The sequence below is a fragment of the Phaenicophaeus curvirostris genome, chromosome 4 (assembly GCF_032191515.1).
Source record: "Phaenicophaeus curvirostris isolate KB17595 chromosome 4, BPBGC_Pcur_1.0, whole genome shotgun sequence".
In the NCBI taxonomy this organism is placed as follows: domain Eukaryota; kingdom Metazoa; phylum Chordata; class Aves; order Cuculiformes; family Cuculidae; genus Phaenicophaeus; species Phaenicophaeus curvirostris.
Window position 1 is genome coordinate 8,978,216 of NC_091395.1, and position 72,089 is coordinate 9,050,304.

The window sequence follows — 72,089 nt, forward strand, 5'->3', positions numbered from 1 at the left end:
CAATGCAGGATTGAAAAGGAGAGACTAGCGTATCCTGGGATTATAATTTTGTGAGAATGAATGGGGACTTCACAGAACTTTCAGTTCTGCTGCCTAAAAGCATGATAGGAGTCCTGTAAACTACAATCTCTAATTTTAGCCACAAATGACCTATACTGATACTTTTGTACATTGGTAGGTAAAACACATTTGGATCTATTATTATAAACTATTCTGTCTGACATCATCCGTTAACTAACCATTATCTATTGCTGCAATAGATTAAATGAAGTGTGGAAAAGGGATTTTTTTTTTTTGCAGGGATTAGAGAGGGTTTATGAGGAGCTATATTGCATGAAATATTAAATTGAGGATATATCCATTTCTCACAGAAATGTCTTCAGTTACACAGGTATCTTACCATTGATCTTTCTGATACTACATTAGATGTACTTCTACTGAAGTATCACGTGTATTATTTGAAGTATAATAAGAAAGTTGTGGGTTGTAATATTGCCAGAATATGAGTCTTAAAAGAGTTATAGCAAGCAGTTCTGTTTAACTGTCACTGATCAGAACTGTCCTATTGAGATAAAATCTAGAATTAAGTAAACACTCTGAAAATTAAGCAATGGAGAGGTCAATGATAAAAAAACCAAACCCCAAACCAAAACTGCAGAGATTTTAAACGCTTGAAAAGGGAAACCAAGACTTTAAAAGCACGTAGCAAGTAAATTTGTATGTTGCATTTTGTGGGGAATATGATGATACAAAACTATATTTTTTTCTGCAGCTTTGTTCCTGCTACTGCTGGTTTTTTTGGCTTGGACTTGTTTTGTTTTCTGCAGAGTGTTTGTTGAAGGAACTTGCCAGGATACTGTATGCTGCTTATTATTTGCAGTCTTTAATGGCCTAATAGTCATTTAACTATTTTCAAGATGTGTTGAAGTGTTACATCTACAGTCATTATCTTCACAAAGTATATTTTCCTGCAGTATTTTCGCCTATTGGCTTATTTCAGAGTTGTGACTTCTGGACAGCCAAGAGTTATTTCCTTGTTGTATGTTTAGTATTTATAAAAGACTGTATTGATAAACGTGTGAGGTGACTGATCTTTATTCAGCGGAATTTTCAGTGTTTTCCCTGCAAAAATGAAAGGTAAGGTTGGATTTGTTACTTGTCACAGGTTGATTTACTTCTGGTATTACCATATTTCAGTGAAATATTTGTTTTCATTTTGAGAGAAGTGAGGACTCATTAAAAGAATCTGAGAAAGTGCATGAACTTTTCAAACAGATGAAGTTAAAAAGAGAGGCCAAACTGGGAGGCTGCCAGCCCTGCAAGTTTCCCTTTAAGTAACTTAATGAGATTTCAGTGAACATTTGTGCCTTTTGTAGGTTTCCTTTAAAAACATAGCAGGTTTCAGCCTATTTGTAAACGTATTAACTGCATTTCCTTCTGTCTTCAAAGGTTGCAGATTTGGAGGAGATGATGAAAGTCATTATTGCAAGAGAGTGTTTGAGACTTTCAGCCCCATCTTTGCCCTATTTTTTTACACTCTGCAGGCAGCGCAGTGGTAGAATACTCAGTGGGATACCTGCTTTAAAGCCCTCGTTTTACCTTTAAAAGGTATGCTGCTGACAGTGCATTTTTAAAAAGGTCTTAAACTTGAACTGGCAAAAAGGTCTATCTACTAAATACAAAGACTTTGATATTTTTTGTTTTCTTTCTCTCTGAAATTTACAATGGGGTTGAAAGGTCCTGAGAGTTGAATGACCCATCCAGCAATAGCTTTTGTCGGTATGCTATGTGGATTTGAATGAGTCTCGCTCCCAGCAGATTATTAAAGCTGTTGATTTAGTTTGGCTCTAGATTTACATGTATGTCTCAAATATAATTTAAGAAAACAGAAGCTTTATTAGAAGCACTGTTCTTCCTTCCCTTTCCTTTTCTCCTTCTGAAACTATTATTGTGAGCGCAGCTATGTGCATTGGAGCATAGTTACGTACAGTAAGCAAGTGTAAAGCAAACTGTACACAGAAAAAAAATCTACGGACTTAGCAATGATTGTTTTTGCAGTTACTCAACATTCAGTTACTGCATTTTTGTTTTTCTTGCCACATGCCTAGTACCTACACATCTGGACTGAACGTTGGTGGTTTAAATTTATTTCCTTTAGCAAAAGTAGCTAGAATCTATAATAATAGAAGTTCTATTTATTTGCATTTTATGCAGAAATGTTGACTGATATGGTCTGATTAATACTAATTTGAAAGGTCTAGACTAATTTAAAATATCCATCTACATTGCATACGCGATATACTGAGCTTGTTTCCATTTTGAATAGTTCTTGCCTGCTACTACTGCTTTTTCTAACATGTGATGATGCATTGAATAAAAGATAAAAATAATAAAAGCATCCTATTCTACGTCTTGAGAAGTTTGAGGTCTGAGTTGTGAAGAGCAGGTGTTATCATCCCCTGTTAAATTCTTCGGGAACTGAAACTGCTTTTCTTCTCACTAAGTTCACATCCATAACAATTATTGACACAGTTTATTTCTAAAATTAATTTTGTAAAACAATAGAGAAGGTTCTTTTCTTTCTACTTTTTCTTTGGTTTTTTTTCTTTTTCTTCCATCCTCTTATATAGAATACAGATGAGATCAACTGTGTCTTGAGTGTGAGTTCTTGGAAAAAGCAATTTTTAGAGGGAAACATACAACAGTGGGGTATTTCCAGTGCATGTGAGAAGCAGTGGCAAGGGCTAGTGACTTTGTTTGAATGCCTAGTTAGGGCTGGATTGAGATGCTTGACTCGGACTACTAGTAAAATAACTTGTCTCCTGCAAGTTTCCTGCCTGGATTGCACTTCAGATTCCAACCGCTGCATTTGAGTCTATTCAAATCGTGGATGGGCTTAAGGCCATCAATTTGTAGCTTTTTTTCTGCAACTGGCATTACTCCAGCATTGCTGACAGCCATGGATGTACAACACCTTGAGGATTTGATGTCAGACATTCCTGAGCACTTGAATATTTACTTTAAATTAGATGGGGGGCAGGGAAAATCCATCAAGAAAAAAGTAGGGAAGTCCATGGGACACGTAAGGGGCATTAATAACACAATGGAGACCCAAAATAGGCTACGAATCTCACTGGCTACATTCTGAACTACTGGTTCTTACTTTTGTGCCCAAATCTCCAAGGTGAAAGCCTAATACGAAATTCAATTCAGTCTATTTTCTGAAAGCTCCACTGGTTAAGTCTGTTGAGAAGTGATGATGGCAATTTCTTCTAATGTTTAAACTGCTGTCAAGATGGGATTAGATTCTAGGCCGGACAGTTTGAAACCAATGCAGATCTGTATCTTCATCACCTTCTTTCTTGTCTGTCTACTTGAACCACTGTAAAAGTCAGCTTTGGTAAGCAGCTGTAATCACAGTGGGGTTAAACCCTAAACTTGTTTTTTGTTCCTGATCTCTGATTTCTCCCCTCCCTTGTGTCTTTTTTTTTCTTCAAAATGGGAGGATTTTGGTAATTCTTGATTTACTGTTTTTTATGTGTTAGAAGCTATTAACCTCTCCCTTTCCAGAAGCCCAAATACTGCAGTGGGTGGCCTTGGCACTTGGGATTTTTGAGTGTTCTTTGCTGGGGAACCTGAGAATGAAGGCTTAATTAACACAGAGACATCATTGTAGGCACAGGCAGACAGTTTGACTTCACCTGTCTCTTGCAGAGGAGTGCACATTGAACTGACTGCAGCCAACTCCTGATGCCTTACCTTTCTTTTCTGTTTTCAGTCTCTAGCACAGTCTGCTAGTGCTAGTTGTTGGACATCTCAAGGGATGTGAACAGTTCATGTCCCTTTGCAAGCTCTATTAGGTCTATCCACAGTATTCTCATCCACTTGAGGTGAACTTAAGATGTGAATTTAGATTGCACATATGGCAACGTATTGGACTTAGTATTGACTTCAATTAGACTTGTATTAGCTTGGGGAACTTGGGCAAAGTATTCCTTAATTAAAATGAAGCAAGTGTGATCCCCAAGCAGGGAGTCCAGCCTTGTTCTGCTCTCATAACCATGCACTCAGTATTTGATACTGTGTTCAAATCAGAGAGGGCTGAGGAAGATTAAAGTGGTTTCCGGTCTCAATTTAGTGGATGGAAAAAAATCCCACACTAATGCTAGTATTATCAGGTTTTGCCTTAAGGTTTTAAGGAAGAACTTTGTTTTTCAGGGTGATTTTCCCTGTTTTCACATATGATAGTATAAAAGAAAATAGTGGGGTTTAGATGTCTTTGTTACCAGGCTGTACATGCTTGCAAATTGTTGCAAATTAGTGCCACACACTTGATAATTTCTTTAGGCTGCGTGGCTTAGAGGCATCATTCGTAAAGTGCCAGATATGTCATTTTGTAGGCTCAGGTTTCACAACCAAGGTGAAGATTTGTTTCAACATGGCATGAGTGATTCGCACCAATAACTATTAGAGTTAAAAGGTTAAATGAAATGCCAGTTGTTACTGTGAGACTTTAGTTGCCAGTTAACTTTGAGTGTTCTGGCACTGTAAATAGCACAGAGACTGACTTTTCTGAATAGAAATCCTTCTAGTTCATAAACTAGATCATCTTAGAGGTCCACAAAGTGCATAGCAGATGCTGTTTGCAAAGATGTGAGTAGCTGATTCTAAGCAGCTGAGACATTTGTTATTTTGTAAGAAAATCTAGAGAGTTTTTATTTTCCTTTTAGCATTGAAGTAAAAAATAAGATATACATTGAAATAATAAAATTCAGAGACATCTACAATATTAAAAGGAGTGGAAGAAATTCCTTTCTATTGCTATTTTAATGAAAGATCAGATATCTGAAAATAACTTGTATAACAAGTTGTTTTGGCTGAAGTCTTATTTATCCGCAATGAAGTACTAAACCAAGTGTTTGAAAAATCACGTGAAATGTGTTAAAATAAGAATTTTGGTAGCAAGACAACTTTTAAAGGGTGAACGAGGGGAAAACAATACATTGGCTGTGAAATTCAGTACCAAATCCTGCTTGTTTTAATGTTGTAGAATTCCCATTGGCTGGTGCTAGGAGTGTTTTCTAAGCGGGGTTTTGCTTCAAGCTCTATGAGTACTGGAGCTTGCATTTGAGAGGTAATTTTCAAGGGGGGCATTTTCTGGTTTTATTTTTTCATGCTGGTTTTATTTTTTCATACCCAGGCATATTGAGAAACAGTTCTGGAAATCAGAAGTTTTTAGATCCATATTCAGGGATCGATTTTAAAGCCTTTCTCTAGAAACAGGAGTTAGAAACCAAATAGAATGTCTTACTTGTGACCTCTTCTTCCAAATTTCTTGTAAAAGCTGATAATGGAATAACTTTATATCAGGACCAGAATAAACAATGTAACTCACTTTCTTATTTGAAGTCAAAGAAGCCTTTTTTTGCTGTTGGTTGCATGTAATTTTACTGTTCAAAGAAGATAACTGCTGAAACATCTTTGACCCAATTGCATTTATTTCCAAGCTTTTGTTACTGCATGAATGAGTGGTGTTTCTCTGGCACTAAAGTATTAAGACACAAGATTTTTCCTTAAGTAAAATTTTGCAGCAGTTACCTCAGAAATAAAATGGCCAAACTGGAAGAAATGGCAAAATGTAAGTGAAAATATGGAGTGGGGGGAAAGGGATGTAGATGTTCCATTGTGAAAACCCACTTGATTTTTACTGACCTTGAATTGCATTAGTTGTGTGAAATCTAGCAATTTGTGCATCTGATTGATGTGAAACCCATGATTCATTCTCTTTACCCATTTTATTGCTTTCAATCACATGCTTCATTCTAGAGTAACCAGTTGGTGATCTCTTTTGGACAGCTTCCTTTGAGATTTCATGTTGCCCATTATTTTGAGGGTTTTAGATGTTGTTGTACTGTAACCGTAATAACGGGAAAAGCAAAATATTTTTGGTAGCCTGAACTGGATTCAGGGGCTTCTATTATGCCTATTTGAACCTGTGAACAAGCTGATTCATGTCTCTTCTGGGCAAGAGCCCTTTTAAAGATATTGTAGTGCAACAATAACAAAATAAATAGATGGTTGTGATGTACAAGCTAGTACTTTAAGAATGCATTGAAGCAGGATTCTAAAAGATGATTTTTTCAGGAAGGAAAAAGGATAGAAAGAAAGTGAATGTTTGAGACCTGGAGGATGTCTTCATTTGTTTATTGAAAATTTGATTTTTTTTAAAATAAAATGAGTTTTTCAAGAAATATTTTGTCCAAAATCCCACTTTGGAGAATTTTATTTATCCTCTCAACAGGCAAGTAATTTGTAATATCAGATTTCCATGCTAAATGCCAGGAGGCTGATAACTAAACAGACTATATTCTTTGTGGAGGATTTGTATAGATTACAGATAAGCAAGTTGTCTTAAAAGATAGGTCATAACTTCTTGTGCTGTAAAGACAGCAAAGTCCTTGCTGTTGAAACTACGAGTTGTCCTGTTCATTCATTCAGTGGAGGCAGGCTGTCTTTCAAAAAGTTTTCTTCCCCTATAACACCCTTTTGGTTCATCTCATTAAAATTCATAGGAAGAAGACAAAATAACACTGAAGTTTTCAGGTATATGTCAGTATTAATTTCCAGTATAGGAGATATTTTAAAACATTTTCTATGATTATGCGAAACATAGAAATGGATCTGTGCTTTTTCTTGTGGTCAAACTGCTAAGGTTGAAATTGGAAATTTTATGAATCCAAGTTGTGTTTTCATTTATAGTATTCTGTGGTTTTCTAGAGATTTATCTTGCTCATATTGAGATGTCTGGCTGTGATGATTATAACTTGTAGAGATTGGCGTTCAAATGGTATTGGAGCCTCTGCAGCATTTTGCGCTTCTGTGTGTACAATGGGGAAAAATGCATATTTTTTTTGTCTATGACAAATTGACTTACTATAATTTTGGAACAGCTTTGAGAGTTTTGGGGCATGAGTTGGATACAAGCCCTGTGTGATTAATCGTGACAAAAAATGACAACAATGGATCCAAATATGATTCTCTCTCTGAACAGCAATAATGAAAATAGAGAAAGTTTTTCCAAAATTATATTCAATTGGAATTAAATCAGGAGTGCCTGTAACAAAAGCTCGCTCTCTGTAATCTTGCATGATTAAGACTTAAACAAGAACAACTGATGAGGACGATTTCTTCTCTTCCAATAATCTTGCAAGTGTAATAATGCTGAAGAAGTTTCAGACTTAGAAGCATTTCAACTAACAATATAAACTAGTTTATAAAGCTATTCTTACTCCAAATAACCTGATGAGTCTTCTAAATATCTTCATGCATCACAGTACATTATCATGGCTCACTACTTTCCATGAATGGCATAGTGCAGTGATTGCATATGCTTTTTGAATTAGACTAACTTTGAGAAGCTAGCCCTCTCATGCTACTTCCCACTTGGTAAAAACTATATTTGCATTAGATTTTATTATTTGCAACATCAATTATTTGCTCTGACATATGTTCTACATTCTTTTTACTGTCACATGGTTTGCTTCCCTGGATGCCCTTGACTCCCTGTGTCAGCAGAACGTTCAGATCCGTTTGGTAAAATATCGTTACAAAAATATCTGCTTGTATGCTGCTGAGGATAAATAAAGTTTCACTCAAACATGCGATTTATGAAGCTCTATACATAATCTTAAAAAGATAGCGTATACCCAGTCTTTCAGGCTGTGTCATAAAATATGGTTCTGATATGTTAGATGTAGTAAACTTGTCCTGCATAATCTACTTAAAAGTGTATAATCATCTGATTTCAGAGCACATTTTAAGGTCTAATGTGTTTTTTCCAAAGTCTATAGGCATTAAAATGCCTGAATGACGTCGGTAATCATTTGGGCCGAACGTAAACAACAGGGGGAGAACAAAGAGAAAATCATACCCATCTGATTGCTGTTGGCTCGAACAGGATAAGCAAAAACTCTTCTAAGCCCATAGACTGAGATCAGCACATGAACTCAGAAATAGCACTCTCTAAATATCTGTATAGAAATACACGAAAAACCTAACTCAGTTGATGTCACAGCAGGCAGGCTCACAACATGCCAGTGGACCCACAATAATCAATGAATTTTGTGCTGAATGTAGTACAAATTGTACAACTTTTTTTTCTTTTGTCAGTTGATGTATGGAGGACATTTTTGGATGCAATTTCTACTGACTTAAATGCTCTGCTGGATGTTAAATCTTTCTCTCTCTAGAATGTATGTCTTCTGCATCTTTCTAACGTTTTCATCTTGGTGCCTGTTACCTCCTTTAAAAAAAATGAAATAAAAAAAAAAATCCAATACTTAATTTGTTCCACATAAAGTACATTGCCTTGATAGTACTCAAAATTTGTTCTTGCACACCTTCTCTCTTTATCCATGGACGTTGTCATTATCGCTTTTCCTCTTTGAAAAGAAACTTAAGTGAGATAGTCTTAGCTACAGAAAATGCACCAGCAATTGGTTCCTTGATTTTGAAGTTTGGGACTATTTTGAGGATGTTCTGTGAAGAGCTTTGGTCTTAGAAAGGAGGACTGTATGTGCTCTTCCTTCTTTTGTGTGGTAGGAAATGTATTCTTTGTGTCTGTTTTGGAGATAATTAAATCTGTGTATGTATAAAATAGAATGATACTTTCTAAGCATTAGCATCATATCTAATTTAAATATATTTTTGGTGTATATATGTGTATATATAGCATTTATATTTAAAGTATTTTGGGGAGAATTAAGCAATCCCTAGAGTTGCTTAAAAAAAGACTTATTAAAAGTTGACAAGAAAACCTGTTCTCTGCCTCATACCCAAGTGGGGTTTTTTGAAAGTAAAAACTTAGACCAGTTCTATCACACTGAATTCTATAAACCCTTTGTTATGTGTCATTCGTTATGCAGCTTTCTACTAATTTTGGAGCAGCTGGATGTCTCTAAACTGTTTTGTTGTATGACCAAGGTGAAAGCTAACAATTATGGTTTCTTCAGTTTTTTTTTCTTTTTGTGTTAATAGCTGCAACTCTTAAGTAGGAAAGCGTATGGATATGGACGCGTTTGCCTATATAAAAACCATAAACAGGTGGTCAAAAGGATTTTAAGGCCCTTACTAATCTATCAAGAATCAGTGTATCACTGAATTATTTTACAGTTAAAATAATTACAACAGACAGATGTTTATCATACATAGATAATAAAGTGTGCTGATATTTAATTATCTTGGGTAGCAGAACATACTATTTTTTTGTGCATGATTCTCAGAATTATTGTCCTGGGTGCTTGTGATGCTTAGAAATTGCAATATTTTACTCGAGTCTTAAAAATGCAATGTCTACTCCGTACGTGTTTGCATATCTTTCTAAAGCACTTTTCATTATCATATGTGACTTTACCATATAAATTATCTATGTCAGTCTCAAATATTTCCCAGTAACTGATAGAATCATTAGAAGACTATCCTTCGAATTTATGTCACAAAAGAGGCAAAATTTCAGGCAATTTTTTTGAATATTCAGTGTTTTTCCAAGAAACGTCAAAAGAAGCTGACATATTAAAAGAAATAAGGGTGCCTTCAAGCAAGGTGATTACCTTAGGTTTGTCTCTGATCAGCCATCAGGCTGATATTTACAGGAAAAAATTAAGTTTGATTTTATTTTTTCTTCATTTAAATTATAATTTCTTGAATGCTGAAAAAGACCAAAATCCTTGATGGCATCCAATGGCATGATTTAAACTTTCTTTTTAAAGAAAAATGTGATAAATTTTTCTTATGAAGTAAACATCACCATGCTCTTGCTTTCTAAAATTTTTATTTTCAACTGTGGAGTTCCAGCCTAGCATTAAAATCTTGGTATTTTTGCTTTTCAAAGGCAGAATTGACCATTTCATTCTGTTGTCTTTCTTGTTTCTTTTATTATCCACAGGCAGGATAAGATTGTCTATTTTGGGGAAAAAACGCAGTGCTGCTGACGGATTTTGACTCTATGTGACTGCAAGAAACTTTGCCAATTCTCACAACTGTGCAAAAGGGTAGGCAAACTTTTTATAAAATTTTTTTCAACTTGACTGTGCTTACATATTCTTTACAACGAATATGAATGATATTATTTATTTATTCGACAAGGAAATTTGAATTTGTATGGCTATTTTATTAATTATTCAGGTTTTTTGTCTCAGCCTTTCTAGAGTTTGGGCCATCCAGTCTAGTGGTGCTTTCTGGGATAATTATAAGAGTAGCATCTAGAGGATAGCGAGTTCTCCAAAATGGATAAAATGAGTTACATAATGAGAAGCAAAATAGCAGAACATGGGTTGCTATGAATTGGTGTGAGATGATAATATAAAAAATGGCAAATCAATTAAAAAATAATTTTTAAAATAAGTTAACTCAGAGTTAACTGAGAAAAAAAACCTATTTTTCAGCTGTGATTTGTTTCCTCCTGCTCAGTAGTCACTGTCATTTTACAGGTAGAGTCACTGGAAGCGTGTTCTGAATAACACCAATATTTGTATCAGTTTTAAGACCAGTGTTGCTTTTTTAAAAGAGTATGACAGAGTTAGTCCAGGAATGATTTCTAATTGCAGCTTAAACCTAAAGCTTTTACTTGTCCTTAGTTTTTTTTGGTTTCTTTTGGAGATTGGTGGCCAGGTGTTCAGCTTTGCTGAGATCTGTGGAGCTTGGCTGATTTTTCCCAACTGTTGATGTGGCATGAGGATTTGGGCTCTATGTGGATCTATTTACTAGGAAAAATTGGCCAGATTGTCATTGAGTAAACAATTTTAGCATCTTATTCTTTGGAAATCATCTGGGTACTGCAAAGGGAATTAGTATCCTCATATCTGCGTACCTGGAGGTCCAGCTTTTTGGTAGAATATAAGACCAGACTGTTGGTGGCATAAATCATATTTTTAGTAAAATCACAGAAACTGCGCTGCTTGTATTGACAAGGCATTTGGATCAATGAGCCTGTTGTTAAAAGGTCTGGCTCCCCAGATAGGAGCAGAAGTCGGTGTTGGTGTAAAATGAACAAAACAAGCAAAGACATACAATGAACAGTTCTATGGATAGGAAAATATTTAGAAGGCCTGAAATATCAGACTATTACTGCAGCAGTAGATACGGCATGCTGGGGTATGTAAGACCTTCACATGTGACTTGGAATAAATTTTGAGGTTGTAAACTGACAAGGGAGGAATAATGGAAGCAATTCCATAGCACACAACTCAAAATATACTCCAGATTAAATAGGCTTGCAACACTAGAGTGCACCAAGTGATTAAAATAATTGAAGGAGACCAATTGAGATATAAAGGCAGAGACGAATGCTCTTAGTGAGGGCAGTGCAGCATTCATTCTCCAAGTGAAAGATGCATAGCTGCCTTTGTCCTCAGAGATAAGAACATCCAGCCAAGTCTCCAGTGAGAGCTGCCTAGCAACTAACCCGTCTAGTGAGGGCAATGCAGAAGTTAATCTCTTTAGTAAGCAAGTGTAGCTATTAATTTAATTAGTAAAGGCGGTGTACCATGAATCAGTGTAGTAAAACAGCAAATTTTTTAATGAAGATTTTCAGAATTCTAAACTTCAGTGGTCACGTCAGGGATTGCCTCCCTATTACATTGGGACAGTCTAAACCTTATTAAAAGTAAAGTTTAGAATAGTATGTCCTGAAATGAGATGCTCTGAGAGTTTCTGCTGAAAGAGGAATCAGCTTTTCTAACAACAACAATAAGCAAGAATTTGTTTTGATTTTAGACTGGGAGAGAGACTTAAAAGACTGGAGGTCCCAACAGCCCTTCCATGCATTTCTTGCCACTTTCATCACTTCTGGCTTGTGTTCTATATATTAAACAAATGATGACAGCTTCTGTGACTAGTGGTAGATGTAACCAGTCTGGAATAGGGAGCATCTTAAAAAAGTTCTCTTTGGTGTATGGAGAACTTTATGTACTAGTTAGACATACTTCCACATCAGAGAAAAGTAGAAAATGTTTTCAGGAAATCCACTCAGTTGGGTTTTTGTGATCAAAACGAAGGCTTTTTCTTCTAAATCCAAGTAGGAACGTGATTACATTTTGCAAGTATATACAAAATATTTAGACTTCCATAAATACTAGTAAATATTTATAGTTTTCATACCTGAAAACTTGCCTGTTGGAAATTAATGCCACAGTATCTGATTTACATAATTTGAGCTGCAACTTAGAGATGTGAAGATTTTTACCAAATAGCCTGAAGGTGTCTTTCCATCCAAAGAAACATGAGACCTGACATTTGGCACAAACTTTTATGCTGAAAGCATAACTATTTACTATTCATAAATAGTTTTCTAAGTTCCCCTACCAGTCCTGGAGAAGATGAGAAGACAATGTGTCCAATTGTTACTGTGAAATCTCCTGAGCTGTCACTTTGGTTGGGTGATAAAAAATTTTAATCACAACTTAAGTGTCAAAGAGCTTGGAACATGCATGTGCTGTGTTGTCTGTGGGTAAATAATTCACTTATTCTATGAAAATATCATGCACAACTATATATATGGTCCTTCTATAATAACTTTTATGTTGAAAAAATCCTTTATATTGGCATAAAGCATAAATTAATACTTATGTAAGGTTCTCAGCTAGTGCTGACCATGATTTAGTATTAAAGGGTGTTCAAATATCTATCCCAATCTTGTGATGGATTGTTAGTACGGCTTCCTTTTGTTAAAGCTATAGTGTAATTAATATGAGGATTTTAAAATACCAAAAAGTTTTGAAGACTTATGACACCTAAAGGCAAAATACAAACTGCCCATTTTTATCTTTTTTCCTTCTTTTTATCCTAATTTAATATCTCACGCTTAAACATTGGTCCATGTTTTTGTACGTTTGAGCATGCTATAGTGCTAGTAAAGCTTCTTCATTGTAATTATTGATGATCTTTTACACCAGCTTTTGATACGCTGCTTCTGTTGGGCTTTAAGAGCTGCATTGTTGCGTGTTGTTTTGCACTGCAGCTTGAGTTTCTTTTCACCATCTCTGTAAACATGACACTGCCTTTAAAGTTTATAGATAGACTCCAGATAGGAGCTCCCAATTCAAACCTAAAGCAATTGTAATCATGCCTGATAGCACTGCTGCAGTTTAGAGGTTCGTTACTGTTTCCATTACAATCTCTAGTTCCTAGCAGTGTGTTTGCTCTGGGGTGAAACATGACACAAAAGGCACATCAAGGGAGCAGTTTTGATTTTAAGTTTATAAAAACAAAACCCAAACATTTTTCAATCAAAGAAAAGTAAGGAAGTTTTCAACTTTCAGCCTTTTTAATACAGCTCTCAAACTTGTAGCTCTCTCTTTCATAGCGGTGAACAGCTCAGGGAGTGGCAAAGAGACAGCAAGAGGATACAGAACAATCATTTCATAGTTATTTTTTTTTAGTAAGACTTCTGGGACATGGTAAAATTCTGTATTACCAGACAACACACCTCCACAGGAGATGTCTAAACAGTATCTATGCAATCATACAGGGAGGGGGTATGCAGTTCCCTAGTCACTAGAAGATAGTTACCAGTGCGCCGTTAAAAAAACAAGTGCATCATTTTATATATTCACATTTTTAGGATGCTTTTGCAAATGTGCCTCTTCCTGATACTTAGCTTGATTAAGAACTGCAGGAAACCAGAAGAAATGTGTCTGCTGTAACAGCTGCAAATTCAGGAATCTATTAATCAATCCGGATTGCCTTTGCTCTGCCTTTATATGAGCTTCCACCATTTTATTACAAGTCTCAAGCCACTTGATGCCAACTTCTTCAGTCCCCAGACCTTGAAATCATGTATTAAGAATAATTCACTGCACACCCACATGAATGCTTTTTCATGTGAGTATCTCTATTGAAAGAAATGCCCAGAGGAGCAAAAACACGCTCATCCAGTTGTGTTTACAAAACAGATCTTATCACTGTTCTTGTTTTGTAGCCACTAAACAAGAAAATACTTTTCTTAAAAAAAAAAAAAAGGAGAAAAAAGCAGTGGTGTAAGCACATATTACATGACATTTAATATGAAACTCAAATGAATGCTTGTCCATCCAGGGAAACATTATTCTAAAGACCATAAAGATACATTTTACTAAAATAAATAAAAAATTATTGGATATGACCTCAAACTAAGCCTAACCCCTACATTACCATTGTAAAAATCAATTTGAAGGTTCTTCCTTGGTAATAACTAGCAGAACAGACAGATGCTACTATCAAATACTGACCTTGAGATTTACCTCATCAGTTTCAGACCAACTGGGAGAAGTCAGTGCTACAAAATGATATTAAAGCTTCTTTAGTGCATTTATATATTGATATAATTTATGCCGTCAAATTCACAGTAAAAAGGTTTAACCTCCTGCTTTAAAGAATGATCGTCAAATTATCTCTCATACCCCTGAAAGAAATAATTTTATTATTGCAAGTCACGTCTTCAATTTTTAAGGTATGCTGAGGTGGCGAAGTCAAACTTTATAAAAGTGGGAGATTAAATGTGAAATTGGTCTAAGTATATTGTCCGAAGGATAAGATTTAAGAGTCTGAGGGTATTTAATGCAGCTGTGGTGCTCAGAGCCCTATAAAACCCTGATTTCTATATAGGAGACTTTGCCTGCTGAATTGCAAGATTTTACTGGCTGGTCTTAGTTCTGAACTCTAGGAGGTGTATGTGTGTTTATCTGTTAATGTGAATAAAATAAGGCTGATTCTAAGGAGCAAGTTGATTAATAGAAACATAAAATCACATTTCTTTCTTGTATTTCTTGTTGTCATTCAGTTCACAGCTACGTGTATGTTTTTGCATCTTCCTGCACGGCTGATTGTCTCAGGGCTGGCAGAATCCCTCAGGACTGGAGAGTCTTGTGTTTTCAAGGCTTGAGTCTTTAGCAGTTTGAAAGTATAAAACTGTAAGAAGGCAACGCACTATTACAGTGCTTGGGCTTCCAGAAAGATCTATTTTATTATTTATTTATTTACATAACTTGAATGAAATGTTGCCTGTTTTCACCAGCCTTACATGTTATTTGATTTCTGAAAGAACATTTCATTTACTGAATCTGAGCAGTCCCATCTGACACCATTTAGGTTTTTCCCATGGAAGAGGGATTGGGGCTTGTGCTTGCTTTTGTCTCTTCTGTCAGCAAAGTGGGGGCACAGAGGTGGCAAAGAGTAAACAGGCTACGTGAAGCTTTGCCTACTCTTAAAGCCCAACAGGAGCCCTGGCTAGGGCAGGCAGTCTGCTATGCGCACACACTCACAAGGGAAGATGGAACCTGACACTAATGCTGAACAACAAAGACCTTCTTGTCAGATTTTTTCCTCTTACTGCAAGCTAATTGTTTATAATAAGGTCTCTTGAAACTTCAGGGAAGTGTTGTTGTTGATCAACGCTTAGCTGTAATAAATAGGAATTAGGTCTTTTGATTTTGCTTTTATCTTTACTGAAAACGTCTTTGTTACCTTCTGTGAGGGATGATGCCAGCTCTAAGTGATTGATTTAAGGCTCCTATTAAAGAAAGGGATTTGGGACCTGATCAATGAAACACCTCAGCTAAGGCTTCAGTGAGGAATGCGAATCATTTTGACAGACTGTAAATATTAAAATTGATATGAGCTCAGAGACATCATTTTTTTGTTAAGTGGAGCAAAAGAGTCAATGTAGAAACAGATTAGAAATTGAGTTGGAAGTAGAAAATGTTGTCAAGTTTACTTTTCTATGCCTTATCGTATCCGTGTATCATTGTCATAAAGAAAGGAACTGGAATTATCAGGAGGGAAGGATTACTATGCAACCAAGTGGCACAATAGTTATTACAAATGGGGAGAGTGAGGAAAAGGAGTGTCCAAGGGAAGATGAACTCTTCTGGAATAAAATAGCTCAGTACATTTTCTGATTAAAACAGCGATATTTGACATAAAATATTCAGAATAAAGACCACGTGCATTACTCCAAGTCAACAGCAATGGTCACAATCTTCAGCAGCAGGAAAGGCCAAGGAAGAACTGCTAACATCCCCTTTTTTTATTAATTCCTAAAAAAAAAAACCCAAAAAACCAAAACTGAAACAACCACAAAAAAAAACCCCAAAACTAAAACACAAACCCACACACCAAGAAAAATCCCCAAATCCCCAACCCTGCTTGCTCTGAGCTAAAGGAAATATTTAAATAATATTTTACTCCCAAATCCAACAACTTCTACAGTTAGTTTGAGAGGTATATTCCCAGATTGGAGGTATGCAGTGTGTAGGGTAGGATCTATCCTGAATCCAATCCCCTTCACTGTTTTATTAATGACTCCTGTCTTGACACTGGAAGCACTCTTCTATTTGCTCACGATGCCAAGCCTAGCAAAGCTGCAGTTATTTCTGAGATTAGAACAAGAAAATTTGGTTCAACATTTTTAATTTTATTCCCCATGATTTCCCCCTTTTGAAAAGCATCCTGCTGACAAAGGCTATTCTTAAATAGGAATAATCAGGCAATAACTCCTCCTAGTACATGGTTTAGAGTAAGTTACAGACTGAGCCTACGTCACCAATATTGCATTATTGAAAACTTAGAAAATATAGTATTTGTGTATATGAACACAGCCATCTAGATTAAGTTGCTTTCTTCACTCAGTGCTGAAGAGGTCATCCTATTACATGTTTTGTCCATTTTGGGCATGCTTCTAAAAGAATTCTCAGCTTTCTGCTGGTAAAGATAGTTATGCACTGGTGTAGATTATCCAGTGAGATGAAGGAATCACTGGTTTGGGAAGTTTTAAACAGGCATTGGTCAAATATCTGTCACGAACATGTGGACCATGTGACGTTTACAGCTCCTTTGAGAAACGTTCTCTGGGATTTGTGTGAAATGAGGTTGTTCTCTGAAAACCAAAAGGCTCTCTGCAGATTTTTTTTCCCTGCAGAAGTCTCTTTTCTGGCTGTCTCCGATAATTGTTAAGTTTTTATTCTAGTGCCACTGGTAATTGTTCTTGCATCTTCTGTTTTTTTGTTAGTATTGAAATAAAGACTGAGCTGTTTTCTATTCTGTTTGCAGTTTCTAGATAGAATTTACCAGTATGGGACTTGTTTGACTCTTACTGTGGGCCACGTGCTATTGTGTAATCAGCTCATTCTACTGGGGGGGATGGAAATCTGCTTTATTTTGAATTTTTCTGTCAAATATCAAAAACTTCTATGTTCCATCTCTCCATTCCGCAATAAGATCTTGATTATGTGGTAGAGCTGTTTCTGGTTAACAGAAATCCTGCTTGCAATCTATAAGGCAAGATATTTGTATACACGTGCTTGAGTTTACATAAGGGAATATTCGCAGTGTTTTTACTGACCTAAATAAAAAGATATATTTCTTGGGGGGACATGCTTGCCAGTCTTTGTTAGGACAAAGCTTCACTGAGGGTATTTCTTAATCTTTTGTTAAGTAACATATTTTCTGGCAGAGTCAGGTAAGTGGGGCAAATAGAGCATCCACCACTTTGTCCTTCCACTTTCTGATATGGTATTCACCTCGCTGAGTATGAAACTAATAAAGAAATTCTCTATTCCAGCTACAAGGGAAGGGTGGCAGTTATTAAGTGAGTGAGCCGGCTGATGATGCTTAGCTATTCAGAGGAGCAACAGCTCTTGAAAGGACGGTGAATTAGGCCTGGCTACAGCGCGACAGTTTTGAGAAGAACAGATTTAGCCAAGAGGAAGGAAGGGATGAGTGCTTTTGATGATTTAATGAGGCAGATGGTTTATTGTTCTGAAACTGAGCTACTACAAACTGCCATGTTTTAACTTTATATTTAAAACTAATTTATTGTTTTTAAAGACTGGACTGTAGTTCTTGTTAGTCTGTTGCTGTAGCAATATTTATGTTTATGTCAAATGACTAACAGCCGTTTAAAATGTACAATATAATTTTCTTTAAATAAGATCAGTACAGTCCATCAAAAATATATCAGTGCTCCATAAAAACTAATCTACTTTGGCCATCGCTTAATTTGGTAGTATTACATTCTGCAGTTAATACTATGGACATTAATAGGCCTACACAGAGGCACAAATCACAGAATTTTTGTTCCAGAATTAAATTGACAGTACACTTCACAATGTTCTGACCTTTGCATGGAATTCTTAGCTGAAGTGAAGCTAAAATAAACATGAAATTAATTGTGCAGAATTGTTTACCTTTGGTATTTTAGATACCTGAAGTATTTTTGAGGTGTTTCATAATATCTGTTAAATACTTGTAACAAGAAATAAGAAAACCTCTCGGTCATTATCTGCTTATTCTAGCCTCTGCAATGTTAGCATTTGAAGTTTTTTTGAGAGTTCCAATAATACCTCTTTTATGATGGGACGGTATATTAATGACTGATAGTTTTAGATGCTGAATAATGTAGTTTTAGTTCAGACCTCATAAAGAGGTTTCTTTTATATGAAAACAGTAAAAATAAAAAGAATGGTCGGAATAGACTTTGATAGGAGTTAAAAATCAGGTTGGTCAAGAAGGAAGACACACGCAATTTATTTACTACAATTATGGAGAACTGTAATAAGTTTAAGGCTGATTTGGGGTTTGGATTGCTTCAAGGCTTTTCCCACCTCCTTTTGCTGAAGAGTTTTTCTTTATATTCTGTAAACCAGGAGAACAAACTGTGGTTCCACAGACAATAACTCAGTGAAGGAAGCTTAGTAATAGTTTCTTTCATAAAAGCTTAATGCCATGTTTTGTTAATGGCCTCAGCTATTTGGATGGACCATGGCAAATTATTTAAAAATCTCGTTTTGTAAGCTGTTGGATTTTATTTATCTTCAAATACAAGGAGCTGTCTATCTCAAGTGGCTTATCCTTCCAAAAAGAAATCAGTGCCCTGATAAGGGCCTGTTTCCTTCTCCTCAGCAAATATATTTGTGCCTTGCAGAGGCCGTGCACGTATGGCAATGAGAAGTCTGAATACCTTAAGAATACCTTAAGTCTTAAGAATACCTTATTTTCTAGATTTCTTTAAAGAATGCTAGGAACTGCTTGAATTAATGATTTATCTTTGTGATGAGCTTAAAATAGTCTAGAATTTACTGTAGAAAAAAAAAACTTTAAAACTGTTTATAGGACTTTGCAAAGAGAAAATTAAATAAAAATTCAAGTGGATGTCTAAATGGTTTTGGGGGATTGTCATCAATCGTACTTTTAGAATTGACAGAAACATTTTGGTGAAAATCAAGGAAGTAAGGTCTGCACAAAATATATGTATGTATATGTTTTATATACAGTACATTGCTGTAGATTTAATAGTATCTGATAATGAAAGTGTTTTCATTTGGCCCATATTTCCCATCCTGGAGATGCTCATGACAAAACAATTTTTGTACAAAATGATGACTCTAGATGCTCCATATACTAGCTGTTTTTATGGGTTTAATTTTATCTATAGGGATGATTTTGTGATATTCATGGAAATTTTTAGTGAGTAATTTACAGTCTGCATTTGAACAACTGATCATATCCATTGAATGTAGGAAGGATAAGGTGTGAGTTTTGTTGTCTAAGAATGGCAGATTTCCTTTTCTTTTCTTATGAGATGCTTCTTGAAGGTCAACTCCATTGCACTGAACAGGGAAAGCTATCACTGCTGAGTTTTCAGTTTTGAATTAAGGTGAAAGAATACACTGATATCTAGTAAAAGCATCAACAATGATGAGTGATTCTGTACTTTGGCCTTTTAATGCAATTCTGATACCATTTGTATGGTCCAATTTAGTAACCACTATGTCACTTGTGAAATCCTATACCTCTGACTATCACAAGATGCATATGAGTAGTCATGTTATCTTCCTTAGGCCAGATTTGATATGCTTATGTACAAAAATCATCTCTCTTATTACAGATCTAAATAATAATTTCTGCTTAAAAACAAATACTAATAATTAAACCCTTTAAGTTTTTCAGTTCAGAAAAATAATTCTTAGGATTCAGCTACATGTGAATAATATCCAATAACTGATACATACGGACAGTTGTGACAAGATAGAGAATTATGTTTTAGTAAGTGGCCAGACAAAGACATAATAAAGCCTAAACAGCTCACCCAAGAACATCTATAGTTAATAGTACTGAGAACATTTGAGTTTTAAATATATCTCAGTTAATCCATTATTTGATTATGGGGTCCAGCTTTGTTGATGCAAAATATTTTGCTGTAGCTCAGAGTTTTACCTGCTGGTAATACAGAACATCATAGCCCTTCAGGATTTTGTTAAATTGACCAAAGTAAGTTTTACTCTTTATTTATTAAATTTGTTTCTCATTTGCTCATGTGTCCTGAAGGCAAAATGAAATCATTGCAATTAGAAAGGTAATTTTGTTATAGTGTTTTCCTAATTTAAACTGCAGATTTCTTGATGAAAAGTCATCAGGCATGTGTCTGAAAAGACAAAAAAAACCAAAGTAGCATTTCAGGGATATGTGTGAAAACATTTCCTAGTATAATGTGCCTATATGTGCCTATAGTGGCCTCTTCTCCCAAGTGACAGGGGACAGGACAAGAGGGAATGGCCTCAAGCTCCGCCAGGGGAGGTTCAGACTGGATATCAGAAAGAAATTTTTCACAGAAAGGGTCATTGGGCACTGGAACAGGCTGCCCAGGGAGGTGGTTGAGTCACTATCCCTGGAGGTGTTTAAAAGATGAGTGGATGAGGTGCTGAGGGGCATGGTTTAGTGTTTGATAGGAATAGTTGGACTCGATGATCTGGTGGGTCTCTTCCAACCTGGTTATTCTATGATTCTATATCAAAAAAACTTAGCAGTGATTATAGCCATAGCTTTTGGTCTTCTTGTACAGGCCCCATTTTCGTATAAATTATTTCATTAAAATGTGCCTATAATACATTTCAAACAAATGTCATTTAAAAATTACTAACTTGGTGTGTCATCCTGACAAATTAGATGACAAAAGAAACTAGAATTCTGTTTTAGATTAGTGTCTTGTCATCAATTTTCAATAAGCATAATCTAAAATGTTATATTAAAAAAAAGCCTAGCATGCTGTAAATACCTAAAAATAATACCTAATGAAAAGAGAAAAGTAATGAGTTGCATATGAATAATAAAATTGTAGAATCACCAGGTTGGGAAAGACCCAAAGGATCATCAAGTCCAACTATTCCTATCAAACACTAAACCATGCCCCTCAGCACCTCATCCACTCATCTTTTAAACACCTCCAGGGATGGTGACTCAACCACCTCCCTGGGCAGCCTGTTCCAGTGCCCAATGACCCTTTCTGTGAAAAATTTCTTTCTGATATCCAGTCTGAACCTCCCCTGGCGGAGCTTGAGGCCATTCCCTCTTGTCCTGTCCCCTGTCACTTGGGAGAAGAGGCCAGTACCCTCCTCTCCACAACCTCCTTTCAGGTAGTTGTAGAGAGCAATGAGGTCACCCCTCAGCCTCCTCTTCTCCAGGCTAAACAACCCCAGTTCCTTCAGCTGCTTCTTGTAAGACTTGTTCTCCAGCCCCTTCATCAGCTTTGTTGCTCTTCTCTGGACTCGCTCCAGAGCCTCAACATCCTTCTTGTGGTGAGGGGCCCAGAACTGAACACAGTATTCGAGTAGCGGTCTCACCAGTGCCGAGTACAGAGGGAGGATAACCTCCCTGGACCTGCTGGTCACGCCGTTTCTGATACAAGCCAAGATGCCATTGGCCTTCTTGGCCACCTGGGCACACTGCTGGCTCATGTTCAGTCGGTTGTCAACCAACACCCCCAGGTCCCTCTCCTCCAGGCAGCTTTCTAGACAGACTTCTCCTAGTCTGTAGCTGCACAGGGTTGTTGTGCCCCAAGTGCAGGACCCGGCACTTGGCCTTGTTAAACCTCATGCCGTTGGTCTCAGCCCAGTGGCCATTTGTAACTGGCAAAGAGGCCAGATGTATGCATAAATACTGTAAGGGAAGAGGAAAGGGTTTTGTCATCTGGAGCTGTAAACCTGGCACTCACAATTTTAACAGAATAATTTTGTATCCATGCAATGCAGAGTTTGATTTGGACTAATAGTGATGTGAGGATTGTTTTTTTATCTTTGCCATATAAATGAAACCTGATACCAGCGGGAAATCAGAAACTTTATCCTCGATAAAGCCTAGCTGGGACTTTTGTGAACTAAGCAGGAGCTCTTCCATCTTCTACTTTACAAGACGTCAGTAACCTGGTAAGGTCAATAGCAGCTCTCTGCATTGTTATCAGTTTTGTTCTTCCTTTGCTTTCCTTCTTTTTGGTTCAGAGTTCAGTCACAACCTATTATTCAAATAATACCTTATCAAGATATTTGTCTTAAATAACGTTATGTGAATATAAGAAAAGACAATAAACACTGGAAATGATGGCATAAATAAACAGCCAGGGTGGGGGGAAGATCTATTTCTTGAGAAGGAATTAAAGAAACATGTTACATATGGACGAAGTCACAACATCATTTTGTTCTGGGGTAATGAGAAGGAGAGACGAAAAAGAGATATAGTAACAACTGTTATCAGGCATATGAAAAGGTGATCACTTGAGGGTGCACATGGTGACATCAGCTTAGCAAATGGAAAATGTAATGGCTTTGGGGAACAAAACAGGACCAATTGATTTAGATACTAAGAAAATGTTAGAGGTGAAAGCGTTGGATGTCTTTGCTGAGGTCAGAGTTCAGTCAATTAGGAGAAACGTTAGGCAAAGACAGTGAGTCTGATCAGGTGAATTGGTGGGGGTCTGAATGCCAAGCAATGGATTTCAGAGAGGGAGAAGATTAGTTATAGGACTGTGGGGATGTTAAGGGATTATTTTTTTGAGAGAGGTGACAGAGATTAAAATAAAATATTTTTTTTCTACCCAATATATAATTAGCTTATGGAAATTATTGCCATGAGATATCAAGAAGGTAAAGAGCTTAGTGGGATTAGATGTCTGTATGGGTAATGAGAACATGTAGATTTATGTTAGATGGGATAAAATTAATTAGGGCTAAAACCTCTCATACTTCCAGGCATAAACCAGGCAGGAATGATGTGGACTAGAAAGAAACATCTGTAAAGATGATTTTGGTGGACGGAATTCTAAAGTCTAGCCTTACTAGGTCCTTGATTAACGTAAAATTTATATGTCAGGGAGAGTAGATAGATGCTCTAAAGATCGCTTCTAATGTCAGGCTTACTGGGGCCATCAGAAGTGGTAATGATGATGATTTGAAGTTGATAACTTGCCTTGTTATTCAATTTTATACTTTTCTGGTTGATCTAAATACTCTTTAATTTATCTAAAAGCAATTAATGTTGTTTACAGACTTAATTTCAAGAGAAACAAAAGAAAACAAAAAAACAAACCCCCAAAACCCCAGGAACAGGAGAGAGGCTGGAGAAAGAAAGGTTATTTTGGATCCACGTTGCATTCTTTGTCTGTTTTTTAAGGTTGAAGACATAAAATAAATATATGCTTTTGATATATTTAATAATATTCAGGCTGTGCTAATAACATTGGACATCCAGTGTCATTTAGTCACTTTCCCTTAAACAGTTTGGACAATTATAAGAATCCTAATCAGTTTACTCATAATTCATTCTCCTTCTATCTATGCCATTAAACTTAATGCTTTTGCTTTTTTCATCTGAGAATGCCTCAATATTTTTTACGAAAATTTTGTTTTATTCTTTCAGGCTGTGCACGTGTAAGTCATTCACCTCCTGTGAGTAACACTCTTGCTCTTGACTGCAATTTATTATGGTTCCTAGCGTATTCTTAAAAAGGCAATACGCTGCTGGCTTGCAAAGTAGTGCAGTGGATACTGGATTGTGTGGTTGTAATCCATTGTCTGTAATAACAACAGAATTTTGTCATTTCCATTAGAGAAAAAAGTATGTGTTTTTCAAAAGAATAAGGATAAGTGTTTTTTAATAAATTGAGTACTTTAAAATATTCTTAGTTAGAGCTTAGAAACAGTAATTTTTTTCCTCCTCTCTATTTGTCCTTTTCATTCTATTAAAAATGTCTTCTTTCATTAGTGAGGGTTCATACCAGAACTACAGAACTAGGTTTTTTGTTGAAAACTGTTGTTTTAAAGCCAATTTCCCCAAAGATTCAAGCCCCCCAATAGAATATTTGTGGAATATAAATTATATTTTGCAAAAAACCCAATGGAAACTCCACCACAGTACTTAGAATATCCTTACAGAAAAAGCTCTTTTTCAGAGACTAGTTATAGTTATTTTTCTCTATTTATAATCATCCTCTTACAGAGGAACAACAATATTAACCACATAAATGACGTGTAATACATTTAATCTTTTAAATTTTGTCTAGGATAAGTAGGGATGTCACTGTGATGCAATCTGACAAGCTAGGGAAGTTACATCCTACTGATGTAAGGGAGACAACATGTATATTCTTAGATGTTTGTATTGGTGTGGGTATGTGTGTTTGTGTATGTGTATATTACAGATAATCATGTCCATTGCAGACTATTTTTCTTTGTAGTAGGTATAAAGAGCACCTGTTCAAACCTTGAACAAGAGAGATTTGTGGTTTGTACCACAACATTTAAGTGTGGTAGTTACCAATGTTTCCCTCTGTAAACCTGCCATACTTCGTGTGGTACAAAGTAACTAGAAGTTCTGCCTTCAGAAAGCACTATTTGTGATGGTCACATATCACCATCATGAAATCATCATTTCTGACTGCTGCTTTGGGAAAAGGTTGTAAAGTTTCTCTTTAAAGAAAAACAATCCAGAAATGCATGCCCTCAGCTGCTAGGGATGCCATGGTCCTGTTATAGATTCCTGTGTTTTTGAATTCTTGACCTTGGCAAGCTTATTACCAAAACCTTTTTGGGTTTTTTTTCCGTTTTTTTTTTCCATTTTTCTTCTACATTTGTGATTGAGTTTTGTTATAAGCATTGAAGCTGTTTGGGTGCATTTGTTTAGTTGAGATGCGGAAGAAGGAGATGTAATTTTAAAAAATTTTACTTAATCAAAATCTCTCTTATTTGTCTTTTCCAAATTTCCTATTTTTGGCAATGAAGTTATCGCTGTAAAAAGCCCTATTTTATCTACCAATTTCCTTGAAATCAGTGATGTTATTTTTTCAACTTGAACAAATTGGAGTCTGGTAAAGGATAGATGTATAACTATTCTTTCTACTTAGAGTAGAAGCCTTCATGAATTTTATTAAGCTAAAATCATTTTGGAAATAGAAAAATAGGTTTATTGTAGAATACATGCATGAAACTAAAAATTATCCGGTCATCTCTTTCATATGCTTACTTTATAAATTTGTACGCACAAATAATTTTATTAAGTGGGTTAGTCTCTTTAATTATGTACATCCCATGCATGTAATGGATTACATGAGATTACAGAAACGCCAGTCTTCTCAGAAGACAATTTTTAGGTATCCTGATTTCTTTTAGTGAAGTGCTAAATAGGCAGAAAAACCAGTCCATTCCCTCCAGGGTCTGCTTCAATGAAGAGCCTACCAAACATGAGATAGGGACTAATGTGGGGACAACTCTAAACTTAAGCCTAGCGGTACCCTGTGAAGAGTTGTTCCTTCCCAACAAAACTGAGCCAAAGCAGAAGACATCATAAAGGTTGGTCTATGTTTAAATTAATTAGAAATCAGTTTCAGATTTTTTTTTTCTTTAAATAACTTGACTGGATTTCCCGCGTCTCAGAGGAAGTCATTGTGCTTTTAAGATGACTTCCTGTTTGATTACTAACTTCAAAAATTATTTAAGTCTTTCATGTAAATGAATTTCTCTTCATAATTATATGAAGTTATTGGGATAGGTTTTAGATTACATTGCAAGATATTTTTCCTGATGGTGAACTCATTTTGTAGCATTTTGTTTGATTATTCCACTTGAAGTTATTTTTCACTTGACTATGCCTTCTGTGTCACTTGAAAGATTAAGTAAACAACAATTTCCATAAACAAAAGTCAGAAATATTCAAACTCCTTAGCAATACTTTTTTTAGTAAAAACACCATACCGAAATTTCCATTTTCAGTTTATAATACAAATCCATACACACTCTCCCATGGAGAAAGCCATTTACAGGCAACAGAAGCAAACATAGTTTGATGGAATTCTGGTCCTCTTCATTTTTCTGTGCCACTTATATTAGCCAAACCATTAACACCTGCTGAACCTTCTCCCCATCAGTCATCAATCATGAGCAATCAGTCAGGTACTGGATAATTAAGGGAGAGGGGGGAAACACTTCTCAAGCCTAAAAACATGTCTTTATGATGGCTTCATGCATAAACTCAAATAACAGGGGAAAGGTTTAATAACTACTTCAGTGTCAATATGCTGGTACAATAAACCCATCAAAGTGGAACCCAGTAGTATGTTTAACACACAGACCTTCCGCGTGGTTGTTATGTCCTATACGTGAATTGCAACCCAGGGATTGGAGCATAGACAAACAACTGCATTTGGTTAAAATCTTGAAGCAGAGCAAGTAAAAAAGATGCTAGAAGTCTTCTTTGAAGCCTACTGTTGTGATGTCCTTCTGTGGTCCTAGTACCATACTCTTAAATGAAGGATCCTTCACTGAATCATGTTTCATATTGCTAGAGCATTTTTCTGGATCATAGAATCATAGAATAACCAGGTTGGAAGAGACCCACCTGATCATCGAGTCCAACCATGGATAGGTGGTTTTATGTCTGACTAGTTTGATAATTTGCAAAAATGGAGGAAATGAAGTTAGGATGTACTTTAGAGGCAAAAAGCTACTGGAAATCTACTGTAAGGGTAGTTCCTTACTGCACTCAAAGTAAATATCCCAGTTATTCAAAATCATGTCTGTATTTGATGTTCTGTAGTATTACTGAGGGCAAATATAAGAAAACTTATGTGCATTGCTGGTACATTTGGTGTGAAAAGGACTACAGAATCCTGACTGTTTCCCAAAAGAATGATAGTATCCAGGGACGTTTTCTTGAATGCTGATCTTAATGCTTCTTTCTCATTTTATTAACTGTGGTGTTTTATTGATTCATACTATGTCAAGGGCATTGTACTAAATGCAAAATAAGCTTCTTAAATGTGAGGAGACCTCTTTCTTGGCACTTTGCTCCTCATTTTTCTCATTCAGAAGTTTATGTGATCATTTTCCTTTTATCTTGGCTTGTTTATCGGACTTCAGTGTAGGACTCTCACAATTCTTATTTTCCAGCAATTTTTTGTATTTTCCTTCCTCCTGTAAATCTTGAAAATGCTAAGGACTATTAATAAGGAGAGTAATACTTCATCAGGTGCAGAGTTGGTATTCAGGCATTTATTTGGCTATTCATTCACTGAATAGGCCCAATGAGGCTGAATTATGTGCTTCCCAGAGTCCAGAGAGTGCAGTGAACAGCAGAGAATAACTAGGACTAACCAAGTCTACAGAGTAAGGGATTCCAAACTGTAGAGGGACAATGTCTAAAACCACTTTTTTTCAGCATCACATACATACGTCTCGGCATTTGAAAGACAGGCATGGAGTAAATGGGGTCTGTTTTGTAGTCAGGATTCCCAAGTGTATGGAATTCAGTGAATGGGTGAAGTATGACACTGACGTACCTTGGTTTTAGGTCTCAGTTGTCTTATATCGTACCTATGTTGGATCCCCTGCACTTCTATAATATATATAACTATAAAACTGTTTATAGGTGTATGTGAAAAGTAATAGTTTTAAATATCAGAGGTACATAATGAAAATATCTCTCATGTGACATGAACCAATACAAACTTGGTTTTAAGATCTATTTTAATCTTTTATTTTGAGTTTCAAAGCAGATGCAGCACACAGATCTTTCTCAATTGTGCTATCCCACTACTTTCTCCTCCTGCCTCTTTCCTCCCCTTTAGCATACATATTGCAGATTAAAACAGCAGAGTGAAGCCTGGAAAATATACTGATCCATTACCCATGCATATTTTAAGAATCTGCCTAATTTCCTGCAGTTATGACTTAATTAGGTGATTATTCCACCCTTTGTCATTTAACAGGATTTCTTAGTTCTTCCTATTGTGACCAGTGACTATCCTTTCCTTTACTATGTAAACATGAAAAAATCAATGAAGTTCTCAGTGAAAATGGGCCACATGAGAGCTTTTCACTGTTGGTCATGCTGGGGGTGAAAATGAGTTATTGTTCTTTGGATGGGCGTAGTATTCTAGGGATGCAGACTATCCCCCCCATCTGGTTTCAGAAGGTGAAGACCCTTTTCACACATTAGCCTTCTGATATTCTTTGTTGCATCCCAGCCTAAATCATGCCAATCTTCTTTTCCAGAGATATTATCCTTCTTTCATTTTATTAGTTTAATTTTGATTTCCAAATATATTCTGAATTCGGAAGTCTGGTATGCCAAATATCTGCTACTGTTGAGCTTCCCTACTCATGCAAGTTTTTATAGGACTCAGAATTATTAAATCTATAAGTCATAACTAGTTGGAGAAGAGAATTCCTGTTGATTTCCCAATTCTTCAGCCCCTCCAACCTCTCCCTGTAAGAAAAAATTGTGTTAAAAAAGTGAAACTGTCAGGAATTAGAGCTCAGCTAAGGCATAAGTAAGAAATGGAAGGTCTATACGTTATTGTAAGAAGAACACACAGCAACTTGTGTTTGATTTGCTTCCAGAACAACTTATTTTGTAGAAAGACAATATGCGATGACAAAATTAGTGGTACACATTAGTTTCCATGACACAGCTTATTTTTCAATTTCGTAGACTCTGTAATAACTTCTTGGAGAGATGACATCCTATTGTGAAACCTCTGACTTCTAATGCAATGTTTAATGCCAAAATTTCCAAGCAATATCATAATTAACCTCCCAGTTCTAGTATAAATAATCATAAACTAACTGTTGAAAATATTTTCAGAGGACTTGAAAGAAATCTGTCAGTATTAATTGTAAATTCTTCATTATTAAAAAAAACCAGAGTTTTAGAGGACATTTAATTGCAGATTGTTTTTTGGTACTTTTTCAGATAACAGTTAATATCCATGAATGGCCAAAGGTGCCAGAACAACTTGTGTGATTTCAAATGGGTAACTTTAATTAGGAATGAACTCTTAAAGGTCAGTATCTTTTATTCCAGGGTCTAGCTGTGAGGAACACACACAGGGCAATGATTTCTTTCCAAATATCAAGGGGGAAAAAGCAAGGGATCGCATCTTGCGTGCCTGATTCAGAAGAGTAGTTCCGTTGACTTCTGCAGAAGTGTTTGCAGGAGTCAGGCAGGCAGGGTTTTCTTCCTGCTTCTCTCAGTTTTCCACTCATTGTCTTCTCTGCTTTACCCCACACAACTGCTCTGTTCACATGTACAAAATAAAATTGGGCACTGCTGTGGTTAACCTAAGTGTTGAATTAAACCTGCTGAAGTAAATGACCAGTTTGAATGACCAAACTTTTATGTGCACCAGTGATTCTTTTATTTCATGACTTCACATTTAAAAAGGATTTTGTAAGGAAGGATGTAGTTAGAAGAAAGTTGTCTTTTGGATAGCAGATCTGTCTTGTTGCAGTTGGCAGGTAGTTTTGAGAGAGATGTTTCCAATTGTAGCCTACCTGGGAGATGAAGGGCTTTTTGTTCCTGCTTTTCTACCAAATCCAGTAATACATCAGTTGTGAAGGGTACAACTTAAAGGATCTTGCCTTATTGTAATGGTTTCATAAAAACCAAACTAACCCCAGATCATCATTTTACACATCACTCCTCATAACTCCTTCCAAACCTTCAGGAAATTGTGCAGTTTCTCCTACAAAAAGAAAGGTTTGAATGCATATGCTTTTCACTTGGTACAATCTCAGAAACAGGAAGCAGTTCAAAACATGATAAATTCTCAGCTGTTTTCTATCTACCAATGCACAAAGCCTATTACTTGCCCTCCCCAGCTTTTCTCCCATTTTCAGTTCCCTCCACAGATCTGGATTCTGCACATTGGCTTCTGATTTGATCTGATTTTACTCATCCTTTCAGTCAGTGAATCAATCAAGGACCGTTCTCATTTGGGAATGCTAATGTTCAGCTTTCCATGGCGGTGACTTGAGACACTGTGACAATTCTATTTAGCTTATGGTAAATATTTCAGCAAGAAAAAAAATGCCTTGCCTTGCAGCTTAATAAACTGTCACAGCATATGCAGCTGTGTAAAATGGATTTGAAATCCTCTTTACTTCACCTTAAATATTTTCACTTCTGGCTTTACATTGTTCCCTGGTTGTTTAAAGCTTCTTTGGATTTTCAACACTTCTGTTAAATATTAGGAAATCTTAGTCACAAAACTGAACAATGCAGTATAAATGGCTTCATTTTCTTTTTGAAGCTATCCTAGGTCTTGAAGTGACCAGTGGGACCTTTTAAATCCTTCCTAATTACTTGTTCCCTTAAGTGAGGCTATATAAAGCTCTTGGGCAAGTCTGCTGAAGAGAGTCACGGGGCATTTTCAGAAGGGGAACTACTAAAATGTTAATTATCTGAACATCAGCATTTTCACTTGGGGTCATTTTTCAGTTTTAACTTCCCACTGCAAAGTACAATTTGAGCAATGACTATTATGGGGTTAAATGGCAAGCTGAGTCTCATTAGACATTTATTAATGAAAGAATACAAAGAATACCATTTTTGATGCGCATATCTCAGCATTGTTTACAATGAACTAAGTTGTATATTTAAATGGTTCTAACATGCATTAGAAATTGCAGTGCTCTTTTTATGCTTTTCTAAGAAACAGTCCATGAGGTGCTGAAGAAGGCCAAGAGTGGTAAATTGAACGTGGTAGATATAGCAGTAACATTGCAGTAGTAAGGAAAGAGTACGTAGAAGTAAGATTAAGTAAAAAGAGAGTGTAGGGCTATTAAAAATATAAAATATTATTTGATTGTGAAAAGTTTTAGTGTTGTGAGAAGATACGGTGAGGGGAAAACCAGAGATTTTGAGTGCATTTCCAAATGAGATGAGAATAGTCTGAGGAATTCTTTTATGACTACCAGTATCTATGAAACCAGGGATATAAGAAAAAATGAAACTGACTTTTAAAGCACTGAATGAAAGCTGTAGGAAGTTGAGTCCTTTTGACTTATTTTTATTTTGTCCAGCATTGTTCTGGTGAAATTTGAAGATGATGAAGACATTGGGGTAGTTCTAGGAAATTTACAAGTGCTTCCAACTAAAAAAATGACATCAAAAGGAGGCTGTGGAAAGCTCTTTGAAAATTCAACAGCTAGAGAACTGCTGGAGAAAAGAAGAGAATGCTTTTGTAGCACACATGGGGACAAGCGATACTGAAGACAATTTTGTATTTAAATCAGAGAGTAGAGAAAGCCATAAAAGGAGATCAGATTTGGCAAGGCATATGTGATAAAAAGGAAAATTGTCTTTTTTTTTTGTGTGCATCATTTTGAGTGGATTTCCATGATGTTAAAATGGAGGTGGTCAGGGTTGACTAGAGAAAACTGAAATACATTAGATACAAGGCCAAGGCCCTAATTTCATCTATTTGGACACACAAGAAAGCCTTCTCGTTAGAAAATGTGTTTAGGAAGATGGAGTGAGATTAAAATATCTCAGTGACTTGAGGATGAGGAAAAGATCCACGTTAAAGGTTTTTCTAGGTTTGAATTACAGATGAGATGACAATGGTGTTTATAAAGACTGAAAAGTGAGTTAGGGCAGCAAGGTGGAAATTAAATGCATTGATTTGTTCATGCTGACTCTAAAGTGATACCTATCAACCCACAAAGAAGTATCAGAATAAAGTTCACAGTGGGAAACCGGTATAAAAGCAAGAATTTGTGCAAATTATGTAAATGAAAATTCTTTTTTTCTTTAAATATTTGTTGATTGATGTTACCTTAAAGTGACCAAAATTACCATCTACGGAGTAAATGATGCAAGGGAGGCTACAGGCAGGTGCTGGCATACCCATGGGTTTTTTTGTATCAGACATTCCAGTCTTGGAGAGGCAATGGTCTTTCCTTCCAACAAGCATATTTGAGTGAGAGTGTTACTAAAACTTCTTTGATACTATGCTTTCTTTTTTAGCTTCTGTCAAATATTCAGTTGAGATAAGCAGCTGTCTCAAACATGTCCAAACACAGTGATAGATAGGAAAATACTGTATAAATAACAAATAATTCTGAAAGTTTTCTGTAGAAAATACTGAAAGGTAGCTGAGGGTTCCTTGAAACAACTTCTTTTTTTTTTTCCTGGATACCTGCAGATTAATTTAGATCTGCCAGTAACATATTTTGCTTTGTTTCCTGGAAATTAAATTTTACCAAGAAGTCTCATAGGATATATTGGAATGTCAGTGTGGGACCAAATTACTTGTGAACTTGAGGCAAATATGTACATTATATTGATAACTTCATCAATAGGATTATGTCAGTTTATTTTTTGTAGGAGTCAAGATTAAAAATCATAAATCCACAAGAAACCTCTTGACCTTTTTTTCAGAGTATACTGTTATTTTGATAAATTCACTTAAGTAGGAATTTTCCCAGTGTAAGAACAGGAACTCATCTGTTGAATTGTCAGGGATGATGCTACGTGCTGTCACTGTCTTCAGGTATATGTCATTGCTTGTGATGTTATATAGACAGTCAGAAAAAAAAAGTTACAGCCTTCATCTTGCATTGAATAAGTCAAAATTGAAAATTCTGAACTGACATTTCTAGGCTTGCAGTGTATCTCTCATATTTTTGATTTCTTGTGTATGTATGCATACATATGTATATAAAGGTTAGATTTCAAGCATTTTGGGAGAAATGCTATGACAGAGTCAGATGTGCAAATTTCTGAATAAATTTTTTTTAAAAAGAATATTGAGGAGCAGATGTATAATGGTATCTAACTACTCAATAGGAGCCTCTGTAATGGTGCTGCATTTCTGTGAGCTAATATGCCTGTGAGCCTTATGTACCAGCACAAAATCACCATTTCCACATTTTCTAAGGACAAGATATAGCCTAAAGTCCTTAACCTTAAAGTTGTAATTGGATTTTTGCTTATTTTCAAAGCAGAGCAAGGTGAATTTTTCTTTCTATAAAATGCCTGCATTTGAGAAGCAATAAATGCAAACGAAACAAACTGTAAGGGTTCAAACATCCTGAAAGGAAGCAGCAGAGTAAGCTCCTTGTCAGCAAAATGAGACAGTGGTGGTAGAAAAAAAATGAGAATTGCACAATCACATCCTATCCAGCCAAACAGTTCACATTTGCTTCAGATAAATTGTACATGACATCAACCTATATCCAGAGTTCCAGTGATATGAATATGAATTTACTCAGTGCTTGTAAACATCTTGGTGCAACATTAGTGCCATGCAACTGCAAAACACTTTAAAGATATACTTGATGACAGCCTAATGTACGTTAGACCTGAATATGTTACACCCTAAAGCAGAACTATAGTAAGTGATTTGTCTGTAATTGGACATCTGTTATTGAATGTAAAACACTAATAACTTTTGAATACTGGCTCTGCATCTCTTCTCTAGGTGTTTCATGAGGAAAAAGAAAAGGTCAATCCCATATGAATATGTTTTAGATTTTCTGAGTCCACTGGACCACAAGACCTGATTGTGTACTCTGCAATTAGTGGTATCCCTTTCCAACATGTGTTATAATTAATATTTCTGTTACTCTAAGTGGCTTTAGTTTTCTGTAGATTACATTGATGGTATTTATTTTTCAGGCAGCCCAGGAACATTGTGATCCTGTTAATAGTGAGTATGTACATTAATGATATCACGTACCATGAACTTATTTTCATTTTGGATTTTCTACTGACTTAAAATCTGTCATTTAAAAAAATCAAAGAGCATGCTAAAAGCTCCATATTAAAAAACATGTAAATTTTATTTTTGTTCAGGTTATAGTTAAAGGCTGGAATATTTTATTAAAATAGTTGATATTTTATATGAGAGTCTAAAGGATATTTTACTTCAAAAATGCATCAAATACTTGTGACCTTGATCAGGATTTAATCAAATTTCTGCTCATTGTTTGCTCTGCTGGCTTTCTTTTGGCCCATCTTTAAGCTAGGGCAAAGGTGGCCTTTATCATTTATGGTAAGCAAATAGTCCATTTCAGTTTTAGTTTTTAATGTTCTGTGGTGTTGCAAGATTTTGGTTGTAGAACTGCAGATGCCCATTTACTTTAAATTAAACAAAAGTCAGTCCATTGATAATAAATAAAGAAATAAAACTAAATATACATTAGTTAATATGTATTTATATATTATGTATTATTATTTATATATTATATATCATTTATGTTAATATATATGATAGCTAACTAATTAAATGTCTACTTTTACATTTGACTTGAGGAAAGTTAGCAGAACAGGCACATAATTGAGTGGAACTGTTTTCATACTTCAATTCTGAAAATGGTTGCTGGTTTATGTTTCTGTGCTTTATTAAAACCCCTTTGATTCCAGGCAAGTGTCCAAAGTATATTAAAATAATATAAGATAATGTGCACTAATAATAACAATAACAATAGACCATGAAATGTGTTGCAGTTAGGCAGTTGTGTTTGGTAAAGCTTTATGGTGGTTCAATGGGAGAGTAGGAAAGTTCATGGAAAACAAGACCTTTCAGTATTACAATCTCCATGGAACCCTGTGATTCAAGTAATCCATCTCAAATATTTAGAAGTTAGAGTACTCAAGGAAGTAGTATATGTGTTTTTCTTGATCTTTTTATATTCTTGTGTCCTTTTTGACTCTGCCATCGGACAATGTAAGTTCCTGGATCTGAAGGTCTTTGGGTAACTCTACAACCATTTGTGTATCTTAAATACTGATCATATTTTTAATACGATGTGATTTTATTAGTCTGACTGTAATGAAATGCACTTACGTGACAACACGGACAACAGTAACATATGAATAATTTGGAATTCCATTTATGTAATTACTCTTGGGGGCACTAAAGCTGTGATGCCTTCAGCCTTTAGCTTGATTTCACAGTTTGAGAACATGCAATTCAGTACAAGGTGAAAGACAGATGTTGTGCCAGTATGCTCACAAGTAGCTCTTAAAAATTAAAATGGAATGGAGAAAGGAGTACATTTTTTTATCAATGCAGGTAACAGTTTGCACATTTAACATAAAACAAAAAAAATGGCTTCTGTTCAGTTCCTGCTGGAATCCAGGAGAGTCTAGGTCTAACTACAATATCTGGAGGTAACCCAAACAATTTTTTCTTCCTCCCCCAGCATAACTGATACCTATTCTCTCTGTCAGAACCAATGATAAACTTAGTGTTAAGGTGAGGCAGCAAGAGAATCCAGATTGTTTTCCTCAAATGTGACCTAAGTTATGCTACTGTAACTGGAGAGCAGTTTTCAAATTCAGAGCTGCTTCTTACTTTGTTTCTTTGAAAAGTCAGCCTTTACTGTATCACTGGAAGCTCTGTGTTCAGATTTGCAAAGCTGGAAAATTGCAGGCTAATTCCTCTACCTTGGATCAGGCGGCTATACTTGCAATGGTAAATGACAGTGCCTTGTGCGCTTGGGAGATCCATAGAATATGCAAGAATATTTTATGAGTAAGGTGACACTCAGCATAAGGAGCTTTTGAATGCATGCAAAGCCAGACTCTTGAGTTATATGTTTATTATTGGGTTTTTTTATGTATGAAAAATGAGATTCTCCACCATACTCCTTGTTCTGGTAGACACACCTGCTTTCCATACACTTGCATGCAGTGAACCTTATTGGGCTACATGCTGGCTTTGATCATTTCATGCAATGCAAATTTAATTTAGGAAGCAAAAGCACTCAGATAATATGGCAGGACTTTATTCAATGTGTGGATCATGCCTAGAATACTGGAAAGTTGACCTCCCAGGTGCTGTGCTGTTGCCTGTATTCATCCTCAAGGCAGAAGGTGTGAAGAAAGAGAGCTATGACAGTATATTTTAGCTGTGCTTATTTGATGTACTGGTCTAGCCACTTCTAAATAATGTCAGGGTGTAGAATGGTACAGCAAGTCTTGTTTGATAACTTTCCACTTTGCCATCCATGTGCTGAGAGAAGCTCTGCAGAGCTGAGACCTCAAATATTTTTTCTTCCTTCTTAAAATTCTTTGTTTAGCACATTAAAGGTGGACAGAAAGGTTACAGGGGTCCCTCTTGCAGAATTTTTCAGCTGCATTGAAAGCATCACATAAAGAAATTGTCACAATATTTTTACTCTATTTTGCGTAGCCAGCAGATTCAGGCATGCAGCTGAGACTTTGCATGCTTTACCAAGATCAGCTTTTAAGCTTTCTAGAGTTCATCTGTTGTTACTTTTTTTATAATGTTTCACTCTTATACATAAAAAAAAGAAAAAAAAAATCGTTCATTGAATGTATGATTCTAACCTGTTCACTGATTGGAATTTAAATATAAAAGAAGTGTGGACAGTAGCAACACTTACTACCCATCCTGTCACTCATATAATCTTGTATCTCATAGTGTAGGTCAAAAAGAAAATGCTTTTGACTTAGATGGATTTTGTATCACCCTAATTTATAGCAGAAGGATCATTACTCAGTAAGGCATGACACAGCCCTGCAAATTGTTTCTTACAGCCTCACTTTTTTTTGGATCAAATATCTGGGTTCAATTTGCATAGAGGATACCTCATCAAAATTTATTGCACTGGAGACAAGCGAGTCAGACGTTATCATGACTATACCGGCTGCATGTCTCTGCCTACTGTTTTAGAGGGAGCATAAATTAATTTGCTATTATTAATCCTATCTTGAGAAACTAAACATGATTTCATTCCAGTAAAAATGTTACAAGCACTTTGTTGTGTCAGGTTTACTTAAAAATTTGTGGATGCATCATACGATTTTACATACAGCACACAATAGTCTGCTTGCCTTTACTCTGAGTTAGATTTGAATGTGTTGCTGTTGTGTTAGAAACAAGAGCTTAAAGAAAACTAATAAACAATTATATGTCATTAACCGTAGTCCTAGACACCTCAGCTCTGAGTTTTGTCTCATCTCTAGTTCTGCTTAGGCCAAATTCTGCCGTGGGCTCTTCTTTGCAGCATGTCTTATCCTCATCCTCTAGCTAAAGTTGTGTTGTATTCAACTTCCAGAACACCTCCCCTGAGGCTACATTCTTGCTTGCCTCCTTTTGTAGAATTTACCTTCCCTTTAAACTAAGAATATTCATTTTGCTATCATTTCTCCTGGCATGCCTATGCCCTCTTCAAAACTGCCCTCCACCATTCTTTATCTGTACAACTGAGGAATAAGTAACATTTCTTCTTTCTGTGCCTTCACCCAGTGCTCTCTTTGGTGCAACAAAACCAAAACCTATTGGTAATGCCTGCCTCTTAATACACATTCCACTAACAAAAAATGAAAATTCTGTTTTAACAATCCTCTTCCCAGGGAGTCTATTAATCCAATGGTAATCCCATTGGCAGAACAGCCAAAATAATACCCTGCACTTCAAACATTTTAATTCTTCAGGTAACCTAGAGCTTTATTTGTCTAAATTGTATTCTTTAGCTTTTAATTAAATGCTGATTAATGTAAGAATATGTCATACAATATAATTTGCTCAATGTCAAGCACTTCTGCAGCATGCAGTGCTTACAAGAGACCAAAAGGCTTCACAGATTGAAAGTCAGCACTCAAAGCTTGCAGACTTAGGAGTGTCTTTTCAGAGGGTCAGTGCCTACACTGTTTTTACATAACAGAATTTGTGTAAAATATTTTCCATCTTAATTCACACAGGCTAGTGAACTACTTCATTTTACTTTGAATGTGCACTGATGTTCTGCTAACAACCTGACATCTGATATTTCATTTCACTTTTCAACTGAAATGAATAAACATCCACTTAATATTCAAAAAAGCACTTTTACTTGACAAATATTTAAAGTTTCTTTAAGTAAATATTATTAAATTTCTTTTCCTTCTTTTATTGTAAGTTGTATGCTGTGTTATTCTCTTTCATTAGAATTGCTTTTTAGTGGTTCTCTTCCAAAATTACCTCAAAGCATTTTATTTAATAAACGTGGATTCACTTTTTATCTCTCTCTTTGCTTTGGAGAGCAACTGCTTTCACTGAAATTCAAGATATAGTTTTAATTGTGGATGAATTTGTTAGCTGTTTGAAAGGATCTCCCAAAACATTATGTATATTTCAACAAAGAGCGAGAGGTGATTTATATTTTTTTCGGAAGATTTTTCTTGCTGAATTTGGTTGTGAAATTGCGTAATAATTTAAGTAGGTGAATGCATGATTCAATTAGCTCAGCTTTTATCAAATCCCAATAACTATTTTAAATCAAATAAAAATTGTAGACATGTTTGGGGAGGTGATAATGGTATTTTGCTATAGCAACAAAGTCAGGTTTATAAATAGTATTAGTACCCTTTTGCTAGACCAGCTGATATAGTTGCAAATTTATACCATCCTTACTTACCCAAAGAAAAATTTCTGATCATGAATGCTGGATTGTTTTATCAACTATAGCATCTAGCCTAGTAAAATACATTTTACCCTACCTACAAACCTATTTTTGTCTCTATTGATACAGGACGTGGTTGTGTATCAGTGTTAAATATGTACTGATGTTTTATCTTTATATGCTAGTATATTAATTGGTTCTTGGTGTATATTTCCTTATACATACATTGATTGATAGATGCAGAGATAGGCTGTGGCATATTAAGAGCATTGCACATGCGGGTTTTTATTTAGGGGATTTTTGGTTTAATTTTTTTCTCCTCTGTAATATGCAAAGATTATTTTTCCCTTGTATACGTTCTTTATTTTTTGGTTGGTATTCTGATGTTAGACAGGTAGGTTGTCTACCAGTGATTTTAGGCATGGTGAGCATATTTTGTTCTTTTTCACATTTGGATTTATATATTCAGCTTTGATCCCCATTACATGATTATACATTTTCCGAAGGAATGTTTGAGATTTGTTTTGGTATGTTTCTGTTTTAGGATCCTTCAGTTTGCTTTTATAGGAAGATAGTGGCAGAAATTTAATTCGGTATTGAAAAGCTCGTGTGTTGAAATTCTGGCTACTTTAAGGTACAAGTTGCATTAATCATAAAAACAGAACATTGGATAGCAAAGCGTGGTGTAAATGTTTTACTGACATCTCTTTTGGATAGCTGTATCAAAGATTCTTATGCAGCAAAGCCATGAATGAGTTATGTAGGTCATCCCAGTGAGTGCCTCTGTAACAATATAGTCATGCTTTTCATGTATGCCACAAACATGAGAGAAAATAACCTTATTAACAATGGATTTAGGGTTGGTTTTGTTGCTGTTTTCTTCTCTAGGCACTTCTACAGACAAGTTTCCTTAGTAATACGAATCTATTTGTTCTAGTCTCAGAGGATGAAAGCGATTTTAATCAAGTGACTTCAAGACCCTTTGAACTATATTAACAAAACTTTTTGAAGAACAGTATAATGATCAATTAGATCTGGTATCTTGAAGCCACCTGTGCTTGGACATCTCAGTGGGCCATACTATGATTGGTCCTATGAAACCTGTACTGCTTTTTGGAATGGACTATCTCCTGCCTTACAAGTATGAGGCTTTGAGTGTACTGTTTTCCCAGGAACAAACATTATTCCACCTGACTATTATGCTTTCCATGCTGAAAGGTGAGAATATTCTGTGGCTTTCATTTCAGATTTATGAAAAAAAAATGAAGAAAGATAACACAGATTATAAAGTATGAGCTTCAGTGTAGACTTAACTGTGGACTGTATAAATCTAGGCTATCGCCCTGTCCCAACTACAATTCTGTGACAATTCCTTGGACTGAGCTCAGGGAGGTCCACAGAAGCTGCAGACAATTTTAGATAGCAGCCTGATTTTCCTTAATCTTGAAACCTTTCTCACGCTTGCTCTTTAGCAAAAAGCTGTTTCTTACATTTCAAGATGCAGTGACTAGAACCTAACTGATCATATCACATACACAGAGAAGTGTAATCCAGTATATTTTTCAGAGTAATGTTCTGGTTTTGAGAGAAGGAAGGTTGCCTTGTCTCTCAGAGATATTTTCAGGTGCTTGCCTTCTGAAACTGTTCATGTAACAGTCTGAGACTGATGCAGTTGTTTCCCTGTGCCACGTTTTGCATCCTCCTGTGAAGCACAGACTACCAATTAGTATTAAATATATGTTAATGGCCTAGCGAAATCAATGCTCTGCTGCTATTCAGCACCAGAGAATGAATAGTATATGGCAAAGGTTAATTTTCTTATGTGTATCCCAGCTGTGTATGTACTCAGGACTGATGTGCTATTGAGGTAGAGTTTTTGAAGCTGTAAAACTTAGACTATGGAGAAAAGCTTAAGCGAGTCACTGAATGTTGTACATGGAAGACTATAGGGGAACTCCTCCTTGGTGAACCTTATTTTGTAGGTGGAAAAATGGATAAAAATAATACCTAAAATCTTGATTAGTTACCCCATATGAGAAAACATTAACATTGGTGCTGAGTTATCTGACAGCAGGACCAGACTTTTGAATTGTTTCACGGAAATAATTTTTTTATTCGGTTAAAAAACTTGACAGGACAAGAGGGAATGGCCTCAAGCTGCACTAGGGGAGATTCAGGCTTGACATCAGGAAAAAATTTTTCACAGAAAGCGTCATTGGGCACTGGAACAGGCTGCCCAGGGAGGTGGTTGAGTCACCTTCCCTGGAGGTGTTTAAGGCACGGGTGGATGAGGTGCTGAGGGGCATGGTTTAGTGTTTGATGGGAATGGTTGGACTAGATGATCCGGTGGGTCCTTTCCAACCTAGTGATTCTATGGTTCTATGGACAAAACTGAATAACCATATTCTGATTTCTGAAGTGCTATGGTTGACCCTGTATTTTCTCTACTTCAGTGCAGGACAGAAAGCAAAAATCTCACTTGAGAATACCTATTCTGTTAGATTGTTCTTTTGTAAAAGGATGATTGCCCATCCTCTTGCTGTCTGCTACCTTATTGGTTTGCCCTTCCACTTTTTATTGGTATCGGAGGATAACATGTTATACCTTAAAACTGAAGTGTGAATAGGCTGGGGACCAGCTTTAAAAATTTGAGAATGAGAAGGTGGGTAAAAGATGTCAATTTTGCCTTGGCATATAAACCCTCTCCATCTACACAAACTATTGAAGTTGCTCACCAGACAGGATTTCCAAATCTCCAAGCTTTAATTTGCTGCTGCAAAAATTATATGCATTTAAATTATCTGAGAGGCATTTTAGGACTGAAAGGTTTTTTGTTACCTGCATGTTATAATTAAGACAAACCTCTATTATTCTATCAAAAAGTCACAATTTAAATTACTCTACGCACAGTGTAATGCTTTCCTGTGTTATTCCTAATGAAGGTTGGGTTTATGAGATAATATGCTATTATTGGATGGTTTCTAGATGCTTTGTATGCTTTATAGATTTGACAGCTCAAGAAGAAGCAATTAATTTACATAGAGAATGCATCACTCGAAGCAAACCGGAGTATGCCCACAGACATATATAGAAGTGTGTTGGTGGATTGATAATGTTTCAGTGATAATGTTTCTGAAATGTGCATATTCTTAAGCACTGATTACTAGGTTGAACAACAAGCATTTTATGCTTAGAAAGGGACTTGGTTTTATTTCTTAATACCTGTCCTGATTTCTGTGTATGATAGTCAGATTTGACACTAAACTGGGCAAGCAATGAAGAGGTGATACTGTAGTCAAAAAACACATGTGGCATTCCATGAACAGAGAGAGAGGCTGTAATGCTCCTTGCAGAGTGAACCATTTTGCTTGACAAGATGTACCATTTATTTCGTTGGGAGTACACTGAATCAAGACTAACTACATTCCTGCAGGATAAATATGCTCATGGGAACTTAGTGCTCCTGAGACTTGAAGGTGCGCCCTTGCTCATTTAAAGTTGAATTAGGCATTAGTTGTAAATTGCTCTGCATTCTTCAGCATAAACCTCTACTAGGAGTGCATGTGTACTTACTTTGTAAGGTCCTTCTTGGGCCTTTACAAGTAGCTCACTGAAGAACTTCAATTTAATCTTTTAACCTGAGCTCTTCAGGTGAAAGCAAATTAAAAATCTCTTATGTTTGATTTTAGTTAAAGTTTTGGGTTTCTTTTTTTTTTTTTCTTTTGGTACTTTTAAACATGTGTGGATTGTGGAAAGTTCAAGCAAGTAAAACTGTGGTGTGACACATAGAGTAGCTTCCTGCATTAGCCATTGGAACATCTGTCTTCACAGGAACAGGGAAAGGTCAGCTGAATCAATCGTACCTTTAAACATGGCTTTCAAATGTATATCCTCAGAAACACTGCTTAGTGACATTTTAGTAATAACCTGAGCTTTCACTTGACCGTACAGAAGTAAAAGCAAATATTTATGAAATGTTGGAAGCAGAACTTGTATCAGAATGAGAGGCAGACACAGACATTGCTTCTTGGCTTCTTCGTGTGCTGAACACTATTTTTCATTTGTTGTTCTGTTCTGATGCTGGTTTAGGAAGACGCTACTATACTCGGGTGTTTTTGGCTTATTGTATTCCCTGGAAGGGAAACTTGGACTTTTGCAGGAACAAGTGTAGAATCAGAACACACCCAAAGGCTTCCTAATGATTTGGTTTCATATAACCCACACTTTTCTCCCAAACTATCTAAATAATAGTTTTAAAAGTCTGCAATATACTGTTATATGAGATTTTGTTGTAGTTCCTGAGGGGATGAAGCAAGACTTCAGAGGAGTTAAATTTGTCAAGCAAAACCTGTGAAAAAAACTTCTGCTTTAATTGAAGAAAGGGGAAGAGCATATATAAGTATGTGTCCAAAGACAGAAATTTCAAAATACCTGTAAAAATAATAAGGATTCTATATTCTTTGTATGAAATTGGTTTTGGGAGCTATTTTTCTGTTTCTGACTGCTCTCAGCAATGTTTCCTTTAGGAGTGAAATTCGTCTTTAACAAAATCCAGGGTAGATCTTTCCACATAATTTGAGGCTTGTATAGTTCTACTGTGTGTCTTTGCTAACTTGTACAGCTTTTACTGTGACTTATCTTGGGCTCCAAGGCAACCTTCTGTAAACTGATCTTGCACGTACCAAGTCCAATAGTTGGACAGGCTAGGTCAAGGCTCAACAGTTCGAGGTCTGCCTTAGTATTTAAGAAGTCTCAAGGTTTCAGTGTGCCTTTGAAAGTGTTACTAAGGGATTAAGCTATATGTTAAAATGACCTATAGGAGAATATCTTCTCAATAGGTCTCTTTCTTGTTGGAAGCAGATGTCTTCTACTTAGTATTCTCACATTTCAGCTTTTCAGAAAACAAGTATCTGAGTTTTTAGTGTCAATTTCATTACTGTGCTACAGTAGACATGAGGCGAAGCGAACTGTTTCAGAATCAACTGTAGGAAGAGGAATGCCTAGTTTTAAGTTTTCATTATTTAGCTGGGTACATTAAAAAGAACACAAAAAACTCCTTGTACCTAAATGTATGTATTTTGCACCCCAGAAAAACACATTAAGAAAAATAATATATCAAGTTTTCAAATGTTGGAATGTGGAGAATATACATGGAAATTTTATTCAGCTCCTCAATGAATGTACATTTGCAAAGGTTTTAATTATCAGTCTATAAAGATTTTTTTTTTCCCCTGCACAGTATCTCTACCTTTTACATTGTGTGTGTGTATATGTATAGTTTATGTATATGTTTGAGCACAGATGTATAGTAGTCACCATAAGGTTTACTGTTTGATGTTTGGTTGTGATGGATCATATGATGCATTCCCCTAGGCCTTATTTAATTTGCTTTCCAAACCCCACAGAGTACAAAATTACTAGTTTCATTGTGTGCTTCTTTGCTATAAACTCTAGCTATAGTATTCTACAAACCTTAAGGAATTTATCTCCACAACAATCTTAGGGGTTTCCTTGTTGCACCTTTCTTATGCATTTTTAGTGTAGAACAAAATTTAAAGTAGAAAGTTTTCACTGATTTTGAGTGTCAAACTTGTTCAAGTTTTCCATCAGTCTTAGTATTCATATAGTAATTCCTGAACTCAGTTCCTGATTATTTGAACAGTCAACACATCAGTTTTATAAACCCTTGAGCTGTAAATCACTGGACTCTGGGGAACTTTTTCACCATATGCTTGCTTTATTCTTATACTGTAACTGAAACATCAGCTATTGGTCAATATCAGGGTCACTGGAGAGATGGTCTATTCAATTTGATATCACAACTCTTCCTTTCCAGTGGACAAAACTGCTGCAGGACCTGAGGGTCATTTTGACTGGGAGGCAAAGTGAAGGTAGGAGGAAAGGAAATACCCAATGTATGAGCAAGTCATGCAAGACAGTATTCAAATTTTAGTGTTTGTGCTTAAATGATCTGCCCTGTATTGTACAGTTTGTTTCCTACCATTTTGTAGTGCTATGCTTCTCAGTCTTAACCTTTAACACAATTATTTCATGTGAAATTTCCTACTTCTTTGAGTAAACAGTGAAGAAAGAAAAATTCTATCATGTGGAACCACACTGGTCTCCACATGGGACTTCAAATTATATAGCGCTGCTTGATCTAACTCAGCAGATTTATAAACTGTTATTTTTTTTCAGGAAGAATAGCTACTACAGATAGAGGCCATAGGATTTCAAACTGTACTACTCACTGACAGCAGAAAAATATTGAGATTCATACCCATATGTTGTGTAGACATGGTGGGCTTTTGTTTTGCACCTGAAAAAAGAGGGCATCTCAACTGAAAGAGCAGCATTATACAATATCAGTTTTGTACTAATTGTTTCTAGCAGGAGGGTAAGATTTTGTGGGGCTCAATACTTCATTATGAACTTTAATAATAAGAGGAAACGTTTTATTTGGATTTGTCTGGGAAGCAGCCCAATGTTATTCATTTTTTTCTGAAAGAAAATTTAAAATAATTTTGTCGTTATTTATGGGTTAAATAAAAACTGATGGAATGGTAAATAATAAGGTAAGTAACTGTCCCCGAGCAATGCAAAACTATATGTTGAGGAAAAAAGAATTCAGATCATTCATAGAGAATGTGGCATTGCATTCCAGAAAGCAAAGAACCCAATTAATACAATTTTAATAAGGGTGAAATTACATAGTTTGTGTGCCTTAAGTTGTCCAAGCTACATTTAGTGAAAAAAAGAAGTAACAAGGACCAGCTGTGGTGGTTGTCCTTGAAAACTCAACTCTAAGTCACATTATTTCCTTACAGGCTGAATCACCCACTTCATTACTGGTACAGTGACGTGGCAAACCACACACACCAAAAGAAAACCAAACAAAACTCCAAACCAACAAACAAAACCACCCTTTAATTAACACTCAAAGTCAAGCTATTGCTGACTTGTGGCTGCTATGTCTTAGGAGTATCTGGACTGTAAAAAAGATGATACTGGTGTAAATAAATGTGAGCAATATGTATGTGAAATTTGTGCTGGTTTGGGCTTAGAAGTACTGCATTTATAAGCTTAATTGGCATCACATTAGCTTCATTTCTTCTTTCTAGGACTATTTTCTGGAAGTTTCTGTGACCTATTCCAAGTTCTTCTGTGCTACCTTAAGAATTTGAGCAGAACCATAAAGAATGAAGCCAAAATCTTTCATCCCTTAGAGAACACACTTTGCTTTCTGGGCAGCTAAACTGAGTCTGTTAGAATTACCACTATTTCCAGTAATTGGATGATTACCTATTGCTAGTGTGGTGTCTGTGACCTACACCGACATTGAATTTTAGTACTGGACAATGATACACGTAGGAGTTACTCAAAACAAATCTAGCCCAGAAGAGCAGTTAACATGGCTGTTATACTAGAGGATATTTGGGTTGAGTGAATTTTTACAAGTACAGCAGTGGGACCACACAAATATTAGAATGGGTAAAGCCATGAAAGCTTGAAGATCACTAGAATATTATGATTGAAATGTGCGCAGTTGCTGGATTTCTAGGATTGCTTAACATGCCTCTAACGTAGCCTAGCACAGCACAGTCACAGAATCATGTGGGTTTGAGGGGACTTCCAGAAGTCAGCTAGTCCGCCTGCATTGCAGAGCAGGTGCAGATACAGCAGGTTGCATGTGTCCAAGTGCAATGAGATTTTAAATACCTGCAAGGATGGAGATTCCACAACTTCTCTGGGCAGTCGGTTCTTGTGTTTCATTCTGCATTAGTTTTTCATTAAGAAAACAATTATTTGAACATTCTGGAAGCCTACGTTTTTCTTAATGTTTTTTTTTTTTTGTGAAAAAATAGAAATTAAATAAAGCATAACAAAACTTTTAGTTATCTGAAGTCTAGAGTCATGAGGGGGATGAACTAAAATACAAATATTCCAAATTACCTACAGTCTGGTTACCAGAGATTACTTGCCCAAAAATTAAAGGGATCTGCATCATCGCTGGAAAGTTTGGCGGACTGCCGATCTTTAAAAGCTGAAAACTGTAGAACTGCAAAGATGTAAGCAGGCAAGAGGTCTGGTTGATGTTGTTATTGACCCTTTAATGACTTTTGGCAAGTTGCACTACCTGAATATCTTCCCTATATATGTATAATGATCTTAATCTTTTCTTCCTGAGTAACAGCATGTTTCCTTAGAAAAGTAAATATTTCTGATGATCTTATGTCTCTGTTTCTTATTAGAAGAAATTCTCTGCAGAAAAGCTTCAAAAAGCCAGAAGATGTGTACGGACATCAGAAAGGTAAACAAACTTTGGCAATAAGGCATATTCATAAGGCAATAAGGGGTTTATTCACAGGAGTTTCTATTTTATCATTACATTTGTATGTATAGGGCAACAAGAACATTCTGGTTTATGCTTCTTGAGGTATTCCTTGGTTTCATACCATTAAATAGATTCGTAATTTATGAGCATGTCTTCCCCATAGAAAAGTGAGTTTCATAGAATCATAGAATAACCAGGTTGGAAGAGACCCACCGGATCATCGAGTCCAACCATTCCTATCAAACACTAAACCATTCCCCTTAGCACCTCATCCACCCGTGCCTTAAACAAGATCTGTGGAAGATTAAATAAAATACTGTTTTTCTTCCTCATTTAAAGTCCAGTTGCAGTTAAATGCATATAGAAATTACTTTAATTCTTTTTCTGGAAACTGGACTGGATCTGTCTTGCCATAAGAGGACAATTCATAGGTGGTGTTTGTTACTTCATTTCAGCTACCTTGAATCAAGCAGGGCCTTAGCTAGACTTTAGGATTATTCATGTGACTATTCAATTCAAAAAATGTTTCTGCGCTGGGTGAGATGTTACTGTCTTTAGTGAGAGGCATCTAATCATCCATGTTTATTGATTGTGACAGATTATGACTTATTCTTTTCCTTTCAACAAGCAAATATACAAATCCTCAACAAAGCTAAACAGACTTCACGCAGGGGATTCAGCCTGAAGTACTCAAAAAAATTAAAATTACTAATTATTAGATTCAATCTCTGCATGAATAATGCCACTTTTCTTTGTCTTTAAACTTAAGCTGGCATATTTTTAGATGTTCTAATTAAATATTATGTATGATCTTCTAGTACAAAATGCGTAACACTTGTTTTACTTTCATGCATTTGTATTGTGCTTCCACTTAACAATGCTTTACCAGCAGGAAATAACGATAATAAACACTCAAGTCTACTTTAATCTTCGTCTTCCATATTCAATAGTTCTGGTTCTGATGTTGTCCTGCTGTTTATTTGCTTGCTCACATAGCCTAGGAAGATAAAAGATAGAATCAATACTTTAGAATCTCCTATCAGCTTTTGTGAAGCATTTATCAGTGGTTCTTGCTTTTTACTCATGTGCCCATGCTCTGTTTACCATCACCAGTCCTCCTTTTTGATACCAATTAGTGTATTTCTGCTTCAGAAATAGTGAGTTTTGTTTATCTTTCTGCAGGGTTCTCTCTCCTTGTTGTCTGACATTTAAAACATGAGATTTCTGGATTAAAAAGAGAACAACAACTGTTCTGCTACTTCTCTCATGTGTTACTGCCTCCTCCCAGCTGTGATCTATTGTTTCATGACTGACTGTTTTAAGAACCAGGCCAGGGCAGAAAGTCCAGTCTCGGAAATTTTTTTTCACTAAAAATAAAGTTGAAGAGAATAGAAATGCATCCATGCAAATCTAGTCACATGGTTTAAGCCGTTGGACTGTATATGTTATGTTATGTTGTGTGAACTCTTCTTCATCATTCAAGTAACTGACCTGCAGATGGTGTAATTCAGCTAAGCACAGGGCCATAATTAGAACACATAGCTCTTCTGACTTTTGATTCTAGGGCACTGGGTTTACCAGTTTTTAAAAATTATAAAGTGCTTAAGTGCTACACAAGATGCAGAAAGTATAATATAACAGTACTTCAGTAACTGCATGACACAAAAAAATAGAGTTCTCTGACACACTGGGGTAGAAGTTACTATAAAATGCAGAGGATACATTTCATCATGCACCCATATAACATAGCATTCTGTACCTTAATCAAATATTGGAAAACATTTCTTCCTGTGCTGGTGTTTAACTCTGTTTAGGGTGAACTTAAGTGAGCATTATCTTCTCTCTGTTTCAAGGTCCAAGCTCAATTCCATGCTTCATGCATTAATCAGAATTGTTGTTAAAAACCAGATTTATTTGGCTATTATTTTAAATATGCTTATTGAAGTGTACAAAATGCAAAACAGATTAATATGTATTGGAAAACATGAAGCTGAACGAGACTCATTTGGCATTATCAACACACATTCAAAGTGTCATGGAAATCCATTCCTGTATTTGCAGTATTGTTTTTGAAACTGAATTTTCATCCTGGCAGGTGAAACCAACGCAGAAGCAAGGAAGCAATAGCTCACAAAGTATGTAGCACAGCACTACTGGTACATTTTTAATAAGGTGAGGTAATTGTTTTTCTTTTTTTTTTTTTTAATGGTTTGAACTTACTACCATTCTGCAACGTATCACTGTTTCACGTCCTGCCACTTCTTAGAAATAGACCCAAACATCATTCACCACTGTGTCCAAACAAAGAGCCTGAATCCAATTTATTAGAACAGAATGAACATAGCCTTTAACTTCCCTACAGAGATACTATTGTTAATTAAATCAAAGTCCTTTCCATACGCAGTGCTAACAGTTCTAGCCCTGCATCCATTCTCCAAACAGTATACGACATTGATGGATAAAGTCAATTAAAGTGTGAGCATTAGAGAAGTAATGTGGAGAGCTGAAGTCATCTTTACCAATCCACCTTTAAAAATTGCAATAAATATTTCAAAATGAAATGTTCATAAATTCTCCCGAGTGTGGCTGTTAGTGAGATTGGATGGAAATTTAATTCAATTATTCTAAGAAAGTTTGCTTTTGGTTAGACAAAGGTGTTTATTTTCTCTCCAATTACGTTACAGTATCTTACGGACAGTTTAAACCCAGAATGTGACTAGTGCAAAAAGATTCCCACTTTTCCATAGATAATAATGAAATGGGATCCCCTCTATGATTTGACATTTTCTTGTAAGCCATGTTTTTCAGTGTAACAAATATTTTTATAACGCATGAACAGTATCTAAATGGTATACAGCAATTCCTGCTCAAGTGCTCTATCTCCTAGAGCAAAATACTAGGACTTAAAAAATACACAACTCTGGTAAGTTGAATTGCATCCCCCAAATGTTAAAACTGAGCTTGTAGATTGACCTGTTGAATGACACTGGAGAAATAGTTGATTTAGCAAAGAAAAAAAGAAAAACAAAAAGGGGAAAAAACCAACCTCTTGGTTAAATCCTCCTGTATTTACTAGTAAAGTGAGATGTCAGTATCCTTGTCCTGCCTGCCTGCACAGGAGGTACTAATTTTTAGTGTATCCTCTTCACTAATTTTCCTTCATAGAAAAGCTTAAAAACTGGTTTAACCCCCTAGGCAAGATTTTTCTCTGCATAGAGGAAACTGTTGAGTAAAAGACTTATCATGAAGGACCTTTGCATTGCACCAGTCTCCTGAAGCCAGACCTTCTTTTCTGTAGTACAGAGATCAGGTTACAACTCAGTGTAGACCTCAGGCTCTTCTACGTTATTGCAATTGGAACTGGATAGTCAAGCACTACAAAGGGAGTGTAAAGCCGCCTTTACAGGGTGTTTTTATCTGGTAAAGTATCTTTGAATTTGGTCTGTATTGTTTGATTTCTAGTTTTAAATTTGTTACTTTATAGGTTTAAGCATCTTTTACAAGAAAAGTCTGTGTAGTCAAGAATGAAGTTTTAGGAGACAAATTTTCAAAACTTTCATGTTTTTAAACCTTCAAACCAGAACTTTGCTGGAACATCCATCTTTAACGTTTTTAATCATTGCTGTTCTTAGCCTGGAATGTTCATTTTATGTCTGTGATCTATTTCAATATATGCAATCTGGTTTTTTTATCTTTACCTTGTTAGAATTTATACAAGAATTTTCTTGGACTTGTGTGTATTTTAACAATTTAGACAGCTTCAAATTTTTATTCAGATTAAAGAGACTACTTCTGCTTCATTTTGCCAGGGTAGAATTGAACAAAAATTACCTGCTTTTTAAAAGAGAAGTATTTAAAGTTGACTATTTAATGCACACTGGAAATAATTAAATTACTTTGAACCTCATGGGATAACTTTATTGGTATTGAAATGTGCTAATTTATTAACAGCTGTGACTACTACAGTGTAAAAAGAAGGTGGAAAAATATTCTTTAATAGGACATCAATATTGAATATGTTGAAAATGGATCCTTGGCCAACGTTTTTCTAGACCCTCAAAAAAGCATTTTTAATGTTAAAATACCCTTTTAACCATCTATCCACCATTTGTTAAAGCCCCCTACAATGATAATGGAAAAGTTGAGGCAATACTTTTTTTCTGAAGATGACAGTGACATGCAGTATTTTAAATGTACTAGTCTTTGCGACGGGTGCACAAGGAAGACTTGCATATCTAATGGTTTTCAGTTAATTAATGTGCAGTTATCTTTGCATTTGGGAGGATGGTTTAAAGGATAAGGTACTCGAATACGAAAAAAAAGAAAGTCAGTTTTCAGCTAAGGCACAGCTATCCTTAGTGACATAGAGTCATCTTCGTTTGCTTGTACCCTTGCTCTCAGCCTGTAATGTAAGAACTGTATTTCCTTCCCAGAGCTTTGTAAGTTTAAAGATCTGTTCATAGTTGTGACAGATTCAGATACTGTGGTGGAATGCCTGGCTTCTGCCTTTGTAGGCAGATATAAAATTCAGGCAATTTGAGAAAGAATCCACCAGATAATGTTAACTATATCACTTAAAGGGGGTACTGATGCGCCTAATAATTGTGCAATAAAATGGTGACCTTTACAAGAATATTCACTTCAAGTAGAGTAGGGGAAAATCAGAACAATCTTTCTGTAACCAAATTATCTTTGTCAGTTGGTACAGCTGTGTGTGACCCAATTAAGTGAACGCTGGACGGTAACATTAGTACCAGGCTTTAAAGGCACTACTAGCCTTTTTTTGATCTGTCTGTTGAATAGACAGAATTAGGCCAGATTCAGGTAAGAAATATTTCCTACTGTAGGTGATTTATTCTGTAATTTTTCCAAATGCTAGGAAGGATTAGAATGTTTGTGAGAATGGTTTTTTGTTGTTTTAATTTTTTTTTTAGTCACATAAATACCAACCTTAAATGCACTTGGGGGCATGAAATAGACACTCCTGAAGTCCACTAAGCCACTGCTCTGCAGCTACTGAACCCTCCAGTTTCTGCCTGGGGGTATTCTTTTAAGTCAGGTGTGGTAATAACGCTTCACTGGGAGTGACCAGGCTGGGGTCCACCTTTGGCCAAAGCTGCACAGGTGGGATTTTAAGCAATGTGCCTTCTTCTTATTTCCAAGTAGATTTTTGTCATTAGTAACTTGAACAGAAGATCGTACACAGGAATATTTTGAGATTTGCACTCCATTTGTGTATCTCTGTATCCCCTAACGCAGGTGAGACTAGTGGCTAACCTGCTCAATTACAATACAGAAAATGAACCAGTGTAGGATGTCAAACCTGGGTGCCCAGATGTTTGCAACAATTATTCTGGAGACTCCCTGTTTTGGATTTCAGATATAGCAGAGCCAGGATTATACAGTGAACTACAGAAGAGACATAACTGATGACGAATATTTAGCTGTATTTTATTTTTCAGTAATGTAGATGACTTTCCATGCTGTTTCCTGTTGACTTTTCCTACTTACTTAAGTTCTGTAATGATATTTCTGCAGAACTCAGCCTCCCTAACCTGAATCTTATTCTGAGAGTTAAAAGAAAATTAAGAAGCCGGACAGCTGGTATATAAAACAAAACCCATATATAAACCTATGACTGAACTTTCAGTTAAGCATTCTTCTTGTAAATAGAGAGCCCTAGATTTCCTTTCAGTTTCTTAAGCTTCTTGCAGCCACTGTGGTTTTCCTCTTTCTGTATTGTATTTGAGAAATTGGCTGTGGAGGATGTACTGGACGATCCAAGCTTCAAACAGGTCTTCGACTTTGCCCCTTTCAGTCAGCCATTTCTGCAGTGAAGTGTGACTTGGCATCAGCTTATCAGACTTATTTTCCTTTGACCTCTGGAAGGTGCCACTCTGTGAACAAAAGAGCAGCACATTAGGTGGTCATGCCTCCTTGCAAGTTCCTTGTGCTGGAGTGCTGGCTGTGCAGGCTCTGGAACAAATGAGCTCCGCAGTGATTTTCTCAGGAATATGAACAATAAAAAACAAACCCTGAAGTCACAAATCACACCAGTCGTCTTTAGAGGCACAGTTTGCAAGTTGGTTGGTGATTTGTCTGACATTTCAGTTCTTGAAGAGTGACCTTATCTTTGTGAACTGTTTCTGCCTGAAAATGGAGTGCAAAAACAGTGGTCACTCCATTAGAACTGACTGTCAGACAAATCACCATCCACCTAGCAGGCAGTTAGAAAGCCTCTGATGTGTTTGCATGCCCGTCTAGCATCTAGAGAACGTATGCAATACACAGTACAATTCTGTTCTTGTTTAGTAAAATGTTAATGGATGTTATTTGGAGTCTTTTCTGAAGGAGAACTGATAATAGACTACTGAATGATGAACCAGCTAGGCTTCCAACATTAGGACTAGCGGTAATAATTCCATCATTTAGCTGATCTATAGAGATTCTGGCATGTTCAAGAGCTCTCATAAAGTTTTAGACTAACGTATTCCTCCCTAGAAGGATAACTTTCTGAATTTGCATCACACATCACTGTACCCTAGTACCGTTCTTTGACTCTTTTATTTTAATTATTGCTTTTGTTTATTTGTTATTCTGCTTTGTCCACAATTGGCTAAAAGAATGTGATTTTTTGTTGGTTTTTGAGTTGTTTTGTCTTGTGAATCTCCATTTTTTTAATATGTAAGGAACTGGCTCTTTTAAGACAAGTTGGCAGTGCATTTTCTCTGTTATGTTCCATATACAACCCCCCTTTAAAGTCAGAATTTTTCTACCATACATACAGAATTAAGGATATGTTAGAAAGAAATTAATATTCTTAAAGGTCACACTTACATATTTTCTTCCCTTTTCATGCATATTAGAGCTTTTCTAGTTACCATTCAGATCTTTTTATAAGCTGTATTGTTGTAAGGTCAGTCCAAAGTATACTTTTGCCTTTGTAGTAGTAGCTTTCTCTATATTTATTTCAGTCATATCACACACTGAAATAAGGTAAGGAGCAACATGTGGAAACATAGTGGCATCTGTCCTCCACAAACAGCAGTATAGGCAAAATGTTAATGTTATATCAAATGCAGTGTTATTTGGTACTTCACAGCCAATGATCTTCTCTATAGCAAAAATTTAATAAGTGGTGGTGTACTAGGTAAGCTTAAAGAAAGAGCAAATACCCAGCAGCTTCTTCTTCTAGAACTATAGAGATAGTAAATTCTTGACAAGTTTGGAAATTCTACTGTCTTTGATTCCCCGGTTAATTGGTGAATGAGCATTTCTCATGACTCACAACCACCTTACGCTGCTGATCAGCTGCTGCACCTCAGAATCACCCCACAGTTCTAAACACTTCTTGTTATACAATTATAGAATTACAGAATCAACAGGTTGAAAAAGTCCTCTTGGATCATCGAGTACAACCATTCCTATCTGACACTGAACCATGTCCCTTAGCACCTTGTCTACCTGTCTTTTAAACACCTCCAGGGATGGTGACTCAACCACCTCCCTGGGCAGCCTCTGCCAGTGCCCAATGACCCTTTCAGTGAATTTTTTTTCTGATGTCCAGCCTGAACATCCCCTGGTGGAGCTTGAGGCCATTGCCCCTGTCCCCTGTCACTTGGGAGAAGAGGCCAGCTCCCTGCTCTCTACAACCTCCTTTTAGGTAGTTGTAGAGAGCAATGAGATCTCCCCTCAGCCTCCTCTTCTCCAGGCTAAACAACCCCGGCTCTCTCAACCGTTCCTCCTAAGGCTTGTTCTCCAGCCCCTTCACCAGCTTTGTTGCTCTTCTCTGGACTCACTCCAGAGCCTCAACATCCTTCTTGTGGTGAGGGGCCCAGAACCGAACACAGGATTCGAGGAGCGGTCTCACCAGTGCCAAGTACAGAGGGAGAATAACCTCCCTGGACCTGCTGGTCATGCCATTTCTGATCCAAGCCAAGATGCCATTGGCCTTCTTGGCCCCCTGGGCCACTGCTGGCTCATGGTCAGTTGGCTGTCAACCAACACCCCCAGGTCCCTCTCCTCCAGGCAGCTTTCTAGACAGACTTCTCCTAGTCTGTAGCACTGCACAGGGTTGTTGTTTCCCAAGTGCAGGACCCGGCATTTGGCCTTGTTAAACCTCATGCCATTGGACTCAGCCCAGTGGTCCAGCCTGTTCAGATCCTTTTGGAGAACCTCCCTACCCTCTAGCAGATTGGCAATACCTATCTATATATTTTTATATTAAAAAATATATTATCAAATATATATATTTTTATGCAATATGTATTGTATACATTATATGAAATGTATATATTTTTATATATTCTATAATATATATTTTTATAGATAATATATATAATATAATAATTAGTCCGATACGTGACCCACTGAGGGGATTCCTGTGTGCAGGCACTTACAGGGCAAACTTTAAGCATACTTTAAGGAAAAAAAAAATTCTTGAGCAGACTCCCAGCACGGTGGGATTCATTCACGGTGTCACAGCCTTAACTAGTGTGTCCGTAGAGACTCGTGCTGTGGCCACTAGAGAGAAGAACATGATTTGTGGGATATGTGGTGCGTATAAGCCTTCTGATGGTGTTAATAATTCTGTAGAAACACCTATCTCTCTGATAATTACAAAGAAGAAGTAGTTGGCTGGCTTAGATGTGTAGGTATACAGTATCTTACTTATTAGTCTTTACTGAGGCTCCACAGAGCCTTAAGCATCCATTTGAGCTGCTAGAGCATCCCAGGGTCTGCCGCATAGCAATTAGTGATGTTCTTGTTTTCACTCTCTGAGGAGTTAAAAAAATTGTGCAGATTTAATTGTAAATAGCTTGCAGACGATGTATAAAGAGCTGGTTCTTCAATGAACTCTTTTCATATGTATGGAACCTGGTTGATTATTACTTTAATATCATCTCAGAGCATAGTTGTATGGCTGGCTATAATGCCTTGAATGTAAAATCAAGCCGCTTTGAGTTGCAGCAAAGCACATAAGCCCTTGCCTTGATTTAAGCACTCAGGTAGGCACATTTATGCCACAGATGCACTTAAATACATGTGCTTTGAGGCCTGCTTGTGTTTACATTAAAGTTTCCTAATTTGGGTGTGAGCAGCAAATGAACCAAGCAAAATATGGAAAGCCTCACAGCCAGAAAACATGAAAATCAGATTTTGGTCTACATAAAATTGTCAAAAAATCAAAAGGATGAAAGAGATTATTGCTGATATTTTGTATAACCATTGTGTGTAAAGAGGATTATGTAATGAATAAAAGATAAATGCTTTGAGCTAAAAAAAAGGGGAAAGATTTACATGAAATTGAAAACTTATTACCATATGAAAGTTATCACTTCATATTCTTCATACCAAGTGCTTGAAGCATGATTGTCTAAAAGACTTAAAATACACAATCCCACCAAAGAAAAAGCATTTATAATTTAAATTAACATAATCAGTGCTTGTACCTGTAAGTAGTCAATTTTGGTTTTAAGTAATTTTAATTATTAAACAGAGTTAAGCTTACATTGCAAGGAGGTTTCTGTAAAAACAATGGATACAAATAAGATTATATGGTATATTGGAGCTAAGAAAGATTAAGTGTCATTTACTGATTAGGTTTCTTCATACTTAGCAGTCTTCCAAGAAAACCGGTGAGCCTTCTCTTTGTGAGTGACCATAGTTATCATTAGCATTCTAATTTGTAGCCTCCCTAATTTCATAGATTTACTCTGGGTATGTTACTTCTAATATCACAATGATTTCAACCAATCATAAAATGAAATGAGCAAACACAGCAATGAGGATTTTAAATGGGAAAGAAATAAGACTTCATAGTAAATAGTGTAATAGAAGTTCCACTGAAATCAATAACCATTCGCACATGGAGTAACTCTACTGGAACAGGACTCTAAATATCCCTATAATAATTTATTTGGCTAGAGAGTCAAATGAGTACCTGTAAACTACTATTCTGAAAGAGTGAAGACATTTTTCCAATAAAAATGTAGAACACCATTGGTTTAGTATTCAGGAGAAGATTTAAAGTAAATTTTTATGCAACCTGCAAAACATTTCAGGTTTTGGGTTACGAATCATTGCAATTGCTAGGTTTTTCAGAAGCAACTTGTTAACGTAAAATCTTTTTCTTACTCTAATCTATGGAATAGTTGGAATAATATATGCAAAGATCTATGAAGTGTCAGGAAAGAGCCAATATACTTGTCTACTGCAATATGCACGTACTGAATAGAGCAGGTCAAGCCATTCATTGTATATAACAGCTTTGGGATTTAATCAGTTTTTCTATCTGTGAATTATCCATGACCTTCTAATGATTTTTTAATATGAATGTGTGTGTTTTATGTAATTCATCAAATAGTCTTACAATCACATTAAGCTTGTAGAATTTTGCAAGTGCTCCTCTGAGTATAATTTGCAGCATAAGCTATTCATGTTGGTTACCCAAGTCACATGAAAGTGTATCTATCCTGTTATTTGTTGACCTGATGTCTGCAAACAAGACCACTGGACTAATTATATCTTTATAAACAGGGAACTAGTTAAGAAGAAAAACGGGCATAGTGATTCTTAAAGCCTTTACAATCTGTTTTTTTTTTTTTTACTCTTTTGAACTGGAAGGGCATCATACGTATCAGAATACTACTTGCATTAGAAATTTAAGCTGTTTGGTGAGCAAAAAGGTGTAAGACAGGTTTATGAGAAGCCTTCTCAATCCCTAGCTGTATAAGCACCATCTGCTTTGGAGTTCTTCATCTTTGAGTATTATAAAGGTGCTTGTCAAGTAAAATGGTCAGTTAGAATTTACAAAGATCTTCTTATATTATGTTCAGCATTGTAAGAGTCAGGATTTATTGTGGTGTTCTGAGAAGGCCCTGAAAGCATTGAGCTGTTTTAGACCAGGTTTCATTAGATCCATAGCTGATGAAGGGTTTGTTTGTATTATTTTGTTTTTTAATCGAAAGTCAATATCCTCAAGTGTCCATTTGGATACAGGAATAAAGAAAAATCTCATTCTGTTGCATGTTTTGTGATAAAAACTCTTACTAACATCAGTACTCTCCAAGTTGTGATTTTAAGCAAGGTTGGTGAAGTAAATATGTTGGTTAATGGAATATGACTCTAGAAGCCAAGTGAAACACAGGATACCTGAGAGATAGTGCTCCGATACCTGGATCTAACCTCCTGGCTGATGTTAATCCTTTACTACTCCACTCCTCGCATGGTGTTTTAATATGTGGTATTTCCAGGGGGCATCTGTACCTTCTTGTACTACTAGATGAGGGTTAATGAGGTTAGGACAATAAGTTTTTAAATCTATTCAAGAAAGGAAAAGAAAGGTAGTAACTGCTCTGTGTATTTATTCACATAGAAGAAGCTGTTACTTTACGTAGAAGATTTTAAATAATGCATATAAGGTTGGATAGCCATAATTGAAAAATATGAGTCCTCTGCAGAGAAAGAGAGCAGTAAAGAGTGAAGGCCAGGGATGAAATTCAGTATATGTGCTTGTGAAACATGGTCACTTTTGGCTTCTCTCCCTTTACAGTTCTGTTTGAATTCTACTGGCTTAAATTTATAGGAAAGTGTCAATCCCAGCTTCATTTTTTGGAAGGGTGATTTATTCCCAAATACCAACACATTTCTGCAGCAGCAGTTTCTCAGTTATAAGTAGAAGGGCAAGAATAAAGTCTTTTACAATACATTGCACATAGATCCTTCCCAACAACAGCAGCTGGTACATTTTCTGCATAGCAAGAGAACATGTTACATAAGGAAAAGTTATGAAAAAATGAGACAATTATTTTAAAAACATTTAAAAGTTTATAATGGCTTTTTAAAGTAGGTGATAACTAAGAAACATAAAGAAATGGTAGCTACTCAGAAATAACTTAGGAAAAGGAATGATAATCACAAGGTTTTGTAGGAGTTTTATTTCCAAAAGATTAATTTTCAGAACCAAAGTCTATCACAGAAAAGATATTTAAAATCATTATTATTAGGTTACATTTAAAATGATGGCACATCTTCAAATTCTTCTCTGATGCAAATACTAGGAAAACAAGAATATTAGATGATAATACCAACACCTTCTTCAATGATTCAATAAACAGAAAAAGTAATGGGGAATAGTTGCTTTGTTTGTAAATTTGACTTTTAAAACATAATGAAGTAGTTTTACTGGTGTAAGAGTATATGATATTTGGGAATATCCTACCTACGTCATGAAAAAAAAGTAAACAGACGGGAAGTTTTCCACTAAAATAGAAAAGTTAATCCTTCACACCTGTATTTTTTTCTCTCCTCACTACACTGGAGGATAAGCCGTAATTCTGCCACCTCCTTCAGGTATGTCAAATTGTTAAACAAATGTATTTATATAATGCCAGGATGGCTATTCCTGGATTCCAGGATTTACAGGAGATCAAAGGTTACATGGAATATAGTCTGAATGCTGGGAAGCCACATGCCTTCCTAAATGTTTATAGAATTTGACATTTTATAGTTTACTTAGACCTCATGCTCCAAGGGAAGGGGTAATAAACATACATAACCTTCTGAATTCAGTCCTTTTGTGGGTCTGTCTCTTGGTGCTTAGTTACTAGAAACTGGCTTAGGCCATGATATGCATATATGGCTGCTGTATTAAAAGAACTAAAACTATTTTGCTTTTTCTGTTGACCACCTGAGATTAACAAATTCTCATCCTCTTCAGATTAAAATATCTGCTTCAACTCAACTCACCAATCCTTAATAGCTCCCTTTCTCACCCTCCTTGTTTTGCCAAACCAGCTTTCTTGCACTTATCTGCGTATTAGCTCTCTCACAGCCATCTATTCTTGACAGCATTATTGCTTCTAGGAACTCCTTCCACTGTGCTTAGTTCTGATAAAGAATATAAATATCTGCAAGGTATGTGCTGCAAACAGATCCTTGGCTGACTTATCTATGATTCTGTGCACTGTGTGTGGTAAGTTAAATTGCTCAAAAGTTATCCAGAATCTCATAATGAGAACAGAAGTCTCCTTAACTAGAAAGTGGGAAATAACAAATAAATTATTTTTCTGAAACGGTAAGTGTATCTAACCAGATTCTTCAAGAAGTGATCAGTCTGTCTGTTTCTAGAGCAGGGCTGGGCAGGAGTGATAGTCATAGAGTTGCTACTTCATTTCATGCGTTCTCTCTATAGCACCAGGAAAGTGATGTGAATCATGTATTCCAAATGGGACTGCAATCTCAACCACAATCTTAACTTTACCCTTGAGGCTGATCTGCTATGTAGAAAAGTATTCAACAGTCACAAGAAAAAAGATAGCATAAGTGAGACCACAACTCAAATATCTTAAGTGTGCCTGCAGAAGGATTGCTAGCACACATTCTCTGCTAACAGCAGCATTTGTACAATTTACATTCAGCAGTCAGTGGCTAGAAGATGTAAACAGCACAGAAAAGAAAGCCCAAGCTATTGAATGAAAGGTTACTGAATGCTATTTTCGCCATCCACTTGCAGGTTAGGACAAATGAGAACTGTTCGTATCACTTGACATTAGCACTTACTATAGGCATTTAATTTACCCAGCAAAATTATCTAGCTCAGCTTCTGCAGTTGTCAGCAGAGAGGCAGTCTCTTCCTGCATACAGTTCAAAGCCTTTTTGCTTAAATTGCCCTTTTTGTTGACTGCTAGGAGAGCTTTGCCACGGAATTTGTTTGCCAAAGTAAGTACCCACAGAGCCTCTCATGAAGTATCCAAGCTGGTGTGTTTTAACAGTACAGAGAAAGGCTGTATTGGACTTGGCCTCTCATAGGCATAAGTGGGATTGCTGGCACACTGGTTTTCCTTAAAAGTGTCAGTTCCTTTTACGTGAGACGGTTCTGGGCATGCAAAGCATCTGTCAGATTAGGAAACAGTAGAAACTTGTAAAAAAGCATTGCTTGGAAATCCAACATGGAATATACCCAGGACTCAGGTACCTTCAAGTTAGGCAGGTGTCGAGTTAGATATTTCAGGACTGTAGTCTGGATTTGGTATTTTCTACCTTTATTCAGTAGAGGTTGCTTGAGCCAAGACTTTCTGTGCTCTGAAGTTTTAAATCTGTAATCTAAATTCTAATGCTAGGTAGCCTGGACCCAAGCTGTCCAAAAACGCTTAAGTGTCCTTTTGTTTCCTTACCCATTGTTTCATGGCTGCTGTTACAGATGTACCGTATTGTGGGATAGACTCTTTTAAGAGATGAAGTTATGGAATTCTTTGTGGTGTGCTGTGCTGTTTGCTTTAAGATATTTTATCTTCTGCATGTGAAGTAGGCCAGACTTGGCAAAGAAGGAAGGGAGAGGGAAAGAAAAAGATGTTAATTTGTGCCTTGCTAAGAAACTCAGATAAATGAGTGTGTCAAATAGAAAAGGACAAAATTAATAGAGAAAGACATTGGATTTTCAAGGTTGTCAGAGGGCATTGAAACAGAAGAAGTGAAAAATAATAAAAATATAAGAAGTGTTTGAGAATGTCTTTAAAATATTAATTGGGTACTAAAAGTGAATGGCACATGCACAATACTTCCTCTCAATAGCAGTAACCTGAAATGACCACCCTCTGTCTCTGCAAGCCTTTAGAATGCTCTTTTCCTTTGCAGCTTCTTTCCTTTGATACACTTTGACAGAAGAATCGACACCTGTGGCTGCTCACAGTGTGCCTTGGTGGCTGTAGGCTCCTCATCAGTCTGTGATCTATTTTTTAAGAAATGGTATTTGTTCCTCTGAATGGCATCCTGCTGGCGTTTGCTCAAACCTCTTGGCTGGCTGCTGGCTATTTTGTAAGTCTAGAGCTCTCCTGTTGTTTTGGTGGAGACTGAAGTTGGTAACAAGTGTGCTTTTGCTCCCTTTTTATTCACCTTGAGCTTTTAGGGTCATACTTGCTTGAATGGAGCAATGGAGTCTGGTTGTAATGTCACTCAACAGGTTATATCCACATGGCATTGAATTCATATTTGAAAAGCATTAAGAGATTGTTTTCACGCACATAACAGTGCTGTATGCTAATGGGACTGATAACTGACTGTACCTCTTTGCTGGCTCCCTCAAGCTGAATGCTCCAACACACGTTCTGTTATGAGGTACAGAGTGGTGACAGACTCACCAGGGAAGGGAAAATAGCTTCTTCCTTCTCAGATGATATTTTGCATGTACAAGGCATGGGATAAATAGTGCTCAAAATAAAGTTGCAAAACTCAGGAACAAAGAAAGTAGGCATGGTGAAACATCAATTCTTCCCCTGTATGCTCTGTCCCCAGTTGTTTGTGACTGTGGGAGGAACGGTTTCACGTGCAGAGGTTCAGAAAGCAGGAATTTTATTTGCTTAAGGTACCGCATAATTGGAGAGGAGATTTTTATAAAATAGTTCGGGTTAAAACTGAAAATTGAGCTTCATACACTTTGTAGTATATGTGTCAGATACTTAAATCATCCCTCACGAAAACTTCAAGTGAAGGCTTGTGTCTTGTATAGAGAATTTACAGCTCTTGAATTGCATTTTCAGCTATTTTTAAATGCTAACTACAGGACAATTATTTGAATACAATGTTATACACACACCCCAAAACAAGAAGCTTGTAGTTTTTGTAGCTTGGTGTTCAGGAAAAAATATATTATTTTAATTTATAAAAGGTGCCAAACTCAACAGGCATTTATAGATAGGGGTTTGCACTAACATCGTTGGTTGTTTTTAATCCTGTAGATTATGTCTATATTGTTCTCATTAAAACTTGTTTATTTATGCAGTTAATTCACTGGAATTGCATAAGTGCATGTGGAAGGGTAGCTTCTTTTGTTGATCAGAGGCAAGGTTAATGAATAAATGCAGAATGGCTATAAGAAAATATCAGACACTATTGTTGAGTGCGAGAGCCATGTTTATATTGTTTATCTGCTTAATTAGAAAAATGTTTGCAAAGTATTGTGTTAGTCATAAAGCTACACTATTCATCTTTTACTCACATGTACCTGAGGTGGCAAACTTTCACAAATATAAGTGTGGAAAGGAAACTTAATTAAGAGGACTGGTTACTACTGGCAAGGCATAACGGAACAGGAGAAGGAACTTTAAAATTGTCTTGTAAATGTATGGTCCACAGAAGAAATTAAATGAAAGACTGTAAAATGAAAGAAAAACCAAACCAAAACAAAAAAAATCCCAAAATAAGTTACAAACTGGATTGCTGCTATCTAGATTGGGTGAAAATAATACCTGTCCATGGAGAAGTGTGACAGGTAACTAAAAAATAAATGCCACCAAACCCACCCCATGTGGCTGAGTGGAGCGGGAGCTCCTAGTGGGGCTGTAGGTATTGGGCTGAGGTGAGATGGGACCCAGAGAGCAGAGGAGGGGAGGCTGCTGAGGACCGCTGTGAAGGTCTGTGCCCTCAGGACCCTGGCAGCAACGTGTACTCCAGGGCCCTCTGTTTTCATCCTTATGGGCAGGGAAAACAGGAGGTAGGTAAAGCTCATGGGCACAGGTGAGGGCTGGAAGCCATGTCAGATGGTGAGGAGGGAAGGGAGCATGGTGGGTCTCGAGTTGAAGATATCCTCGCGGGTGTAGTCATCCCTTGTACTGTCATCCCCTCTTCCTTTTGCTCTTCACGAAGGAGGAGCCACACTCTCTGTTAGTAAGAGCATAGGTATTTCCTAATGGAAACACTAGCCCTCTTATGAGTTGCTCCAGCTGCCTTGCACTTCCACAACAAGGAGGTTGTGGAGAGGAGGGAGCTGGCCTCTTCTCCCAAGTGACAGGGGACAGGACAAGAGGGAATGGCCTCAAGCTCCACCAGGGGAGGTTTAGGCTGGACATTAGGAAAAAAATTCTTCACAGAACGGGTCACTGGGCACTGGCAGAGGCTGCCCAGGGAGGTGGTTGATTCACCTTCCCTGGAGGTGTTTAAGGCACGGGTGGACGAGGTGCTGAGGGGCATGGGTTAGTGTTTGATAGGAATGGTTGGACTCGATGATCCCGTGGGTCTCTTCCAGCCTGGTGATTCTATGATTCTAAGTTAGCAATTTTCCTGCCCTTCCTGTAAGAGCAAAAATTGTTTCTGTATCTAGACCAAACAAAATGCAATTAGCTTGAGGCTGCTGTCAGGCACCTACTAAAGAAACTTACGAGTATCTCCATTCCCACTCAATCAACCACTATTGCCCCCACTAAAACTTTGTGATTCTCTCTTCATTTAGCAGGACAAGTAACAATTTTTTCCACCAATAACGTATTTACAAAAAAAAAAAAAAATGTTTGACACTGGGTTTATATTTTCCATAGAGGAGCGTGCCTACAAGTTGAGGATTAGTCACTTAAGCTTCCTGAATGCAATTTAAATTGCAAATGTAAACTATCAGAAGGGAACACCTGTAAGTATTAAATCAGGCAACTACTGGTTTTCAAGCAAATCAATAATTTGTAACAGGACAATGAATTTGTACCATCCAATTGAAACAAATAAGGACTATCTTCTTATTATCATAAAAGCAATAAAAAGACTTGCACAGCATTCTTTAACTAATTTGTCTTTCATTCTGCACCATAAAGAAAACGAAGTGTGGTGTTCTCTTAGAACATATTGTTTTAGTCTGTATGTTTTTCATCACTAGAGTCTGGAGTATATTGTTTTTTAATTTGCTGATGGAAACCATCAATTACAATCAGCTTGAGTGCTGTGGGAGGATAATGACAATAGATATGAAGGGAACAGAATAGGAGCTAGCATAAATTAATGATGCATTTATTGTGCATCTCATTAACTCAGTGGCAGGGCTTATTCTATGAGTAAATATCTTAAATTTGTATCAAAAGCTGGAAAAGTAGGAGGATTTGGTTAGGGAACCATCTAATTATAGTCACTCATCTTAGATTGAAGAACTCTACTTCTTTGATAACAATCTGATTAAAAGAAATAATATTTTTCCAAATGTCAACATTTTATGTACAGTTACAACCTGTGCAAAAATATTCTGACACCCATGTAATTTATGGAGTCTGATGAAGACTCGCAAAACCTTGTGTAGAAAAAAATATAAAAACAATCTTAGACAAAGAAGAATCACCTTATACCTTCTATAACTTCTAAAAATGTTTTACATGCAGTGGTAAACATTTCCAGATGAGCAAAAAAAAAAAAAAATCACCCTTGTTGTTGCTCCCAATCTCCTGATAAAATTTACTATGCTAAGGTTTTATTACACTGGTTTTCTACTTCTCAGATCGAGAGAGTTATCATGAGAACTGTGATATCTTCAGCTATAGATAGAAATTATCATCAGTATAAAGAGGAGCCAGACTTCAAGCTACTTTCGCTGGCAGTAGTGAAAACTTACCAAAGCCTAAAAATATGCACATGCCCAAGGAAGAGTCTGTTGAAATGTTTTTCTTTAGGGACACATGGACAAGTCCTGGACACTTAACTCATCAGGGCAGTCAGGAATGGGATGTGGATGCTCCCACAAAGATGGATGTAACCAGATAACTCTATTTTCATGTACAAATGTGTTTAAAGTACATATATGTTTGTTTATGTACTTACATTATTCATTCTAGATGTCTGTATTTTAAATGGACTTAAATAAGATTTTTTTAAATTTGAATTTTCTTTAAATGTGGGAATCTATAAAAGGACAATGTTGTTGTTGTTTCCCCTCCCCCACTACAGAAATGGACTTATCACTAATGGAAAACTAACTGCAATACGTTTTCTATGAATCACTATTTTTATGCTGTTCTGAATCCTCTGATGGTATAGTGATGTTTCTTAATTTCATGAAACAGGCAGATTTTTTTAAGTTTTACCATTGAATTGCAAAAAGGAAAAATAAATATTTTAAGTTGTGTAATTAAGTCAACTACAATGAATTAAAACCTTCAGATCAATATAGAATTCCCATCCACTGTACAGTAGGTGTGTAATTCCTAATTAATGTTTAAAATGCAGTTCACTCGTACTTGATATTTAATTCATAGCTATAAGCATAGTATGTAATCTAATAGTAACATAAATGATATCTTCATAAAGGAATCTGCCTCCTTGAAATTATGAGGAAGAGCGGCAACACTAAGGTTGCTCTATTCTCTTCAGTAATAAAAATAAATATTTCAATATCTTATTTCTTTCACCTTTAACTAAATTAAAATTTTATGTGAGACAAAATCAGCAGAGTAATTGGGGCAGTAGTATTTTTTAAGTCAAAGCTTGCAACACATAAAGACTGAAATGTGTGAGAATTCCATGCAGGCTGACAATTTCTGAGTGTTGCCTTTGAAATCTGACTGTTATGCTAGAACTCTGACTCGATGATGAAGAAAATGATCTCACGGTTGAGAGTAATTTAATCAGGACTGTAAAATTTGGGTCTGGCTTACCCAAAAATAGTCTGCACTTTATAAAGCCAGCTAACAAGTTCCTTAACTAGATTTAGATTTATTTATTTATTCGTTTCAGTATTTAACTGAAATTAATAATAAAAATTAAAAAAAAATCCCCTAGGCCTGTCTTGATGTGTACACAGTGTAATTGTTTTAATAAGAGCAATAGAACTAAACAAATTTAGCAATGTAAGCTATATTTATGCCTCTTGTGGGGAGGAAAAGAAAAAAATATCTCTCAAATATCCCATCTGGTTATTTAGAAGGAAAAACACACAGGTTTGATTCACTTAAAAAAAATGAAGCTGAGTATGTAGCATTTCCCTCTCTTATCGTGAGATGCATTCAGCAACACTGACTTTGTTTGGAGCATGAAGGATCTTGAAGCACTATATGATTTTTTATTATGTCTTGAAGTGCTTCTGAGCTTATAGTTTTATCTCACAAGGTAGGTACTGTATATATCAGAATGAAGGTTTATTCTTATTGGATTTCAGGGTTCTGGGAAGGGGTGTGCTCATTTTGTGCTTTTTGTGTATGTCCTGATACTGGATGAACAATAAGGCTGTAAGCATTTTATTTATCCTTGTCATCACTTCTCTGAATGTCTTATGTTTCTCACCACTTTAGAGAGCCTGCTTGATCTAGGAATCGGTCATATGACTAGCCTTTTAGAATGGGCTTTGTTCTTAATGACCACTATATAGAGTCCTCTGTAAGTTATAGGGCAAAGCCTTGGGAAGGAGCTGTAAAAATGTTGGACTTGAAATTTTAGTTATTTTTTTAAGTCTTTTTTTTTCCCCAGGAAGAGTAATTCAAGTGGACCTCCCCACCCCAGCCTGTAAATGCCGAGTTATAAACTTTTAAAAACTGGTATATGAAAGGAAGTCTGTTTTGATAACGGGCTGTGTAGAAGAAAGAGAATAAATAATGAGAGCTGTGCTTGAAGTGGCAGGCTTGGATTCAGTGTCTTTCAACGAATGACAAGCAGCACTGACTTCCTGTTATTTAGTGACAGAGGAGGCTGGTGACCATTAGCGATGTCTTTTCACAAACAGGCAACCTTGGTTTAATCTTTAATAAAGCAGTCTTAAATGCCTACCAATTGAAGATGATAGGTTTAGTTTTTGGCTTGGACACGTGATAATTGGAGCAAATGGCTAGATATTGAAAGGAAGGTGAAGAAGAAAGGAGCAAGAATATTAGAAAATTAACCAGCATCTTCAGTGAATAGGTATAGACTCTTGCCTGCAGATGTTCAGATCCTTCACCACTGAACTCTGAAGGCAGTGGAAAAAGATACCAATCCCACACCAGAAGGCTCCTGATAGAGAGTACTGATGCAATTTGCTCCCTCTTGAGACTTGAGAAATGCTATCACCCATGGTAACTGTTGCACAGGTAAATCACACCAGTGTAAAGAGATGAAGAAAATGGAATAGATGTTATATGTTTTTTTTCCTGGTCAGGTTGTGGGAATGTGAATTTTGAGATGTTACTGACAGAGTATTTCACCTGGGACTATGAAGTTTATGGATGTTTCTCAGAAATTTGGTTAAAAATAGGGCCTTTTCCTTAACAGGAATTTATTTTTCTTGCTTGTTTGTTTTTGTCTGGTTATGTAGACAAGATACTGTCGAGAAAAAATTGCCATGTGTAGTGCACAAGATCATGCTCTTATCCTGGCACCAGTGGGTGTTTTTGAGTGCCACCTGCTGGTTTTTTGCCTCTCAGCCATTTACTGATACACAGGCATTTTTCTGAAGGTGTATGCACTGTTGTGTCAGGTGCCAGTTCCTGACTATAGCCTTAGAGAATACAATTCTCTCATGCCTGTCAGCTGTCTTATGGAGGCGCAAACCAAAAGGCAACAACTGTGTACGTGTTCCAAGGCTTTTCTGGCATCCACGTTTCACTGAATAAAACTCTAGGCATTGCTGCTCATCTTTGCTTCTGCATTCTCTTGATAGAAAAGTGCAGTAAGGGAAACCAAAAAAAGGAAAGGACGATGACAGATATTCAAGGGAGTTCATTATTCTGAAGAGGAACAGGTTATATTGAAAGCATGCTCCCTGCATCAATATGTGACAGAGCTCTTGGCGAACTATCTTATCTGCTCAGTTTCCAAGTGTCACTAAGTAAAATAAGCAGCAGAAGTTGTGCTCATGTTATTGCTTCTCTGGAGGACTTTGCTTTCAGGATCCTATCTACCATTTGTTCCTGGCACGTGTGCTCTGTTTGAAAGAGGAGAGAGTAGGCGCACTATAAAAATGCCTTTTGTGGAAATCTAGCTCTGTGATGGCTATTTAGCCATAACTGCAGTCATAATGGCACGATTGGGATGTTGATAAAACAAAATAGATTATCCTTTGCAATAGTCTGCTCTGAATACACACTGCCTTCCAGAGTGGCTGGGAAGTGCTGTGATGAAAACTTCTTGTTTATTTTCCTGATTCCTGTAGAGAGCAAGGAGGAATAAAGTGACTGGTAACTCAAATCCATGTAACTCCCACTGGATTTCTATTTACAAACTGCCAGAAGACAAGCTGTCTCTCCCAGTGGCATTCTCTGAGGAGACCTCCGTGTTGTCTGTGACATCCCTCACACACGTGCCTGCACAGCACCTGTCAGTCACTCTCACCCAGAGACACCCCTCACTTCTCAAGACATTTGCGTTAGATGAACAAATTTTAAAATACAAAATATTGGAACTGAGCGAGCCATGGATAACTAAGCAAGCACTGGTAATGCAGACAAATCTAGACTGATTGCTCTGTGATTTCGTATTTTTGCAGTCCCCATTCAGAGATATCTGTTTTGAAAGAGTTTTGACGTACATACCTTTATTTTCAAGCACTGAGAATTTAAACTGTGGATTGTTTGGGTTTTTTTTTCCCCTTTTCTTCTTATAACTAGAAACTTTAGGGTTTTGCCATTGCATTTGGCAGTTCTTTCCCTGAGCTCAGAACCCAGAGGTTGTGTGTTCCTGTGGCAGTACCATGTCATCCCATCTGAGTTCTTTCTAAGTCCTCTGCTGGTTTTGGCAAAAGTTTTATCAGACTGGAGATGTCTTGAATAAAATGTTTCAGACTCAGTTCATTGGCATTTTTTAACGAAAATTTTCCAACAGTTAAAAATTGGCCTGGCTTACAGGGGAAGAGAAAGCAGCTGTAATATATAATGAAACAAATGGGGAAAAAAAGGAAGTTGATAGCAATGAATAAATGAATATAAATGAGAAGTTAGGAATTGAAGGCATTTGTAAAGGTAGCAAAAGGACACAAGAAGAACACCCATAGCCATCAGAATTAAGGACTTTAAAAAGCTTTTTTTAAAGAGGAAGAAATCCTAATGATAGTATTAGCTTGTTACTAAGTGGAAAAGAAGGAGTATGTGTAGTGATGCAGCAAAATCAGAGGCAGTCAATAAACAATTCTGTTATGTATTTAACCAACTACTTTTATGAATTCTGGGATAACCTGTCCACCTTTTTTAGCTAAGATAACTAGTTTCCCAGCTAAAGGGTAATCGGTGATCTCACATGGGTGGATTTAGGAGGCCCTGAAGAGAGCGCTACCAGGGAAATCGTTGATTAAGCCAAAGTAGGTAGGCGTTAGCGGTAGCAAAGGGCTTGTAAGGGGGTAAATAATCAAATGAGATGAGGGGAAAAAAAATTACTTGGATGAAGGTTTTGGATTTTAAAGGAATTATCTTGAACAGATTTGAATTTGTGCCTACAGCCTTTTCTCCCTGGACTGCTAAGTAGCTGCTGTATGTTCAAATCTGTAGAGTTCCCTAGTAGTTCTCACCCTTAGAAATAAACTTCTTTGCCTTTTCTGGGTTGTCCAAGACTGATGTTCTCCCCTTGCAACCCTTCTTATTCCCTGAACAGAAGTCCCATCTATTCCTCCCTTAATGTCTCATTTGCTGCTTTACCCAAGTGGATCTTGTTATAGGTTAGTGTGCAAAATTCAAAGCTGGTAGTGATGCAGAATGCTCCCCCTGGTTCTCTGTCAAAAAAAAACAGGATGAAAAATCATATGATGATGCCGAAGCTGAAATACCTTATTTCAACAATTACTGAGGATGAAAATGGCCACAGACTGCTACCCTTGAACCTTTTTAATTTGGCATTTCTTTATAGTAGGTGTCCAAATGTTACAGAAAAAAATGTCTGAGAAGCTCAGTGGCCCATTGCCATTGCTTTTCAGTAAAACTGGAATTGGAATATTCCAGAAGATGAGAAGAAATCTATTGTTGAGCCAATGTTTTGAAAGGGTGAAAGAGGTTACAATGGTAATTATAGGCCTGTCAGACTGACATCCATCTTAGGCAAACTAATGGCATGGCTGATATAGGACTCAATTATAAAGAATGAAATAAGGGTAATAATAATTTTTAGACTTGTGGAACACAGATATTTTAAAACTGATATGACACTCTTTTGAAGAGATTACAGTTTGGGTTGATAGTTGTAAGAGAGCTGTTGATGTAGGGGGCTTTTTTATGGTAAAGGGGCACTTGGGAGGGGAAAGAATTTTGATTAAGCAGCTATAACACTATAAAGTCATCCCTGAACATGCTGCATGAATGAAGACTTGCTAAATGAGTGATGATCAAGCAAGCAGAGGTCTTGTGGTCTTAATCAGAGATGGCCACACAGTGTTTAAGGGCTTGGCAGTGGCCTGGAATAAACAATATCATTAATGATGCTATGTGCAGATGATGCAAAAGACTGAGAGATCTGAACATAAAGAACTGAGGTTACTGGTACTCAGAGCAGCAATGATTGTTAGTAAACAGGGTATGAGTGAGAAAACCACATTTGGATATGGAATAAAGACATGGGGGAGTGCTTATAGCATAATGAACTTCACAAAGAATAAAGGTGAAATGGCTGACTTATAATATACAGTGGACAGTGAGTCACGTAGTCCTTACAGGCTTTAACAGAAACACCTAGTGTGAGTAGAGCACCTGCTTTTAACTTAGTAGGTGTTTATAGGTTCCATTATTTTATGTATACAACTTCTAGGTGGCCACAAAGGTTTCCTTGTCTTACAATATGGTGTTATTAGTAGTAAACATGGGTATTTTTTTTTCTATGCTGTTAACGATAGGAGTCAAGTATTGCTTGTTTAATTGTGCTGCTTACTCAGTATTTGGAATATGTCTCAAATGTACTATAAAAGACAATGGAAGACACTGTGACACTTGCTCAACTAATTTTACATGAGCAGATGTTGTCACCTTATCGTAGCTTCAGCCTCACAGAGAATAAGTTGCACATTTTTGCTTATTCCACGTTCCCTGAATTGCACATCTGTGTATCTAAATTTGTGTGAGGCAAAGTCAGAATGCTCTTTTCCAACTTCACAAAGGTACTTTAAGGATGTTTTGCGGCCATCTAATAGATGTAGGCAGGTCTACAGTTCCACCAATTTTTGTGGCAATTCTGTCAAGTAACAACAAGTTCCTCTTGGTAATTCACAAATACTGCTTTGTTAAAATGTGAATTAAAAAATATGTTTATTATTAGTATGTCTGAAGTGTTAGTATACTAGAAAATTTTAGGCATTCCATTTAATTATCATCCATCAAAGGTATTTTTCTTTGTAGTAATAGTGGTTTTTCTGGATTACGTGGTATTAGGATTCTGGGAGTTCAGGACATACAGGCGAGAGCTTCTGGAGGTTAAAAACCCCAACTAGTACATCAGACAGCTCTGGAGAATTGCCATTTCTAAACTGCTTATCTTTTTGATCCATTCAACTCTTGTGTTTTTGGGTACCACTCCACAGCAAAACTGAAGTTGGTGAAGCTGAATTCTGTTCCCTATTTTAACCGGCTAAGATA

At 36.5% G+C, this 72,089-nt stretch overlaps 1 long non-coding RNA gene across 1 annotated transcript; it reads left to right on the forward strand.

The window, feature by feature from the left end:
* Window positions 1–9,992: 9,992 nt before the first annotated feature.
* LOC138719805 (uncharacterized) lies at window positions 9,993–46,778 on the forward strand. The gene is made up of 3 exons (XR_011337306.1): window positions 9,993–10,049; window positions 33,757–33,787; window positions 46,748–46,778. It is a non-coding gene; the product is annotated as an uncharacterized lncRNA (long non-coding RNA).
* Window positions 46,779–72,089: the final 25,311 nt, after the last annotated feature.